This window comes from Cupressus sempervirens, chromosome 5, assembly GCF_028749045.1.
Source record: "Cupressus sempervirens isolate cs-2001-9-10 chromosome 5, ASM2874904v1, whole genome shotgun sequence".
NCBI classification, from domain to species: domain Eukaryota; kingdom Viridiplantae; phylum Streptophyta; class Pinopsida; order Cupressales; family Cupressaceae; genus Cupressus; species Cupressus sempervirens.
This window is the reverse complement of record NC_143122.1, coordinates 684,069,777-684,141,865: the sequence shown is the minus strand read 5'-3', so window position 1 is coordinate 684,141,865 and position 72,089 is coordinate 684,069,777.

The window sequence follows — 72,089 nt, the reverse complement described above, 5'->3', positions numbered from 1 at the left end:
GAAACTGGAAAGCAATAACAAACAGTAAACACAATCATGTCATAGAGCACTTCATCACATTACCATGGTCAGGCTAAGAAAGATCGAGACCAAATCATCAAGACATCACATTCACAACCCCAAGCCTCTGGTAACAACCTGAACTGGTCAACGCTAAACCAACCCCAAAACATTCAAAGTACAAAGACAACATCAAAGTCTCAGAGATTGGATCTGAAAGTATATTATTTAAGTTAAGGTAAGGTTTGTGTTTTAGTTTAATGTCGAATTCAAGTAACAAAGTTTTCACAACTACCCTTTTTCGAATAACTCATTTCTATAATAACTTTCATTAAATCAATATCCAAATTTATAATTTAGTCAAATAAAATTCATTATTAATTAACTTAATTAAACTAATTTTAATTAAATTAATCAATATTCATTAGATCTAATTACTTATTTTAATCCAACTAATAATTGTTAATTTATTAATATTTAAGCAAAATTATTAATAAATTAAAATTTACAACTATATCTATGCAATTAATATTTATTTATTAAATATTTAAAAAGTTTAATCTATTATAAAAATTGAATATATTATAATTTTATTATTTAAAATTTTTAAATAAATAAAATTTGTTTTTAATAATTTTAAAAAAAATTATAAAAATAAAATAAAAAAACGAAAAAACAAAGTTTTATATTTTTTTTCTATCTCACCACGTTTATAGCCCGTCGGCTTTGGCCGCAGGCCTGCGGTCGCAGGGCCTGCGGCGGCAGGTACTCTGTACTTGCCGTCACAGTACCTGCAACGTAGGTACTGTCGGCCTGCCGACAGTGGGGGGCGGGTACGGGGTGATTCCCTCCCCCCCCACTAAATATTATTATATTTTTTTTTTATATATATATTTTTTTTAAAATTTCAAATATAATAAAATAAATCCAATTTTATTTTTAAAAAAATTAGTTTTTATTTAATTTTCAATAAAACAAATTTTTTTTTTTAAAGGATATATATATATATAGAACTTTCAATTTCATTAAAACAAAACCCTTATTAAATTAGATCTTAATTTCTAAATCAAGAAAACAAGGGTTCTAATAATTCATCCAGTCTCCATGGATACAGAAATTATTGACGAACAATTAATAAATTCACAATATTGAAAGCTTAAAACTTTCATCGCAGAGAATTCAGATCTACAAACCCCAGACACGAAGAAGGCAGGAAGGGGTAATTGCATATTTAATGGATAATCAAAACACAAGACCCTACCTGATCCTGATGCTATTATGCAATCTCCAGGAACTGTATGCAAATTCGCTCCTCTCAATAACCTTCCCCTCCAAGACTTTCTTCGTATCAGCCTTCTGAAATTTGCTTCCAAAAATTGTCTCCCAAAAATTCCCGTCCAAATTCGTCTATATCCAAAATGAACCCCCAAAGTTGTGATAAGCAAATTCTCCTCAATTCGAGGCACTAATTGTGCGTTTACCCGAGAAGACTCTTTTCACAACTCAGTTAACTCCAAATTAACTTTTATTATCTTTTCTAATTCTTTTGCATTCAACTTTCATGCACATTAAGTTGAATGATTAAATAACTTTATTTAAAATTTCACTTGACTTCAATTCTTAATTAATTTATTACTTTAAATCTTATCTGCACTTTTAAGAAATTAAAATAACATTATTAATTTTTATAATTTAATCTTTTAATTTAATTCTTATATTTAACTCATGTTTAGATCATGCGATCTAGAATTCTTAATAAATTAATATCTTTCAACTTTTTAATTTATTTTAGAACTTAATTGATAACATATTTAATTAATTTAAATAACAATAATATTTAGCATTTATTTAAAAATGAACTCCAAATATATTATTATTAAATTAAATAAATATTATCCTGTTCTAAGTATATCTTGAACTTTAATTTCCAACTTTAATTCTTTTATTTATTTAATTAATTAATTAATTAAATATAAAGATATCATAATAATTCCTTATTAAATTAAATCATTAATTAGTCTTTTTAATTAGACTTAATTAATAGAAAAATACACCAAGGACTCATAAAGCAACATACGAAAACCCATCATAGAAAAATACATACCAAATCAAACAAAAGGGTTATAATCACAAAATTACATCATCTGATGCATTCGGAGGGTACTTAACTCAGATACTTGTCCTAATTATCAATTAGGACAATTGGCTAAAGGGTTTAGGATTTGGACTTAAGAGTTTATCTCCCCCCTCTTACCATTGAGACAGTGCGATAGGGTACGCTCATCCTAACAATTCAGGGAAGTCGATACCCGGTACCTGCAACCTGCATAAAATCCACGCATGTACAAACACAATATTCTAAGCTAAACAGGCAATGGCAGGAAGTGGTGCATCGTGTAGATCCCGACTAGCAGGTGACTACGACTCCCTTCCTTAACCATATCAGAAACACCATACATAAATGAAACAGCACGCACACCATACACATGCAGTATGGGGTAAGTATCCATAAGAGGCACATGAAATAATAAGCCATCTAACTAATCATCATCAATAACTAAAACCATTGAATAATCATCATACATGCACGAAATATAGAGTACCAAGTAATCTCATCATATAATAAACTGAGTGTAAACATCCTCTGATAATCTCTAAAATAATGATACTACTTATCAAACATAAATTGGCCTAAAAGAGTTTGGCAATCATATCATAAATGTAGCTCGAAAAATGTAAACTAGGGGCAGGCACTACAAAATGCTTTAAATCAGCATGGTGATGACCAAATAATTCATCTCCTTCCTTTAAAAATGCATGTTACAGGGTTTGTAAAATATAATACAAATTTAGTTAATTTCATTCCATGAGAACCAAGCATGCATTCATGGAATGACCATTCTTTTAAGGTTTTTGTCAAGACTACTTTAGGAAAATTTGAAAATGTTGTTGTAATCAGTACATGAATGCAAAAATTACTAAGAATCCCTTAAACCAAGTATGAAATGAATTATATAAAAATGTATCAATGCCCTTGAATCATCCAAGGTTCAATGGATTTCAAACAACACCAAAAACAGAGAGCAAATTCTTAAAAATGAAGAATTTTCTTTCAAATCTTTGAGCAGTCTGTACAAATATTGTTCCCTATCTGTACAAGTGACTTCTCCACAATATATAAAGTTCATTATAACCTTCCTAACCACCTTTCATCTGTTTAGGAATGATTAAGGGCCCAAAATATTAAAAAAACTCTTTTCCCTCCAAAATCCAACTAACCTATGTAATTCTAAAATTTAAATTAACAACATTACAAATTTTGAATTTTAAAAGCATTTAGACTAATCCAACCTTGCCAAATTACTTAGTTGGTCTTATTAAGCATTTCTAAATATTAACCTATCCTATTTTGATCCCTTTTACATTCTTATGACCATTTAGTCTCTTTTTTGAGCTTTTAAGACCTAGGATTTACATATTTTATATTTTTATGCCATGATAGGCTTTAAAACTTCCCAATTGATTCCACCATGATATAATTGGTTTTTCTTCATGCTTGGAGTCCTCTGGTTGTCCTTGTTTCTCTAAAATGCCTCAAGTGCCCCTGCACTATACTCCCCACCTTTAAAAATATTCTTGCCCCAAGAATGAGATTTGCCAAAATCGTGTTGTTTTCCATGGTACTGTTGTTTTGATGGCTACATGAAATCTCCCAATGTTATAAACCTCTTCCTCTGACCTGCATAAACCTTATGAAAAGAATTAGAATAAAAACCTGTTGGAATATTCAAATATGGAAAGATTACTTATGAGAGGGGGGGGGGGGGGGGTGAATCAAAAGTATCATACTTTAACCAATAAAACTTTTAGGTGAAAGTAAATTGCATGCATGTAAATACATCAAGTAATCATGAAACTAGACACATGCATCAACAACACCTAACACTGGAATTTGGTAACCCAGAAACCCTCCTGGAATAAGGAGGTAAAACTGGGGTGGGGATGATACCCACAAAAATTACTGTAGCAATATTGTTCAACCACTTCTGATGGTTTGCCCTGTTAAAGGCTTTACACTGTATCAATAGTGACCTAGTTAGAGGATTTACAAACACTTAACATGAAGTGTCACTGTGTTAAAGGATTTAATCACCTATTTAAAGGATCTATGAAATAGTTGTTAAGCAAACCTATCACCATAGGATTTTCATTCTAATACAATTGCTAGAGATTATTAGGTACAATGAACCTGATAGATTACAATCCTTGATTGTTGAATGCAGGCACTTGTTCTGCTTTTTCTAATTTTGATCCTTTGTGATCAGATAACCCTTGCTTCTGAAAATAGATTTTCTTACATACCCTCGTCCATCCACTCATATATTTACAATGAAATTCTGTCTTCCTTATAAAGACATTTGAGGATTTAGGGTTAGGTATGGATCTACAATCCATATTCAATCTCCATTTTCATTTATTGATTTCACTTCTTTTTATTGGTTGCATGCCTTTATCAATTTTATTATTGGCTGCATGTAGATTGCATAGGAAGGATAAACGATTTGATCTTATCATTAAATCCTTCAAGATTTACCTTATGTCGGCTATAAAAATGGTTTACATCATAATTTGTGCAAGTACAAATTCTTATGTTGATATTCTAAGTTACTCGGCTCCTGAAGCATTCTTGATGCTCAACACATGCTATTTCCTGAATAACTCGGCACCTAGATAAAATTGTATCACTCGGCACTTTATGCTACTCGGTACCTGTTAAAAATCAGCATCTTTTCTTCACTCAGCACCTGAACTTTACTCGGCACCTGATCTTCACTCAGCATCTGAAAGTTGCTCAGCATCTGAATACCTTCCTGACTCAGCTCATATTGTGGCTCGGCTTACATGGTGTACTCGGATCCAATGTGGAATGTGATTAAGTGTGTTGGCACTCAAGTGTCAAAAACCATTATGAGGTTAACAATCTCCCCCTTTGACATGAGTGACAAAAACACTTAATTGACCTTATGAGTACATTAACTAATCTGTTTGGTATATACAGAGTTTAAAGAAAACTTGATCAAAATTTGTAGCTTAAAATATATACCTCAAAAATTTTGTAACTCCCCTTGAGTTGATTGTGCCTTGTCTGTATATCTTTCTCCTCCTCTTATCTTTTCGTAACTCCCCCTGTTATATCTCTTTTCTCCCCCTTTTTGACACTTATGTCAAAGAATGTTTAAGGGTTAAGACCATATTTAGCCAAAAATGTGTTGTTTACCTCCATAATCATTCTGAGAGCTGCATCCCAATTGTTCAAAGCAATTTCCAGTGACTTATGTTGGATGGAAGTCTCAGCAACAAGATGAATAAGTCCATCTAATGTAGAAAGATTTGGGTCTTTCTTGAGAACAGTTTCAGCATATACTTGTTCTTTATGGAGTATTTCTAAATGTGGGGTAACAGAGGATTGGAGCTATATTAATTTGGTCTTGATATTAGCCTCATCTACTGTTAATACATCTATTTCTTTGTGAGTGTGAAGTGATTGGGCAAAATGCTTCTCACTTTGAGCTAGATCTTTAGGTAGTTGTATGCTTGAGATGTTTAAATTTCTTTCCAAGCTTAGTATCTTTTGGCTTGTCTCTTGTGTGAAGTATGAAAAATCACACAACTTTTTGTACAATGAGAATATATTCTCAAGTACCTTTTTCACTTTGTCAATAAGCTTTGCCAATTCAACTTGTGAAAGTGCAATTTGACCTGATATTTTCTCATTCACTTTCCCTTGAAATTTTCTTTCTGACCATTCCATAAGTTTTGAATTTGTTTCTAGGTCTTCATTTGTCACCTAGTCAACAATATCTGTTAATTGCTTCGTGATATGTTTTGACTCATCTGGTGATTGCACACTGAATGCATCTATAAAGATGTCCTTAATTTCATATAGTGTTTGCTTTTGTTTATACTCCTTCCTGAGTATCTCCTGTCTTTTCCTCCTATTCAGTGCATCTTGCACCTCATTGATTTGATCAATGGTTATTTATTTTGAGTCATAACTTGGTATGACTATCTCCTCATCTAATTCAGGGTCTCCATAGTGAAGTACCCTTGCAACTCTAGTAGTACTTGATGTTGGTAGAGATATTTGTAGTGGCTGGTGTGAAGGAGTTCCCGAGGTAGGCAAATTTATTAATGTTTGTATTGCCTCCTGCTCTTTAGGGGTTTCCACTGTTTCCTCCTCCTGTTGTCTACCATGATCAATTATTGTAATTTGTGGAGGTGCACCTTGTGTTTATGCTATAGGATCAGATGTAATAGTCTATCCTATTTGTTTTGTTCTTTTTTCTACAACTGCACTCAGCTTCTATTTTGTAGCATCAACTATGCTTGTTAGCATTTGAAATTGACTACTAGTAGTTGTAGAGATGATAGATGGTGGTTCTTGTGGACTCACCTTATCTCTAACTGTACTTTCTACTAGTTTTTGCAATTCATCCATACTAACCAATACTGGATCTGCACATAATATTGCTTGTTGTGTAGATTGGTCAAGAATTCTTTTAAGATCTTCTGCAGTTAATGGATTGATATTCTGATCAGAAGTATCAGGAACATCACTAATAGTTACAGTGTCTGCAAGTGAGATGGATGCTTGAGGAGGGCTAGAGGGTGGCAATTGTGTGTCTTGCACACTCTAATCTGGTTGCTTCTCTTGCTCAGTTGTTGCCATTATATCCTATTTTTGTGTCTCTTCCTCCTCTCCATCTTTCTTTTCTTCTTCCCTCCTCTCTTCTTCTTCCTTCTTCTCTTCTTCTTCCTTCTTTTCTTCTTCTCCCTTTTCTACTACTGTCTTCTCTTCTCTCCTTTTTCTCCTCTCTTCTGGTGGAGCAGTAGCTTCTTCCTTGTATTCTTCTTCAAGAAGATCTTAAATCTTTTTGTACAGGTTTTTCCATGATTTTGTTGTTCTTTGAACAATTTCTTCTATCCTATTTTGGAGTATGAAGAATGCCCTATATTTAGGTGTGAACCTATTATTATGCCTTTTGATTGCTTTCTTTACTTGTTCCCTAGTCAAATCTGGCAATACACTTGCTAGGGTTGATTCCCTCATCTCTTTCTCCATTTTCAAACAAAAATGCCATCTATCTTCTACAATTTTTGACAGTTCTTTTGGCAATTGTCCATCTAGTTCAAGTGGAGTATAGTTGAACTATGCCATCATTCCATAGACTATTTCTTCTATTCTATTATGTTCTTCTTTAGTAAATTTATTGAAATCAACTTTATTTAAATTACTTAAGTCACCATTTTGAATCTTTTTACATAAGATATCCACTGAAGAATGGCTTACCTTTTCAGATTGGTTTTCTTCATCAGTGTCAGATTGAGCCACATATCTTCTTCTTTTCCTCGGCTCTTCCTGTGTTTCTTTGATTTGTTCCTTCTTTATAACTTCTTCTTTGGCCTTTTGAGTGGAGGCCCTTATTGCTGCTCATGTTGTTGGCTTTTGAGGTGATGGTGTGGCAGCTTTCTTTGATTTGGGCTTACCTGGAGCCTATTCTGTTACCTTTCTCTTCTTTGGCTTAGCTTTAGTTGGTGCTTCCTTGGCTTCTTCTTCCTCGACACCTTCCTCCTTGTCTTCTCCAAGACCTTGGGTTAATTCCATTGGCCCTTGTTCTTGCTCATCCTCATCATCACTATCATCTTCTTCTTCTTCTGCTTCAGCCTCAATTTCTTTACCAAATTTCTTCTTGATCTTCTATAATAATTTGTCTTTCTTCTTCAATGTGGAAGCAGTCTTTAATTCCATGTTTATTTTTGATCTTACCACATCATAAGTGCCAAAATGTGGAGCACTTTTATCTGTTTCTTCTGCCAATAATGCAGTTATTGCTACAGATGCCTCATCAATATTAATTTCATATCCAAATGGTCTTAGCCATCACACTCTTGGTATTACTGCTTGAATGTAGGTATAATCAATGTTAACTAAGAAACATATATCATTAGTATGTTTTTCTACTAAGGAAGTTGGTATCCTTGATCTTTGCTTCATGGATTTCTTGAAATCCTCAAAGTAGCTTGTCATCAAGGTATCAAAATTTTCTCCCATTTTCTCTATATATTCATTAATTTTAGCAATGATTGTTTTTTCATTCCTCCATGCCACTTTGCCAAAGGAAGGAAACTCATTCTGAACATAAAAGAATATGCAAACTAGAATTGCTCCAAATCTGCATTGAGTGCCCTTTGTTCTTCTTATGGAAGCTAGGTTTTCATTGATCTGTTGTAGTTGCAGCTCTGTAAGATCATAAGTATGATCCTTTTTCATCAATTTGTATCCTACATCTACTGCAATACATGGTACGTTGTTGAGTCTACTGAATTGGTAAAATTTATGGGTGATGACTCTAACCGAAAATTCAACTAGAGGATCCTATATGGTGTGAATTGTCATTCCTCTTTTGTTCTACTAGGCACCAGTGTTCTTTTCAATAACCTCCTTTGATTCACTTCTTAAGGTTTTGTACCGATCTAGGGTTGGGTACCCTATTACTCTATTATGATTTCTTTGGTCAATTTGATGGGAATATCTTCTAACCACAAATTTCCACCATGAATTCTGCTCAGCACAAGTCTAATCCATTCTATTTTGAATATGGTGGGAAAGCTTAAAACTCGGGTCAAACCCTTTCTTTCAACAATTTTGAATTCATCTTTCAAGACTCCATCTACACACAGTTTCTCATAGGCTTGTCTTATTTCCATGTCTCCTAGGGCTCCTATCTTACAATTGCAACATTTTCTCATGTCTTGGACCATTACAAATTTTGGGGGAATTTGGGAGAGAGCTTCGGCTAGGTCATTTTTGTAGGCAACTTCGGGTATAGGATGAAAATTAGGTTGCTTGACCTCATTTGAAACTAACTACACTTCAAAAGACTCTTTGACCTGGGTTTTCTTCGAACTTGACACCATTTATGAAAACTAGGGTTTTCACAACAAAAAGATACGAACTACGTAGCTCGGCACAAATGAAAATACCTCAAGATCGATGAAAAACATGTTGAATGCAGTTGCAATCTACTTGATATGCTAGATTCTTGCTATGAAGTTGCTCAGCTCTCTTTCTTCTTCTTTGCTTCTTGATCACAATGAGTGAAACTGATTGAAATCTCGATAATATACCCTATTTCCATCGCATTAAATGCTCAACTGCCAACTCAAATTCTAAAAAAATTTTAACCTAACTCAGCTTGCACTACATTTTCACTTTGCTTGGCTTCCATTGGAGTTATCCAACTCGGCATCAGTTATTAGCTTGGTTGTTGTTGGGAGCTCGACATCTATTAGAGTTTAACTCGGTATCCAAAGATAGTTTGGCAACAACATTTAGTTTTTGTCTTGACATCTTGTTTCATGTAGGTTTATACTTTTCTTAGCTTCTTTGTCTTGGGACTGATGTGTGATATAGCTTTGTATATCAGTCCTGTGTACTTCTCAAGCTTAGTTTGATGAAGTGTGATCACTTGACCCATTGGGTGAAGTGATCCCTCCACTTGATGTGTTGCACTCATCTTTCTTTTTCCAAGTCTTGTTCATTTGCCCCCTTATCTTTTCGACATCAATCTTTTCTTTTCCTTTGTTTTCTTCAGTCTTGGGTGTCTTTGATCTTGTAGGACAGTTTCTACTGATATGACCAATTTTCAAACAACTGAAACATGTAGTTTGATTCAACCATCTTTTGTAGTTTCCTCTAAAATGTGTTCTTATGCAGTTCTGTGGTATATGTCCATATTCTTGACAATAATGACAGCTATATCTAGTATTGTATTCCCAATGATAATGACTTTAATTCCCTTCTATTTTTGCTGGTTGATTTGATGTCCACATAGGTTTTGATCTACATTCAAATGCCCTATGTCCATACTTTTTACAATTATAACAATGTCCATCAAATCTCTATGTTTTTGTAACAATGGATTTGCAATCTTGTGTCATATGTCCTTGCATGTTGCACTTGTGACAGAAATTCTTACTCTTGGATGTGTTTGATTGATTGAATCTTCTTCTCCTGCACACATTAGTTGTATGCCCCTTCTTATTACAGTAATGACAAGTGGGTTTTGAATCCTTACCTTTGTAACTTCTTTTTTCAGCACTCTTTGATGATTCCCCAACTTCAGTGCTATTGTATCCTAGTCTTGATGTATCATGGGCAGATTTTGGGGATTTCAGCAATTGTTCAAAATATTTGATGGCTTCACTTGACTTGTTGAGATTCTCTACCACCTCTTTTTCTCTATTTAATTCATTTTGCATTTGTTCATTCTGCATCTTCAAAGTAGAGATCTCAATGTCTTTCGCATTGAGTTCATGATGAAGGTTCATCATTTGGGCAAGTGTATCCATCTGCATGTTTGAGATCCTTGTCAATTCAGTACATTTTTCTTCAAGTCTTTTTGCAAGATTTCTTTTGTCATTTTCCATCATGACCTTATCATCAACTGCTCTTTTCTTTTGTTCAGTAATTTCACATATCATTATGGCCTGTGATTCATGTTCCATCTTGAGTGATCTTATCTCCTCTACTTGAATTTTTTTTTTCTCCATCAATTCTGCTATTGTTGCATCAAACTCTTTAGTGTCTCTGTTGGAAAATATGTTAGTGGTATCAATCTCCTTGTAGTTTATCTCATTTTTGGCTATGGCTAGATCCTTCCTCTTTTTTAATGAATTTCTCAACTTGTTTCTAAATTCCTCCAAGCTATGCAAAGCGAGTTGCACATCTATCACCTGATTTTCAATGATCTTTCCAAGTTTGAAAGCTTCCATCTTTAGATCTTTTCCTCCAAGCTGTTAGGGTTTTCCTTGTGAGAACCTAGATTGGCTCTGATACCAATTGTTGGAATATTCAAATATGGAAAGAGTACTTATGAGAGGGGGGGGGGGTGGGGTGGTGAATCAGAAGTATCATACTTTAACCAATAAAACTTTTAGGTGAAAGTAAATTGCATGCATGTAAATACATCAAGTAATCATGAAACTAGACACATGCATCAACAACACATAACACTAGAATTTGGTAACCCAGAAACCCTCTAGAAATAAGAAGTTAAAACTGCGGTGGGGATGATACCCACAAAAATTACTGCAGCAATATTGTTCAACCACTTCTGATGGTTTTCCCTATTAAAGGCCTGCCCTGTTAAAGGCTTTACACTATATCAATAGTGACCTGGTTAGAGGATTTACAAACACTTAACATGAAGTGTCACCCTGTTAAAGGATTTAATCACCTATTTAAAGGATCTATGAAATAGTTGTTAAGCTAACCTATCACCATAACATTTTCATTCTAATACAATTGCTAGAGAATATTAGGTATAATGAACTTGATAGATTACAATCCTTGATTGTTGAATGCAGGCACTTGTTCCACTTTTTTTGATTTTGATCCTTTGTGATCAGATAACCCTTGCTTCTGAAAATAGATTTTCTTACATACCCTCATCCATCCACTCATATATTTACAATGAAATTTTGTCTTCCTTATGAAGACATTTGAGGATTTAGGGTTAGGTATGGATCTACGATCCATATTCAATCTCCATTTTCATTTATTGATTTCACTTCTTTTTATTGGTTGCATGCCTTTATCAATTTTATTATTGGCTGCATGTAGATTGCATAAGAAGGATAAAAGATATGATCTTATCATTAAATCCTTCAAGATTTACCTTATGTCGGCTATAAAAATGGTTTACATCATAATTTGTGCAAGTACAAATACTTATGCTGATATTCTGAGTTACTTGGATCCTGAAGCATTCCTGATGCTCGGCACATGCTGTTTCCTGAATAACTCGGCACCTAGATAAAACTATATCACTCGGCACTTTATGCTACTCGGCACCTATTAACACTTGGCATCTATTCTTCACTCGGCACCTGAACTTTACTCGGCACCTAATATTCACTCAGCATCTGAAAGTTGCTCGGCACCTGAAGATCACTTGGCATCTGAATACCTTCCTGACTCGACTCATATTGTGGCTCGGCTTACATGGTGTACTTGGCTCCAATGTGGAATGTGATTAAGTGTGTTGGCACTCAAGTGTCAAAAACCATTATGAGGTTAACAAAACCAACATGTTTATGTTTGATTTCCTCCTTTGGACCAATGAGATGTGCCACTGCTGCAACTTCTTGATGAGTCTTTGTCTAAACTTTGTGCCACCTTTTTTGCCCTCCAAACACCTATAACTTCTTCCCTTGACTAGTATGTTACTGCCCAAGGATAGGATAGTGAATAGTGCCCACTTTTATATACTCATGACCCTTAAACCTTGATTTTAATACTCCCAAAGTATTCTAATTTTTAGGACAATCTACCCTATGATTGTGAATTGCTGTCCAACTAGTGTCCCTCTTGTCTCTATGCTAACCTTGCAATGGTATCTTATCAAAGAAACACATAGTGATGAGTTCCTGGCTTCTGTAAGTGGATGGTTGTAATGTATATTTCTCTTTTTCTTGATGCACAATGTATGTGTTAGAATATCCATCATGTAAGGTTCTTCTGGAAATTTGCCAAGGCCTTCCTAATATCATATGTCCACAATTCATTGACATGACATCACACCAAACCTGATCTTGATATGGACCAATTGAAAAATTTACAAGAGCCCTTTGATTAACCTTTACATTCAACTCTTGGTTTACCCAAGTGGCACTATATGGATTACAATGTTCTACTAATGTCAAGCCCAATTTAGAAACCATGTCAACTAAAACCAAATTTGTGATGAGCCCCTAAATCAATGATGAAAGTACAAACCTTACCTTTTACCAAGTATCTAGATCTGAAGATACCTTCTTGTGCCGATGGTAATGATGATCCTCTATTCTTCATAAGAAGACATTCTCCTTCCTTAGGTAGTATTATGTTAGATTTGTCTTCTTCTTCCTCCTTTGTTAGGTTCACTCTCATTTATTTGCCTTTATTTGGATCAATCCATTTAGGACACTTAAATGATTGATGGCCCACTTCATTACAATGGAAACATCTTCTTCTAAAGCCTCCACTTCCTCTTCCACCTCCAAATATTCCTCCTCTATAACCTCCTCTTGTCTCAAATGTAGACCCTTTGTCTTTGGCTTGATTGCTTGAATTATTAGCTTGATTTCTTCCTCCTCTTCCTCACATGGAAGATCTACCTCTTTTGTTTTGCCTCTCACTCTTTCTTTTCAACTTCTCTTCTACCTTAATGGCTAATTGGAAACATTTCCAAAGAGCCCTAGGAATGTTTAAAATAATCTCATCTTGAATGTTGAAATTTAGTCCACTCATATACCTTGCAAATTTTTCATCTTCTTCAACTCCTCCCCTTATGCTTAGGGTATGAAATTTCTCAGTGTAGGACATGGCATTCATGTCTCTCTGCTTCAAGTTATTCCTTCTCATCCTTATTTGTATAGCCAAGTATGATGGTAAAAATTGAATTCTTACCATTGTCTTCATCCTATCCCAATTTGAAATTTTATCTAGGCCTCTAGCCACTCTTTCATTCTGTAAACTTTTCCACCAAGTAAGGGTTGTTCCCCTTACCTTTTCCTTTGCCACTTTCACTCTCTTGTCCTCTCCTATGTCCTCAAGATCAAAATAGTTTTCAAGTGCCTCTATCAATCCAATCACTTCTTGGGTAAAAGCACAAACCTGTGTCACCTTTTATAAAGGAGAAGTGATATCAGAATTTAAAGTCTTCAACTTTAACGAAATAAAAGTGGCATTTGTACTTAGAATTTGAAGATGATGTAAAATAATGAAATTAGTAAAATTGGATGAATTTTATGTTTATAATTTTTCCAAAAATAATTGAGTGAAAATTTTATTTATTTTTGAATTTTTAAAGTGTATTTTTTAATTTTTTAAAAATACTAAAAATATAGAGTTTTTTTTCCCATCAAACAAATATATGCAAATGTTCATATTTTTGTTTGATTTTGGAATATGTTAGATTTAACATGTATACCTAGTGCACCAAAAAATTAAAATTAAAATTTGGCTAATATTTTTGAAGTTATAACTGGCCAAAGTCAAAGTTATCAAAAATTGACAATTTCTTTCTCCTGTCAAACATTTTCCATCAAATCTACATATTTTTTAAAACAAATTACATATTCTTGAAGAAGACTCTCTCCTCTAGTGTAGCATAAAAATTAATTAATTTTTTAACATGATTTACTATTTTTTTCTTATTTTTGAATAGATATCTTCCTGAATCTTAAGATACCTACTTGTAATATTTTCAAATTATAACATATTATTCATAATCAAAATTTTAAAAAAATTATATGATCATAATCGTGACTCTAAGAACTACAAAAGTATATTTTTAGTTTTTAAAAAAACTTCAATTTAGTAGGTAAAATTGGCCTTCAAAGTGAGATGTTTATAGAAGTTCTGATTTTTGCTTGTTTGGCTGCCACATTGGATGCCACATAGACTGTTTCGGCCAGAATTGTTTTAGCCAGAACTATTCTAGCTGAAACTATTCCAACCGAAACACCTGTGGGCAGAATAAACTGCCAGCAGTTAATGTCACTATTTGATATTAAAAAAAATGTTTTTTCTTTTTTAAAAAATTAAATATACAGGGACAGTGAAAATTGGAAGAGGGTTTTCAAAAGATAATTAATTTTGAAGCAATTTTCAACAACTGTCCTATGGATTTAATCAATATTGCAAAGGATCGAATATTTTGAAGGTGCTTTTTTTCTTGTCTAATTTTTTTTTTATGTATTATATATTGAACCATTAGTTGATATTTAGTGAAATCTAGATTTTTTTTTTTTTCTATAGATTGAAATATTCAATGGGTAGTAAAAGGAAAAGATCAAAGAAATATGATAGAAAAAGAGATGACAAAATGAAAGGCCATACAAAACATAATCAAAACCAACCTACTAAAATTCCTGAACATGATGAGATTCATGAAGAAAATGAAAATAATGAAGAGGAAAAAATTGGCAGTTCTATTGATAGAGACAAATTAGAAAGCATGAAAATTTTGATGGATTTGGATGAGGAACTACTTTTTAACCAAATTCCATCTAAAGATATGATAAATGATAACACTATCAGAAAGCATTGTCAGAACATATGGGATGAATATTTCAAAGATAAAAGTATATTTGGATAGGCACAATTATTTGTCAAGTTATTTAGGAGAAAAGATATGAGACCTATTTTAGAGTTGTTGGGTGTTGATAACAAGAAAAGCCATGCCCATAATATTAATAAAATAATAGTTGAAAACTTGCAAAATGCTTACAACAAAATTGACAACACAACTCAAGGAGGTGATTTGAGTAATGCACACAGAGCATTGATGACTACTATATCTAGTAGAAAATTGACACATAGAAAATAGGTATGTGCAATTTCTTATGTAATACATATATCTAAAAGAACTATCCAGAGATACATCAAGAGGAGAAATATGCTAGATGATAACATTGAGAATAATTGGGTGAATATTTCTAGAGTTCCTTGAAAAGATAAGATTTCTAACGAAGTAAAAAGACAAGTTATTGAAATTTGGACCACAAATTCTCATGTTTCTTCCAATAGGCATGATACTATACAAATTAAAGATCAAGAAACAGGGGCCAAAATTGAACATCCAAAACATTTCATAGATATAACTCAAAGTGAATTATTTGAAGCATTCAAACAAGAATTTTCAAATGTCAAAATATGTCAGAGAATGTTTGAGAGTTTACGTCCTTCCTTTGTATGCATAAATAAGATGCGTGAAATTTGTTGTTGTAGAAATCATGTTGAATTTGGTCTACACTTGCAATCATTTAAAAAAGTTATGGTAGTACTTGATCCTAATTTGGTCATCCCTAGCAGTACAACACAATTTGTGAGGTCCATATTATGTGATAAATTAGAAGATTCAGATGAATTCAAAGTGCAATGCATCAAAAATCAGTGTGAAGAGTTTGCAGATTTACGGGTAAAAGCACAAACCTATGTCACCTTTTATAAAGAAATGTGATATCAAAATGTGACAGTTCAACATTAGTGACAAAAAAAAATGGTATTTGTGTTTAAAATATGAAAATGATGTAAACTGATGAAATGTGTAGAATTGGATGAATTTTATGTCTATAATTTTTATAATTTTTTTGAGTAAGAATTTATTCATTTTATTTTATTTTGAAGTCCCTTTTTTAACTGTAAAAAATATAGGGTGTAGTTCCCGTTAAAAAAGTATATACAAATCATCTTTTTTTGTTCTGATTTGAAAATATCTTATAGATGACATGTATAGCTAGTGCACAAAAAAAGAAATAATTATTTTTTATGTATATTTTCTTTGTTATAAGTACTCAAGTTCAACCTTATCAGAATCCAACAGTTTTTTCCTCCTGTCAAAACTTTCCTATCAAATCTATACCTTCTTGAAAAGAAATTACATATTCGTGGAGAGGATTCTCTCCTCTAGAGATAAATATAATTTTTTAATTTTTTGATATGATTTACTATTTTTTTTCCTTTTTGAGGGAGCATCTTCTGAAATGTTGAAATATCAACTTATAATACTTTGAGATTATAACATATTATAACTAATCAAAACACTCAAAAATTTATATAATGATGATATTGAATCTAAGATCTATAAAAGAGTATTTTTAGTTTTTGAAAAAAATTGAGTTTTGATAGAGAAATGAGATTTGACCAAAACAGGTTTTGGTATCACAAATGGTGACACAGATCTATGCTTTTACCCTTACACAAATTTTTTGAAATTATGCAAATTGAGAATATTAATGAATCCACACCAGTTTCATGGATGAGATATGAATATGAGACATACCAAAATAATAGAGGAGATGAATCCAGAAAAATTTTATTGAAGGAGAGTGAATTGCATTATGATGAGTTCATGGCCAAGTTCCATCCATTGATATATCCACATATCCAACATTGTCATGGTGCACGATGGCAAGCTAAACAGTTTCATGATTCCAAAAAAAAATTTCCACCTGGTTGTATACTTTTAGTTGTAGATTTTTCTGAGAATTATACATTTGCACCTCATACAGAGCTCCAAAGCCAATATTATCATTTTGAACAAGTTACAACATTTGTGCAAGTGACCTATAGACATGCACAATTTGAGGTGTATCAGATAGAAAGATTGGATGAAAATGAGCGCATCATCATCAAAGAGGTTCATTTCTATATTAGTGATGATAGAGTTCATGATAGGAGTTATGTGGCTCATTGTTTTGCAATGTTCTCTAAAGATCTCAGAAATCATGGAATAAATGTTTCAGAGCACTGGATTTGGTCTGATGGATGTGCAGGTTAGTATACACAAAATAGTTACACATTTATTTAACTTTATTTTAACTTATATTTATTTGGACATGTCTATTTCTATTTGATATATGTACACGGATAATTGTAGATACTTATCATGTTTCATGGTCACAGGACAATTCAAATCTGCAAAAGCATTTAATTGCTTAGCAATGCAACATGCTAGAACCAATGTTAGGTTTTTATGGAATTTCTTTGAAAGTGGACATGGAAAAGAGGAGCATGATGGAGCAGGAGCATGTATAAAACATGTGCTTTGACAACATGAACTTGCACGTAAATATATGCATTTTTAAAATGTGCATGTTTAATACTCTAGTAGCATATATTTTAAATTTTATATATACATGCATATTGTATGTACATACAGGGAATAGGATAGAGAGAGAAAATCAAATTGTTGAATAGTGCAAAGTTCATTTTGCTACTTGAGATACTGAATACAATAAGTGTTACTTTTGGGAGGTGAAAGGTGAACTAAGTTATATTTATTTTTAATGTATTTTTCAAATCAAGTTGAGTTTTTAATTAAATATTTATTTTTAAATATGACAATTATTATTTTTATTTGTAACAGATATAGATCGATCTAATCCTTACAATTGTCAAACGATTCCTAGAATTAGAAGTTTACATTAAGTGATGACTATAGGAAACCATAAACCTCCAGTAATTAAAGTAAGAGAGAAAACATGTTTTTGTGATGACTATATTAAGGACAATCTAGTGAGTGCATGTGAAAATATTGTGAATGGATATGTTTCACATTGGGATTTGAAGGAGATAGTTAGAAAGCTTCCTTTTGAAGATGTTGACATTGACATTGACATTCATGATCCTGTATAGTCAGCTGATTATGAGCGCATTTCTGATTTAGTTATGGTAGGTTTGTGTGCATATACACATGTATATATAAATTAATATACATGTATATTTGTTTTAAAATTAATTTATATTTATCTATATTTTTATATACATGCAGGAGATATTTTTGCAGTTCAAGCCTTACCAGATAATGCAGAAAATGTGGATTATTTTCTTTTAAGATGCACAAAAGCAAAACACAAGTTGCTAGAAGGAACTATAGATGTTGATGAACAGTCATATCCAATTGGATCAGTTGTTATTGAAGGAACATATTATCAAAAAATAAAGGTAATTGATAGTGGTATTGAATTTATTGAATACAAGCCTGGAGAAAAGGTTTTACACTACAATAACCATGTTATAGCAACCAAATTACAATTTGAAGTAGTACAAAGAAAAGGACGTCGTGGAAATCAAAAGTGGAAATTTCCTATTGAAGAACATGAAAAACTTCTAGAGATAATAAAAAGTAGAGAGGATCCTAACAATACATTGTTTGTGGAGCTCTAGTTTACCTATGTACTTATTGTGGAGCTCTAGTTGAGTTATGCCTGTATAGCTCTTATACTTTCATATTTAATATTGACAGGATATTTGTTTTATAAATTTTTGTACATTAGATCATTTATCTTGGATATGCAAAATTAGACATGTATTGTTATTTTTATTTAAATTCAACATGGATATCTCATTTAAGACCAGGTCTCTTAGGACCTCCCCTTAAGACAACCCCTTTAGTATTTGTATGTATTTATATGTACATTGTTTATGTTTTCTTACATATGATTGTTAATGTTGTTATTTATTTATGTAAATATAATCTTTATATGTTCTTATATGATACATTCTTTATGTTTGTATATAATTGTTATGTTCTTGCATGCATTAACTTTTACTAATTAAATGTTGTAACATGCACTCTTTAGGTCATACTCTTTATATGTTCTTACATTTATATGTTATATGAACTATGTTACATATTACATACATTATATTTTATTAATTAAATGTTGTTAATTATAGTTAATTATAGTTAGATTAAATATAGTTAATTAAGACATGTCATTAAATAGAGTTAATTAAGTCATTAAATAGAGTTAATTATTAAGACATTAAATATAATTAAATTAAATATAGTTAATTATAGTTAATTAAGGCATGTCATTAAATATAGTTAATACATGATCTACATTAAATATAATAAGACTAAATATAGTTAATTATACATTTAATTAAGACATGTCATTAAATATAGTTAATTATAATTAGATTAAATATATAGAACTTAATTATACTTATATTAAGACATGTCATTAAGTATAGTTAATTAAACTTAAATTAAGGCATTAAAAACAATAACATGTATGTATAAACATGAATATTGAAAACATATACATATGTATATTAACTTTTATTAATGAAATGTTATAGTTCATGCATTCTTTCTAGGTGATCATAGTCTTTATATGTTGTTATGTACATGTATATGTTATATTCTTATGTACATCGACCATTAAAATTATATAGTTAATTACACTTAGATTAAGGCATTAAGATGAATAACTATACATATACATGTAAACTTGAATATTGAAAACATGAAAAACATATAGAAACATGTGCTTAACACATACATAAGTTACATAAAAGATGAAGACATCAAAAGATCAATAAAATAGATGTGTGCATTAAAAGATCAATAACATACATGTGCATATATCTAGAGAATATAATGTACCCATATCAAATGTATAAAAATAGATCATGTATCAAATGTTTGGAAATAACATATATAAAACATCAAAATCTCCATATAAACATGTATCTGGAAATAATATATAAAACATCATTTAGTGTCCATGATATAAACATGTATCTAGAAATAACATATAAAACATCAAAGTGTCCATATAAACCATGTATCTGAAAATAACATATAAGACATCAAAGTGTCTAGATATAAAATGTATGCATATGGAAATAACATATAAAACATCAAACTGTCCATATAAATATGTATCTAGACATAACATGTGTGTAATAAAATAAAAGGCCACATATGATCTAATCAGCTACATCCCCCCTCTTGATCCTGGGCCTTGTCCCCAAAAGGGTCTATCAACTGCATCTGAACCCTGTGTCAAATGATAACTTGAACCATTTAATTATGTGTATAGACAAATTATATCAAGATCTACATGTGTATATAAATCAAATATATATTTATTTAAATTGTAACATACCTGGGACTCATGATGTGTAGGATCGGTCGGTGTCTGCAGATCAGCAAAGCGTAACATACTATCACTCAAACCCTATAACACATACACAAACACACACATATACATTAATTTAAACATATAGACATATTATTTAATATAATAAAAATAAATCTAAACATATAAAGATATTTACCGTAGCATTATGTAATGCTTTGCCAATCTGACTGATATCTGAATCATGTAATGAAAAAATAGTATCAGCATCCAAGTCAATAGTGCAGCCCTGATCTGAAAGCATGGAAGTAAATAGACCAAGCTATCTGGCATTGAGATCCTGAGTGGGGGGGGGGTAGGGTTTTTGTAGGGTCCTGAGTAGTTGGGACTGGTGTTGTAGACTAGGCCTATGTAGCAGTAGGAGTAGTAGAAGGTGCAGGAATGTCCTCCTGCCTCTGTGAATCCTTTGGACTACTGTACGTAACAAAATATGTCTAATCTGAGAGCTCATGTCACAAAGTGGAATCCCTAAGAGTGTAGATAATGCTCAATATGCATCTAAAAGATTAGATGCTAAATATGATGCCAAATGATGCAATGCATCCACCTCTAAGACTGCAGAAATGTCTACAAGAGAAGGTATGTCTGCAACTCCATAGTCATCATCAACAGGTGTGCTAGATGATGCAACTGTGGGAGCAGTACCTCAAGACCGTAGCATGTATCTACCACATCAATCAGAAGAAATCTCATGTAACTGCGTGGTGACGGTGGCAATGCTCAAAAAAATTTGTGTCCTAATTGTGTCATCAGGAACACTCTCACCTGCAGCAGCCATCTATGGACCTCTTAGCATAACCAAAAGGTTTGGACCCACCATTTCTCATTTGTTAATGGGCACAAGATTTCCATGGGTCTAAATCTATCAGAAAATCTCCCTTGACCCTGCCCAACATGCCCTGGATAATCTGTATAGTCAACATCATAGTGTAAATGAAATTTTGCAAATAATTGTTTGCAAAAATATAGAGGGAACTCATCTTGTTGTGGCCATCTATGATGAGTAGCCAACCAACGAGGATACATCAATGGTGCGACGAGTGGATCAGTACACTTCGTCACAGAGTAGCCTCTGACTCTGCGATGATCTGTATAAGATGGAAACATGGATTTCACCATGTTGGTGGAAACCTCAGTGTCAATCTGTGTGTACTTCATAGTGCCAGTGACACTGTGAGATAAAGAAGAATAAAATGTCTCAATGCTCATATCATCAAAAGGGTTGTATGATTCAACTGTCTAAATCATATGAAATAACTCCTCTCTCATTTTTGTGACCTTCTCCCTATTAGGGAGGGTGGTAGAGGAGGAAAGTGAGGTATCCAAAACTTGCATAGCACGAGATAATCTTGCAATTGTATCTCTAAATAACTATTGTCTATCATGAGTGGAGGAGGTCAATCTACGTGTTGTACCAAACTCAGCACTCTGACCCCCACCATGAACACTGGCATCCCCTGAGGATACAAGAGCATGATCCCCAAAACTGGATGCCGTAATGTATATATGAAAATAAATATGAGGATATGAATGTGAAGCTACAAGAGTGATAAATATCTAGAGATCTGCACATGCATATATATACAAATATAAACATACAAGTGTATTTAAATTAAAATAATTAAAAGTTAAATTTAATTTGAAACACATGTACATATAAATACACAACATTAAATGTATGGTGCTAAATTAAATCATGTAACATACATATGTATTTTAAAACAAATTATCTTAGAGACCATATCTAATGTACATTGTAACATGCTCATGCAAATGTGAAAAATAAATATTCGTACATGTACGTGTATATGCAATAAAAATAAAATAAAATTTCTTGATTAAATGATAACTAAGTGTACACATGTATACATGCAATAAAAAAATATAATTCTTGACTAAATTCTAGATTTTGATGTAAATGCTTTGATGATTATGGGGAGTGTAGATGAGAGTTAGGACATAGGGATAGAAAAATTTGTTACTAGATAAGTAAATGAGTTTAGTTAGAAAATGTTAGTTTACAATTTAGAACTCATGACTCAATTTAGTATTTTGAATTAGAGTTAAGAATGTTAATAAAGTAAATGGTATATAGTTTTATTAAGGTTGATAGTAAGTTTAGTCTATTATGTGCTAGTAAACATGTGAATACCTATTACGACCTATAACAGATGTAATGACCTAGTAGGAGTCCCTAGGTCCCCTTAACATATATATATGGATAAAAATACCTAGAAATGTATCATAAGAGGTCATTATGTGTCATTTGGTAATGTAAGAATCATCATTACCTAATAAGACCTATTATATCCTAATAATACATATTAAGACTTATTAGAACCTATAAAAAATAGTATGATCTATTACGACTCCTATGTCCCCTTAAGACACACATGTATGGATAACGTACTGAAAAACACAGTTGAGATAAGTGATCTTAATGTGTTGTTTGGTAATGTAAGACTCATTATTACCTAAAAATACCTATTATGTGCTAGTAAACATATGAATACCTATTAGAACCTATAATAGATGTAATGACCTAGTAGGAGTCCCTAGGTCCCCTTAACATATATATGGATAAAAATACCTAGAAATGTATAATAAGATGTCATTATGTGTCATTTGGTAATGTAAGAATCATCATTACCTAATAAGACCAATTATATCCTAATAATACATATTAAGACTTATTAGAACCTATAAAAAATAGTATGACCTATTACGACTCCTATGTCCCCTTAAGACACACATGTATGGATAACGTACTGAAAAATGCAACATAAGTGATCTTAATGTGTTTTTTGGTAATGTAAGACTCATTATTACCTGACAATACCTATTATGTGTTAGAAAACATATGAATATCTATTAGAACCTATAACAGATGCAATGACCTAGTAGGAGTCCCTAGGTCGCCTTAACATATATATGGATACAAATACCTAGAAATGTATCATGAGGTCATTATGTGTCATTTGGTAATGTAAGAATCATCATTACTTAATAAGACCTATTATATCCTAATAATACATATTAAGACTTATTAGAACCTATAAAAAATAGTATGACCTATTACGACTCCTCTGTCCCCTTAAGACATAGATGCATGGATAACGTACCTAAAAACATATCATTTAACTAATCTTAATGTGTTTTTTGGTAATGTAAGACTCATTATTACCTAGCAATAACTAGTTGTTAAAATGAACATCATCAATATCTAACTGTGGTTCATTCGGTTAGTAGAGGGCCTATGTTATGGTTAGAATGTGGTATGGGTTATGATTGTAGTTAATATAGGGTTATGTTAGAAGGTGTATTTACTGTCAAAATTAATTTCACCATAAGATATTACTGTTTCACCTCTAGATCCATCAGGTTATGTTAGAAACTGAACAATGTCCCCTAAAGGTTTGCTACATTTTTTACTAATGTTTTTCTACATGTTTACCTCATATTTTTCTATATTTTTTAACTATTTTTTTTGACATTTTAACCTAATGTTTTTCTATATTTTAACCTAATGTTTTTCTATATTCTAACCTAATGTTTTTCCTAATATTTTTCTATATTTTAACCTAATGTTTTTCTACACTTTTAACTAATGTTTTTCTACATTTTTATCTCATGTTTAACTACATTTTTGCTAACAAATTAATTTAAATACGATTCTAAAACAATCTAAAATAATTTTAATAATTTTAATATATTAAAAAATAAACAATTTTAAGTATTTCACTCAAAAAATAGGTAAAAAACAACTACTTTAAGTACAATTAACATCTATTAATAAAAAAAATGTTAAAAAACTATTAAAAAGTGGGGAGGACAAAGCCATTAACCAGTTACGATTGAAACACTTGACCTTCTCTCCAGAAATCTAGGAACCGCAATAGTGAAAATGATAGCCGCAAGAGGTTTACGACAATTTTATTGCGGCTTGGGGTTTCGGCCGTAACCATTTTGGTCGAATGGGTTTCGGCCAGAATGGTACGAGCCACATAGGTTCGCAAAATTGCCACATATGTTTGGTCATAATCGTTCCAGCCGAAACCGTTCCGGCCGAATGCCTTTCAGCTGAAACACCAAAAGATATCACAAAGGGTGACACAGGTTTGTGCTTTTACCCTCTTCACTTTCCATCTTGCCTTGATAGATGGGTAAATCCACTCTTGTCTTCAATCCAGTACCTTATATTACCTTTATCAACTTTAAAAATATTTTTTCATCAGGATTATCTAATGCTTCATGATCCTCTCATTCTTCTTTTGCATCATGGTTCCCTTCTTCATTATTTTTCTCTCCAAGATCTTCCTCATGGATCGCTTCCCTTCTAGTTTCATGCCTCTCCTTCTCCAAGGCTTCAATCCTTGCAATCAGTTGCAATCTTTCTCTTCTTAATTGTCTCTCTTCCCTCTCTTTAGATGCTTCAAGTTCCCTCTTCTATCTTCTTTCCCTTTCCTATTCTTGTCTTGACTCTACCACCTCCCTAGCCATTTGTTGCTTAGGAGGCATGTTTGAAACTAGTTTTTCTCCCTACTCTAGGACTTACTAGCTAGTGCTCTGATACCACTTGATGCAATGGATGGTGGTGGGTTACGAGGTCTAAATAGCAAGAACAATGAATACACAAGATTCACAATGTTCCAATGCAAGGAAATGACTTACAAAGCCTCCAACACCTAAGATGGCTAACCAAGACCTATGGATTGTTCTAAGGTGATTGAATGGTCTTAAAATATCAAATATAAGGTGGACCAACTAGTTTTAGGGCTCCTAACAAAACCCAACACTCCAAACCCAAAACTAGCCTTTCTAGGCCTTAACCTTAAATCATAACAACAACAATGGTTTTTAGCCCTTAACTCAAACACTTTCCAAAGGACTTGGAAAATAAAAACTAGATTTGGATACCCTTTTTAGATACATAAAAGAGGTCACTTTACAAATGAAGTATATGATAAACTTATCCCCAAAGTATAGAACCTTCTAAAATCTCATAAAATGGACCCAATTAGAGGAATATGAAACCAATTTCAATGTATGGTATCAATAAACACAAAAGCCCCAAATTATGCCCTAAAACCCTTAAAAGCTAGGGCTTTGTTAATTTCTGCTCATCCAACACTTTCTTCAAGATATAAATGTTGGAACAGATTGTCTTTAGAATGAATAGATGATTTCCAACATAAAAATAGACCCTCTTTAAGGCCAAACTCCTACTGCTGCAGCAAATCGAGAAATTTCAATGCAAAATGCTTCAAATCAGCATGGTGATCACCAAGAAACTCATATCCTTCCTTAAAAAATGTATGTTACAAGGTTAGTATAGTATAATAAATATTTATTTAATGTCATTCTATGAGAACCAGACATGCATTCATTGAATGACCATTCTTTTAAGGTTTTTGTCAAGACTACTTTACGAAAATCTGAAAATGTTGTTGCAATCAGCACCAATGAATGCAAAAATTATTGAGAATCCTTTAAAAAAAGTATGAAATGAAAAATAAAAACATATAATAATGCCCTTGAATCATCCAACATTCAATGGATTTCAAAAAACACCAAAAACAAAGAGCAAATTCATAAAAATGAAGACTTTTCTTTCAAATTTGTGAATAGTCTGTACAAATATTGTTCCCTATCCATACAAGTGACTTCTCCACAATATATAAATTTCCTTATAACCTTCATAACCACCTTTAGTCAATTTAGGAATGATTAAGGGCCCAAAACATAAATAAAACTCCTTTCCCTCCAAAATCCAACTAACCTATGTAATTCAAAAATTTGAATTAACAACATTACAAATTTTGAATTTTAAAAGCATTTAGACTAATTCAACCTTGCCAAATTACTTAGTTGGTCTTATTAAGAATTCCTAAATATTAACCTATCCTATTTTGATCCCCTTTACATCCTTATGATGATTTAGTCTCTTTTTTGAGCCTTTAAGACCTAGGATTTACATATTTTGCATTTGTATGTCATAATAGGCTTTAAAACTTCCCAGTTGATTCCACCATGATATAATTAGTTTTTCTTCATGCTTGGAGTCCTCTAGTTGTACTTGTTTCTCTAAAGTGCCTCAAGTGGCCCTGCACCAAAATATATACCAAGGTGAACCTGGGTGGTCAGTGAACCAGGGGTAGAGAATCCATTAGACAATTATTAGAGGAAACTAGAAACATCAAGGGGCAATCCAGCCATCAATTTGGCTACGACTTGATCTCTCCTAGATAGAAACAAAGGTACTCACATGGAATGTGAGGGGCTATAATAACCTTGACAAAAGATTCCTAATCAAAAAAGGTTTTGATCAATCTAATCATGATCTCATCTTGATTCAAGAAACTAAGATAGCTTCCAAAGGAATGGTAGAATGTTTCGTTCTAGGAAAAAATGGTTAGGCTTCCTTTCTAATGCATTTGGGGCTTCTAGTAGATTGGGAAGCCTATGGAATCTTAGGTTAGTCATATTTGAGGCAACTTCATTTACACACAATTGGAAATTGGTTAAAGCTATCCATTTAGTTATTAGATTTACCAAATTTTTAGTGAATGTTGTGGTACAATAAAAATAGAAGAAAGGAAGGAAATATAAGATCACATCTCTTAGGCCTTAGTTGGGATTAATTCCTCAAAAAAATTTCATATTAGGATATTTCAATGCCACTTTGTCTCATTTAGAAAAGTAGAGTAGTTCTATGATTCCAAACAAAATACAGCTAGACTTTCAAAACTTTGTGCCCACTAATATTCTGTGGGAATTTGAAGGTACTTTTACCTAAACAAATAGGCATTTGGTATTTTCAAGTATCATAGAGAATTTGGACACGTTCTCCATAGTAGGTTACAAGAATGCTCTTCCCTTTTATATATGAGGTAGTGACACTGGGAGTATCAAGTCAAGATCATTTTCTAGTGTCCTTGGTTATTCAAAAGATGATGCCCCCCGCTACATTGTAAATTAAAAATGGAAAATATTGTATTGCAGGGACAAGGATTCATTGAAATGATGTCTCATTGGTGGAAGTCAGCACTTAAGCTACAAGGTAGTCTTTCCTTCCATTTTTTTTGGAAAATAAAATTTCATTAAGAAGAAGTTCAAATCTTGAAATAATCTTCACTATGGCAACCTTTTTGAAGAAAAAAATGTTCTAGAAAGATGATTAGAGGCCTTGAACAATAAATTATTAGAATAATGCATGGGTGTAGTTGATTACCTTATAGAGAAGGATTTATTAGTGAGATATGGTAAGATCATATAGAGGGAGAAAGTTTATTAGAAGAAGAAATCAAGGGATAACTGGTTAAGGAATTGAGAGTGAAATACAAAATATTGTCATAGTTTAGTCACTTCTAGGCTTTTCCATGTGAACTTTTGTGAGGTGATCATTGTATCTCCAACCCATTGTAATGAATATATAACTTTAATATTCTAATTAATTGAAAAGGAACTGTTCATCAAAAATAAAATTTAAGCATAATATTAATAAGATTCATTCAATTTAGATTAGGGATGGATCACTTTCAAAATATGGGAATCACATCAATCAAAAAGTAGTTAATTTCTTCTCGAACCTTTGGGCCCAAAATAATATTAGATGTTTCTTAAGATTAATTCCTAACCTAGTAAGTATAGAAGATAACTTGATTCTGATGAAAATAGTTTCTTTAAGTGAGTTAAAGTTCAATGTCTTCAGAATGGGTAGAGATAGGGTCTCTGGGCTTAATAGGTTTCAAGCCTTTTTCTACCAATATTTTTGGGAAGTTCTATAAGATAATATGTTGAGAGTGATGGAAGAGTCAATATCTAATGGTTTCATCTTAAAGTATTTCAACAATACCTTATTTTATTTTATCCCCAAATGAGAAAAAACACTACCATTTGAGGATTTTAGGCCAAATTCACTTTGTAACATAGTTTACAAGAACATCACAAAAGTGCTAGAAAATAGACTTAAGAAGTTCTTAGACAAAATTGTCTCATCAAGAAGAGTAGCTTTACCCCCAACTGCAACATAGTTGATGGGATCATTCTATCTAATGAAGTTATTTATTCAATTAGGGATGAGAAAAAGAGAAGAATTATGCTAAACTTAGATATTTATAAAGCTTATAATATGGTAGACAAGGGCATTCTACTTAAAGTCCTCAGAAAATTTTGTATTGTAGAGAAATGGATCAAGTAAATTAGTAGTATACTTTCTTCTTATAAGGCATTAATTTTAGTTATCGGTAGCCTACAGGGCTTCTTTTAAATATATAGAGGCCTTTGCCAAGGTGACCCCATCTCTCCCTTTCTCTTTATCATACTTGCTAAAGGTTTTTGTCAAATGATATCTAGAAATCAAGTGAAAATTCTTTGGAAGGGAATTGCAATATCAAGGGGAGTAGAGACAAGTTATCATTCCCATTCCATGGATGATACATGTATGTTTGGGGTAGCTTTAATGAGTGAGAAAAGAGTTATGAAGAATATTTGGGACTCCTAAAATATTGATATAGGTAAATTTATAAACTAGCAAAAGTTGGAGATTTTATTTTTTAATAAAAAAGTTAGGTCACAAAAGGGAATTTCTAGATTGTTTGGGGTTTGTATTGGCCATGTCCCTTACAATTTTCTTTGTACTCCATTGTTTATCAGTGTCAATAAGTTAGCACACTAGAAATACCTTTTTGATAGTTGTGAGGCCAAGATGAAAGGATGGAAAATAAAATAGCTCACACTAGTAGGTAGGAATCATTCTAAAAATGGTGATCTTGGTATGAAAATTGCACTCTAAGGCATGCTTTAAGAAATCTAGGAAAGAAATCAAGTGATTCAATAGAAAATGCATAAATTTATGTGGAATGGATCACAAGATCAAGACAAAACCCCTTCAATGGAATATGATAGTGTGTAAACTGAAAGATGGAGGTGGTGTTAGTCTTCATGATTCAAAATTGATTAATGAATATTGGGAGAGAGCTAGTCTAGCATATGTACCACTCACTTAAGAAGCGCTAGGTTAGAATTGTTCAATCCAAGTACTTGGGTGAGGAAGCTATAGAAAGCATCTTAACCATTGAGAAACCTCTAAGGAAGTTTGTGCTATAGAATTTTCTAATTAGTTATCACACTATGATAACAAAACACTTGACATGGAAAGTTGGGGGTGGTCAAAAGGCCAAGTTTTGGTATGACTCTTGGGATGAGATGTTAGTCCTAGCTCAAGAAGGGATTCCTTAGAATATTCTTTTGGCCATGACCAAGAAATGGGGCAAGAGGGTTGGTGATTTTATTGTCACAAACTCATTTAGAGAGTTGGGCCCTTAGATAAAAGGATCCATCTACTATGGATCTATTAGATCAAGATAGGAGAGCCCTAGAAACTATCCTAAAGAGTTGCTTAGTATTTTCATCTAAGGAGGAGGATGAGATTAAATGATGTAGGACTAAGAATGATAAGTATTCAGTCAAGATTGGTTACAAGTTACTAAAAAATGAGCTTAGATTGGTGAAGTGGGAGAGGCACATATATTGGCATAAGACTTTCTTACCAAAACCTAGAGCCTTTACTTGGTTGGCAAGGAATTAAAAAGTATTGATGGGGGGAAACATTAAGAGGATAGACTTTATGGGCCTTTTTAGGTGTATGTTGAGCCAGAAGGTCGAGGAGACATTGGATCACCTCTTTTCATCTTGTCACTTCACTTGGAAATCATGGTGGATTTTTTAGGAAATTAAACTAGAGTGGTCCTTTCAAGAAGACTTTAAAGAGCTTATTAGAATCTTGGTATATCCCAATAACAATATTATCATTCTCCTCTACCTGGCACATCCTACCATCTATGACTTTGTGGGAGATTTATTATATGATATATTATAATAAAATAAATAATATTTAAATATCATTATATATCTTAAATTTAAAACATATTTAAATATGTTTGTAAGCCTTTTGTTTTAAAATGTTCAATTGGTTCCCACTATCTTAAATTTATAATTTTGTATTTTTCACCATATTTCAGGTACCCAATTAGGCTTGGTATTTACCAAACCTCTATGGTTAACTCAAAAAATGTTTTTGAGCCATATTTTCATGACATTCAAACTTCAACTAGCCATCTGACGCTATTTTTTTCATCCAAATTCAATAAAACAAAAAGGGTTTTTTGAGAAAACTCTCAAGATTCCATCGATATAATTTATGTCAAATTATTAGTTTGATAAGTATCTATTAGATGATTTATAATGAAGAGATCTATAAACTATTGATTGACATACTAATTGAAAAATAGCTATAAATTTCAAATAGTATAATATTTTTTAAATCTAAAAGTTGCATCACATTCTATGCTTTTCCTATTATAAGAAAAAAAATTAATTTTGTAAATTTTTCAATTAGTTAAGCTAGTCAAACATGAGATTTTTTTATTCTAAAAAATTTATAGTAGAAAATTCATATTTAATTATTGATTTGGAATTAAATTATCCAAAAAATATGTCACATTTGAGCATGAGTCTACTTTTTTATATCTATAATTATATTAAAACATGTTATAATTTTATTTTTATTAAGGTGATCAAACATACACCTACTTTTTATTTTTTCCCTGAAATTTTTGTAGTATTGCATTAAAATTCAAAATTTTAACCAATCAAATAATGTTTTCTCTAGATAAGGCCTAGTAGTTTAGAACCTACATTCAATTTCCTATAGATTCTTTTGTTACAACTTAATGATATAAATTTCATAACTACTTTAAAATTATGTGTCAAGTTAATATAACCTTGATTCACTACTTTTTTACTGCCACGTAAGGCCATAGTTTGGTTGACCATGATCTTGCAGATACCCAAGAAAAAATAAAAAATAAAACACTCACTAGAAAGCATGAACCAACAAACATTATGATCTTTTATTACATGTTTTACTAAGTGTCCTTGGTATTAATAGTTGTGTTTTATTGATATTTGGCAAGGCAATTGTTGAAGTTTTTGTAATTAGAGTGGTAGTTGGTTCAAGTAGGTTTGTGTGAACTTCATCAAAGCATGATTTTGTTGAAGTGCAATGTTTATATATGAATCTTCCTGTGCAAGTGTAAAAAAATGAGTGATTATTTACAATGATTATGGACAAGGTTTACTACAAAATTTTGGTGAATTTTTAAAAATATTTTATTATTTTGTGTTGCAATTTTTTGGGACATTTTCAATTTCTAGGTTTTCTTTCAGGTTTGTATTGGACGTTTTCTTTAATTTCAAGATCATATTTAAATTTTTTGGTTTTTTAGGTGTCTTCAAGATTGTCTTTGATTATTTTTTAATATTTTTGTCAAGATCATAGGTAAAAAAATAAAATTGTATTTTTTCAGGTATTTAAAGAATTTACAAATCAATAATTGCCCCTGGTGTCTAGCAAGGCAGGGGTATGATGGGTGGATGAATAAAAATGTAGATGGATGGTAGAAAAGGGGTGGGTAGAATATATAGAAAGTTGTTTGTGTTGCCAAGGACTATCCACACAAATGGGAGGACAAATTTCATGACTCAAAGACTAGATATAAAAATGATACGTATTTGGGAATTTGGGTAATGCATGGTAAGTAGTGCATGGAGATGAACATGCCAAGAGGTTTTTTGAAAAAAATATTGTTCATTTTGTGTCCTTACTTTCATCAAGACCAAGATAGAGATTTTAATAGGAAAATGGTAGGATGTGAGAGGAAAAATTGGTAAGGCACACTAATGTGTGACTTTAACTCACAAGAGTAATCTAGGTCAGAAGGATCTGATGGCCTATTAGAGGTGATGAAAAAGGTGATCCATTTAGGAAAAAAATGCTAAGTAAGGTCTTCATAAGAAGAGGGAATCAGAGAGGAAGAAGAATTAGTTAGAATAGTGATTTGACTTAGCTAGGTCAGAATGATTAGCATGATGCTAGAAACTCATGACTACCTAGTCATGGAGAGGGTAGGAGTATACTAAATGTTGCATTCAATGGTGATGGGAGAAAGTATCAAGGAAAATCCAAAATAATTAAAATTTGAATACTTTCCAACTACAACAAGTCACCAAGAATACATGGCACCCATGACTCTTATACAAACATGTCATAACCTAAAAAGAGAAATACACTACTATAAAAGGAGGTTGAGATAGTAGTAGGGTAGAAATTTAAATCTTGAATTATTAGAACAAGACTTGAAGAAAGAGAAGAGTACAGGTATATTGTGTGCATAAGAAAAGAGAACCAAGCATAAAAATGATTAGACTTTGAAGTCATAGAGATGAGAGAAGACAAAGCTTAGTTGCTAATTGGTCAAGAGAGCAAAAGAAGGATCTATATAATGCTAATTTCACTAGGTGAAGCATTACATATTTTCTATATTGTCTACTAATATTTACAAAATCAAATCCCATTGAGGGTGGACCCTAATAGGTTATTTGTACAAATCCCCTAATTGGGTGACACTTTAACTTGTGTTCTAAAGCCCTTTTACTAGGCTACTCCTAACAAGAAAATATTTTAACATGTCTAATCAAAATCCCCTAATAGAGTGACATCTTACTTTGTCATTGTAATGTTATCACAAGGATAATTTTTTAATGAGGCACACTTATCAATAGTGCAAACTTGTAGGATCGACTCATGCACTATTTTTTTCCCTAGCTAGGTTTCCATGAGATAAATATTGTGTTATAACTTTCTATTTTCATGTTAGATGTTTTTTCTTAACCATGAATAGTTAAGTTATAGCTAGCACTAACTTGTAGATAAGTGAGAAATGTGATCTAAAGTAAATAGTTGGGATTGATGAGTATAATGATTCACCCCACCTCTCAATATATTTATTTGTGGTTGGGACCAATAATTGGTATCAAAACCTAGGTTCTCAAGAGATAGTTTAATAGCTTGAGGAAAATATCAAGATGTTTGAAAGTGATGTAGGAGCGTCTTAGGTTGACATGTTAATCTACACATTTATGTTCATTCTGTCAGTTGTTGCTGAGTTTTAGTCATTGCTGAGCTGTAGCAATTGTTGAGTAATAGTAATTTTTTAGTTTAAGCCAAGTTGAGGTTATCCTATATCAAGTTAACACTTTGGTTTTCATGTTATCCCATCTCACTCTATAGTGTGTGTTGAGTTCCATAGTGTGTGTTGAGCTATTCTTCATGTGTCAAGCTATCCTTCATGTGTCGAGTGATCCTCCATGTGCCAAGTTATCCTATTGATGCTAAGTGTTAGTATTTTGGATGTTTTTTCTGTATTTTTGGTGTGAGCCAACTTGCAGGATTTATTTTGATTGTGACAGTTATGATAAGATCTTTTCTGGGGATGTGTCTAGACCATTGTTGGGTTGGCCTTCCTATTATGTATTGATTTAGAATATTCTATAAGCCATTTTGGAAAGTATAAATAAGGTGTTTAAGCTTAGACTTAGGATAGATTAGAGACAATCTCGAGAAAAACACAAAAGTTTGGAAATTTTGTTGCATATGTGTCTGGAAGTACATATTTGAAGCTAGATCTTAGATCTTGAATGTATTTTATATGTGGCCATAACCCTAGTTGTTATTTTCCCTCCTTGCATCAAGTGGTATCAAAGTGCAATTGTTCATAAGTGTGCAATCATATCATTGAAGTGTGAGGTAGTTTGTACTAGGACCTTGGATCATGTAGAACCATGATTCAGATTTGGTTGTAGGGTTGTAGATCTATAGATTTGACCTATAACTTGTAGAGGGTTATGATCTTGTAGGAACCTAATTTATAAATATGGTTCATGGTAGAGGAAATGTTGATAATGTCATGCTAGATGCATTGAGACAAATTACAACCAGATTAGATGTTGTGGAGACTGCCTAGAAGAGAGGAGTGCATCTTGAGGATATGAGTGATGATGAAGTGGTATGGATTAAGATCAAGATGAGGAAAGATTGCTGAGAGTATTGTCTAGGGTATGTTTGAAGCCTATTAAAGATGTTGTTCCTTATGAAGGAAATTTAGACACCAATGTTGTGTTGGATTGGATCTTTGATATGGAGAAGTTTTTTGAGTATGAAAACACTCCTAATAGTAGGAAGGTGAAGATTGTAATTACTAAGTTAAAAGGTCATGCTTCACTATGGTGGGTACATTTGCAAACTAATAGACAAAGCAGAGGAAAGGAGAAGATCATAACTTGGCTAAAAATGGTAAAAAAGGTAAAGAAAAAATTCCTTCCTGTTGATTACCAAGTTAGCTTGTTGAGAAAGATGCAAAATTTGAGACAAAAAGACATGACTGTAAAAGAGTATATGGAGGAATTCTATAGATTGGACATCAGATTTGGACATGTGGATGATGATGTTGAGAAAATTGCAAGGTACATAAATGGACTAAGATCTAGAATTCAAGATGAGATAAGTTTTGTGAAATTGGAAAGTGTTGAAGAATCATATCAATATGCCTTGAAAGCTAAGGAGATCTTGACAAAGAAGCATGAACCAAGACAAAGAGGTAGAGGTGGTAGATTCTAGAGAGGCAGAGGTAGATCTTATGGTGATGGTGTCGGGTATGACATTTTTGTGTAGGATAAAGAAAAATCTAAATGGAAGAATAATGACAAAGACAAGACCAAGTGGAAAGGTGGTAGTTCTTACTGATGAGGTACTGGTTCTTATCGAGGAAGAGGTAATTCTTATTGTAGATGTGGTTTTTGTGGTAATTTTTATAGATGTGGTAAAGAAGGGAATAAATATTTTGAATGTAGATATTCTAAAAGTGGTCAAAGTAATAAAAATATTGTGATTCAAGAAGACATTGAGAGTTCACCGAGTGGATCTGAGGCTAGAGAAAATCTGATGGTGAGAAGAACCTTATGTAATAAGGGAAGTGATGAGGAACATATTCTTAGAAGAATTCCTTTCAAGACCAAATGTAAATGGCTAGAAAATGTTGCAAGGCGATCATTGATAGTGGAAGTTCTACAAATTTGGCATCAAACGAGTTTGTTACAAAGTTGTAGTTACAAAGGTTGAAGCATCCTAAAACCTATCATGTTTCATAGATCAAAGATGAGAATAAGATATTGGTAAGTGAGCAATGCATTGTGAAATTCAAGATTGGACATTACTTTGATGAAGTTTTGTATGATATTATGCCTATAGATTGTTGTCATATTTTATTGGGTAGAGCTTGGCAATATGATAGATAGGCTATACATGATGGAAGGTTGAATCAATATACTCTTTGGGTGAATAGGAAGAAGAAAATAATGTTTCCTTTGATTGAAAGTCTAATGAGATTAATTGTACTACAATAAAAGTTTGCATGGTTACTAGAAAGCAATTTGAAAGAGAAGTGATGAAGAATCAAGCCTATTTTTCCATAATTCCTAGAGGACCAAGTTTGGGTAGTAATGGTTGAGTGATAGCAAAAGCTTGTAATGACCAAATGACAGTAGATAGTGGTAGCTAAGTACTAGAAGAAATTATAGAATTGTTGAATGAGTATAAGGAGATTTTTGTAGAAGATATTCCTAATGGTTTACTGCCAATAAGAAGTATAAGTTATTGTATGGATCTTATTCCTAGAGCTAGTTTTTGGAACAAAGCACCACATAGATTGACACCTACATAGAATGAAGAACTTAACAAACAAGTGCATGAGTTGTTGCAAAAGGGATTAATTAGAGAAAGTTTGAGTCCATGTGTTGTACCTTCTATATTAGCACCTTAGAAAAATTGAGAATGGAGAATGTGTATTGATTCTAGTGCTATTAACATGATCACAATGAAATGTAGGTTTTCTATGCCAAGGATGGATGATATTATGGATTATTTGAGTGACTAAAGTATATTACCAAGATTGATTTGAAGAGTGACTATCATTAGATCAGAATTAGAGAAGGTGATGAATGGAAGACTATGATCAAGACAAAGAATGGTTTGTATGAATGGTTGGTTATGCCTTTTGGTTTGACTAATGCACCTAGTACTTTCATGAGGTTGATGAATGAAGTTTTGAAAAGATTCTTGGGTAAGTTTGTGATTGTTTGTTTGGATGATATTATGATATTTAGTAGGACTAAGGAAGAACATCTTGGGCATGTTTGACAAGTATTGTAGAGGCTGAAAGAGGAGAAGTTGATGATTAATCTAAAAAGAGTGTTCTTGTATGCAAGAGGAGATTGTGTACTTGGGATTTGTTATTTTAGCTAATGGTTTGAGAATGGATCCAGAGAAGGTTAAAGCAATTTTGGAATAGCCTACACCTAAGAATGTGGGCGAGGTAAGATCATTTCATGGTTTGGCTAGTTTTTACAAAAACTTTATAAAGAATTTTAGTATTTCTTGTAATGCTATGTTAAAGCAATTTTGGAATAGCCTACACCTAAGAATGTGGGTGAGGTAAGATCATTTCATGGTTTGGCTAGTTTTTACAGAAACTTTATAAAGAATTTTAGTATTGCTTGTAATGCTATGATTGAGACAATGAGAGGAGATAAAGTGGAATTCAAGTGGACACATGGAGCTAATAAGAGTTTTGAGACTTTGAGACAAAAGGTTTCTAAGTTACTTGTATTGGTTTTTCTTGATTTCAATAAGGTATTTCAAGTTGAATGTGATGCAAGTGGTAGTATAATAGGAGCTATATTGAATCAAGAAGGTAAATATGTTGCTTTCTTTAGTGAGAAGTTTAATGATGCTAAAAGGAAGTAGTATGTGCATGATCAAAAGTTTTATGCTATTGTTCAAGCTTTGAAGAAGTGGATACATTATTTGATTCCTAAGAATCTATGTTGTATACTAATCATAAAGCTTTACAGTACTTGGGAAGTGAATATAAATTGAATAAGAGACATATGAAGTGGGTTGAGTATTTGCAAAGTTTTACATTTGTGATTAAGAATAAGAGTAGAGTTACTAACAGAGTTGCTAATGAATTGAGTAGGAGACATTCTTTTTTGATAGAGATGAGGGTCAAAGTCTTTGGTTTTGATATAATGAAAGAGTTGTATGATATTGATCCTAATTTTCTGAGGTGTGGAGAGAGTGCAGATCACCAAATGTAATAGATCACATTAGTAAGCATGATGAATATTTCATTAAGAAAATATGTTGTTCAAAGATATTTAGTTGTGTATTCCTAGAAGTTCTATGAGGTTGAATCTAATTAAGGAAAATCATAGTGGTGGATTGGCTAGACATTTTGGAATTGATAAGACATTGAGTTTGTTGAAGGAGAAATATTATTGGCCACAAATGTTTAAGTATGTTTAGAAAATTGTGAAGGGTTGTGGAGTTTGTCAAGTTGCAAAAGGAGTAAGTTAGAATATTGGATTATATACACCTATGTTTATTCTTTTGAAACCTTGGAATGACATTTGTATGGATTTTGTTCTTGGATTGCCTTAAACAACAAAGGGGTATGATTCTATATTTTTTGTTGTGGACAAATTTTCCAAGATGGCTCATTTTATACCATGTAAGAAGAGATCAGATGCTTAGCATGTTGCTGAAATTTCCTTCAAAGAGATTGTTAGATTGCATGGATTACAAAGAAGTATTATTTCTGATAGAGATAGTAAGTTTTTTGGTTATATTTGGAGAACTTTATGGAAGAAGATTGGTACTGAGTTGAAGTTTAGTTCTACATTCCATCCACAGACTGATATAATTAGATGTTGTGAATAGAAGCTTAGGTAATTTTCTAAGATTCTTAGTTGGAGATGAAACACATAATTGGGAGATGGTATTGGCACAAGCTAAGTTTGCATATAATAATTTCATGAATAGGAGTATAGGGAAGAAACATTTTGAGATTGTTACTGGAATGAAGCTTGGAGGAGTATCATATTTAAGAGACATTTCTAGTTAAGAGAAGAGAAGTGCCACAGGAGAAGAATTTGATAATTTTATGGAGTCTTTGCATAAGGAAGTGAAGATGAAGTTGGAACAAACTAATCAAAAGTACAACGAGACTATTGATAAGTCTAGAAGAAATCATGTTTTTTAAGTTAGTGATGAGGTGATGGTTCATTTGAAGAAAGAAAGATTTCTAGTTGGAACATACAGTAAGCTAAAGATAAAGAAGTTTGGACCTTGTAAGATCTTGAAGAAGTTTGACAGTGGAAATGGTTATGAAGTTGAGTTACTTGATGACATGGATATATCTTCTATATTCAATGTTGATGATCTATATAAGTACCATGAGTTAGATGATGAAGTTGTTCTACCTAATAATTATCCTAAGAATCAAATTGAAGAGGTTGAATAGATATTAGATTAGAGAGTTGGTAAAAGGACAAGAGGAAAATACTACTAAGAATATTTGGTGAAGTGGAAAAATAGACCAGTTGAAGATGCTACATGGATTTCTCAATCTGTGTTGGATTTAGCTTTAGGTTGTGACACTTGCATATTCAAGTTAATTATTTCTTTCTACCCTAGTTTTCTAATGTAGGATCATCTTGGGTTAATGTGCTATCCTGGTCATTTTTGTTTATTCTACCCATTGTTGTTGAGTTTCAGTCATTGTCAAGCTGCAGCAATTGTCAAGTGCCACTAATTTTGTAATTTAAGCCAAGTTGAGGTTATCCCATGTTAGGTTAACACTTGGGTTCTTATGTTATCCCATCTCTCTATAGTGTGTGCAAATTTCCATAGTGTGTGTTGATCTATTCTTCTTGTGTCAAGCTATCCTTCATGTGCTGAGTGATCCTTCATGTGCCAAGTTATCATGTTGATACTGAGCATCAGTATTTTGGATGTGTTTTCTATGTTTTTAGTGTGAGCTAACTTGTGAGATTTATTTTGATCACAACATTTATGATAAGATATTTTCTTGGGATGTGTCCAAACTATTGTTCGATCAACCTTCCTATTATGTATTGATCTAGAATGTTTTGTAACTCATTTTGGCAAGTATAAATAAGGTGTTTAGGCTTAGACTTAGGGCAGATCAGAGAAAGTCTTGAGCAAAACATGAAATTTTGGAAAGTTTGTTGCATATGTGTCTGGAAGTGTAAATTTGAAGCTAGATTGCAGATCATGAATGTATTTTGTAGCTGGCCATAACCCAGAAGGCCTTACAATTGGGCATGTGTGTTGATTATTTTATGAATCAATAAAATTCTATTATTCTCTGTGTGTGGTGTTGTATCCTTTGTGATTTTTCTTCCATTGTGTTAACTCTGCAAGGTTGGTTTGGATTTTTGGGTGTGCCTTTGGCTCTTATTATTCTTTTCCCTCCTTGCATCAAAAAGAGATGCACCAAATTTCTCTAGGGAAGTTATATCTCATGGTGTAGAAAGATGTGTTTGCATCTTAAGACTCTTGGAAATGTTTAGTAAACCCATGTGAAGGTCAAATATGTTGAACTAGCTAGTCAACTTAGTGTAGAATAGTTCAACGAAAAGAAGATATACATGGCCACAACGGATTCTCTAGCAAGAAACATATCCTACTCTATTTATAAATATATCAAGGAACTAGAGACAATATATGAAATGTGGGAGAAGATGAAAGTATTCCATGGTGGAGAAAAGCATGTCTTGAGGGCTAAGGCTAAAAGCCTAGTAGGAAAGTTTGATGACATAAGAATGCAAGAAGGTGAAGAGATGGAAGTCTAAGGAAAGTGAATAAAAGACATCATGCTAGCCATTAGAGCATGTAAAAGAGTAATATAAGAAGATGAGTGTGTGAGAAAGGTGTTGAAAACCCTAGTACCCAAGTACACTGTAAGAGTGTCATCCATTCAAGAGGTGAGAAGCATAGACAAGATAGAGGTATTCGTTGATGCCTTGATAAGCAAATTCACTGCATTCAAACTTAGGAACATCAATAACATTCAACCAAATTGTCCAAGCTACAACATTGAGAGAGAGAGGAGAGCCAAGCACATCTAGATACAAGAAAGAACTAGAAAGATTATATGTTGAAGAAGCTAAACAAGAAGAGATTGAGGCTTTATTTGTAAAAACATTAATCAGAGGAAAGAGGAGTTCAAAGGTAAGCTTACTTTCAAATGTTTTAACTATAAAAATGTAGGACATTATGCTACTAGATGTCCAGGTCATGTCAAAAAAGAGACCAACAACTGGAGAGAGAATATCAACTAGAAGCATACCAACAAGAATTGGTCAAAAGAAAAGGAGAAGAATATGTTGGAACACTTAGGGTCTATTTGGTAGCATGAATATGAGTGGAATAGGTATATGTAAATTCTTAAATTTTCAAATTCTTCATTTGGGTGAACGAAATTAGAATTGTGAATAGGAATACAGGTAACATCTATACAGCCACGAAAATGAACTTTCTTGCAAAGGAGAGGACTTAGAATTTTTTTTGAAAAGTTGGAAAAAGAAATGTAAAGGAAGTGCATTTTTGTGGCTATATAGCCACAAGTAGGAATACATGTTCCAATTTAGAACAAAAAATGAGCATTTTCAATTCCACCTAAATAGGTGGAATTGGAATATGTATTCCTATTCCAATTTTATGTATCTTTAAAAAATACAATTTGGGTTTGTGAATTCCTTGTCAAATTCTAACTGAACTAAACAAGAATAAGAATATGTATTCTTATTTTATATTCTAGAATAGCAATACGTATTCCTATTCTCATATTCTTATTCCCCTAGGGACCCTTAATTTTTGTAAAATTAAGTTGTTCCTTATTTAAGCCCTGAAGCAAGTTTTCCTCATTCAGTCATAGGCAAGTAATTATTATAGACTCAACTCTTATATATATAATCAATGGATACTATTGAGTTGTCATTTTTCATGATGCTTAATGGTAGGAATCCTTTCAAATTCCTCTCTTGAAAAGCTAATCTAGGATCAACTCCAATGTTCTGGGTGATCTTTCGAGCTACTAAAATCTTCTTAGTTGAAGATAGATGTGTTTGTTCATAGGTAGGCCTTTGTTGGTTCTAACCAATTTTGGATAAGATATTCGATCTACATGCTATCTCAAAAAGTAACCACAAAAGAGATATATTTTTTGGTATTTTCTATTTTATAATGAATGCAATCTAACAATCCAACTATATAAATTCCTAATTTCACCAAGTGTGAGAAAATAAAATAAAAAAGATAAGGTAATGAGAGATTAAATAAAATAACTTGAAAGCTAAATTCCTAACAAACATAAACTATGGTAACAACACGTCTAGAACTTAAATCATTGAAAAGATTGTGTAGGAAACTAATGAAAATAGGAGAAACACTTCCTTAAATACACTTATGCAATTGTTGATAGAAACTTAGTATAAATTAAAAGATGTTTCACTTTTCATTGAATTGTAAGGCCATAGAAAGTGCATGCATGTGAGGCAAGAAGCTATGTAGGAACAATAGGGTGATCTCTTCTCCAACTTGGCATTATGGTCAATTTGTCTATTAGTGACTCACACTTAGTCAATATATAGTTGCTACCAAGTTTCTCAATTGTTGTCAAGATTCTTAACCTATGTATAGTTTATGTTGAGTGCAGCAGTGTTTACCGAGTTGTTTAGTACAAGTGATGGAAACTCTAGTGTTACCAAGTTTCATAGTGTTAACTAAGTTCCATAGTTTTAATTGAGTTCCATAGTATTAACCATGATCTCCAATGTCTAGCAAGCTAGAAGTGTTAGCAATGTGAATCTAGTATTGACCAAGCCATGGAGTGTCAACTGAGTGATTCAGTATATGCCAAGTTTCTCAGTATTCACCAAGTCACACAATATTGACCGAGTTCAAGCTACTTAGAAGTGATTAGTATGAACCAAGCCTCTTCATCTACTAAGTTCCAGATGATGTCGAGTGTTGACAATAGTTTTTGAGTATCATAACATCATCAAGTTCATCTTCAAAACCTAAGTTACAACAGTTGGGCTGACTTTGTGTATTTTGGTGAAACTTGTATTGTAGCTTACTACAAAAAGTTATAATTTGGATTGGTATATATGTAATGCAATATATCATATCCAAATATGAAGAGCTGTAAGCATGTGATGAGTAGAAGTGTGAATTAAAGAAGGCTACAAGAAGTATAAGGGACAACAAAGTATTATCTATCACAACAAGGTGATCATTACAATTCAAGGAATCTCAACCAGAAAATCAAAGTTGTATATTAGAGATCAGCCACTGGTTCATCCTAATAGGTGTATCAATCAAAATCCTTTAACTGGATAGACTTATCAATCTTTGATAAATCTCTTTAATGAGTGCATACTTCATTATATGCTTTGTAAATCATTTACAAGGTGGACCTCATAGTCCTTATTGCTCCTAATAGGGAAGATCATCAGAAGTGATCAATTGTAAGCCTTAACAAGCCAACTTTATACAACAGTACTTAAACTTATGCATATCATCCCCACCCCAGTTTTACTTTCTACTTGGAAGGTTTTTGGGTCACCATATCTTGTGTCAAATTTCTATGCATGTTTATTTTCTTTCATTCTTTCATGCATGTGATTAGATACAAATATTATATGAAGGGTTAATTGGTGAAATAAGATTAAGTTTTATTGGTTCCTGATTCACCCCACCAACACACCCCCTATCCTCTACCCCTCTCAGTAACCTTGCCTACATCATATTTCCAACAATTGGTATTAGAGAATTATGGTTATCATACATGAAGTTTAGCATCTTGAGCAAAGATCAGAGGTAATGGAGGTATACAAGCTAGATAAGGCTATTGATAATGAAAAGTTGGATCTTGAATTGGCCATTGGGAAACTAAAGAAAGAAAAAGAATAACTCTCCCAATCATTGAAAATAAGGAAAGATTTTTCATTAAAAATGAATGATAATCTCTAATCTAGGTAGATTAAAGTGTTCCAAAGTATCTCAGAAGTAGTACCAGATTAAAGAACTTGTCAACATAAACTTGATGCAACTTGAATAGGCTCGAAAAGAGTTTGTTTGTTCAAGTTATGGCTAGTCAAATTTTGGTCAAATTGGGAACAAACACCATAGAAAAGATGGAAATTTGACCAACTCAAAAGTAGTCAACAATGGATTTCAAATTGAAGATATCATCTAGAGCTTTCCAATGACATTCATTTTGTCAAAAATGGAGTCTGAATATGGAAGATATCATCCTTTGATGTTATGACTAGTCAAAGTTAGGTTAACCAAGTTGACTGGGGTTGATTGATGATGTCATCATGGTGACATGGTAGAAAATGACATGGCACATTCCACCAATCACATTTCAATATGTGGCCTGCTCATGAACATAACAAAATCAATGTGTCTTTTACATGTGGCACTTGCATAGTCAAAAGATAAGATGCCACATGTCAGCAAATTATGTCACATGGAAAATGGGTTAGAAGGTAAGTTGAGTCATTTTATGGCCACGAAAATTTAAGGGATTTGAACCTCTAACCTCCTCCTTAGAATTTTTCAAGAGCACCGCTCCACCACTCATGGTACTTGGCTAAGTTTAGACTCCATTTCATTAAGACAAGTAAGGTTGTTGATGAATGGTTGACTGGGGTGGATCTTGTGACCTCTATCCAAAAAAATGGCATGCCAACCACTACACCATGCATGATAATATCTATTTAAGTGGATGGTGTGTTATTTAAACAATGGTTGGCCTAGTTTGATTAACAACCAAGATAAAAATAGAGGAACAAGAAATTGTTCATGGATGGTTGCAAATTGACCATCAAAAAGGAAGTTATGAACAAAATTTTATATACCAAGATAGGATTATTTTATTTTTATAATTGTTAATCTATTATGAAAATTTTTTATGTATAAAATGGGCCTTATAGCTTTTGTAAAGGCATTTAGAGGGAGGATCCAAAGGTGATCCAATAGGCCCAAAATTTCTAGAAAAAAGAGAAGTATTATATTTCTTGTAAAGAATTTTTAGGAGTATAATTCTTGTAGGAGATATAAGGAGAATGTGATGGAATGATGCCTTGTCTCTATAGTAAATCCCTTTTAAGAAAAGTCTTTCTTGCTCTTTAGAAATCATTCTTGTGCATTTGAGAGCTTGTATGCAAGGTGGTTCAAGTCATGATTTGTATAATGAATTTGTTGATAGACTAGAATATGTTATAAATCACCTTTGGAAGCATCAATAAGACATCGGTCATGTAGTTGAGCTAGACCCAAAGACATAGTCCACTTCGATTCGATGAACTCCATAATCAAATTGGTTCTCTTCTCTCTCTCTCTCTCTCTTCTCTATCTCAACTGATATAATTCTCTCTTTCTATTGATCATGTTATTTTAATATTTAATTTCTTTTCAATTATACATCAGACATTAAGTATTTGCACTCCTTTATGCAATTTAACTTAGCATATAATTGTCTTGATCCTAAAATTAGATAAATCTCTACACTGAAGAAAGAATTGAAGATATCTATCCAAAAAGAAACTTAGGTGAAGTTGATTAATCAATGACCTATTAGAAAATAATTATAATGTTCAAGAAGAAGTTAGAAATCTAGAAAGAGAACAAGAAATCCAATCAGTAAGATTATGTGAAGTCATGGAAGAAAAAGACAAAGCCAAAGAAGAGATAGAAGAAATGAACAATGAAATCTAGCATCTATCCTTTTAATAAATGGACTTCATTGATTAGTTCACAAATGTAAATGAAGAACTTATGAATCCTAGGTTAGAAAATGAAAGAGTACAAAATGATCTAAACACTAAAAAGAAAACCAATGAAAGGACGTTGAAATCTCAAGAAAGCATAAATCAGTTGAATAAACTAAATCAGTATAGACACAAAGAAAAAGTTGGAATAGGATACATAGAAGAAGGTGAATCATCCAAGCAAGGAGCTCAAAAGAATGTTGGAGTAATGGTTAAGAAAAATTCAATGGAAATTGTTATAGCTACAATAAGTATGGTCATAGAGCAAGTGAATGCAAGAAGAAACCTAATTTTGAAGGTAAATGTCACAATTGTGAGAAACAAGGACACACATCTTCTGGAAAAAAAATCAAGATATTGAATCCAACAGAAAAGGTTGTAAAAGAAATATTTGGATGAGACTACGACATGTGGTGTGGATGTCACTATTGTGGTGAATTTGGGCACATTGGAGAAAACTATGGAAAACATCATATGAGGAAAAGAGACACCACTAAAAGATGTTTTATCTATATAGAACTTGGACATCTTGCCAAGAACTATATGAACATGGGAAGAATTGAAGATGAAAAGAAAGCCAAAGCATACAATATCAAAAAGTGGATGAAGTAGCAATGGATATGAAAATCTCTTGTGAATGCAAGTCTGAGTCATAAAGTAGATGTCACTCAAGAGTTGGGTGACTCAATAATTTCAACTTAAATTCTGATAGGAATAACTAGAACCAAGACTCTAAAGAAAACATCTTTCATCAGTTCCAGCCAACAAGAAGAAGAAATCCATACCAACATTTAAGATGCACAATGATCACTAAATGGTCATTGAAATCAAAGACCTTATCAAGATAGGTCAAGTTGCAACACCCTACCAAGAAAGGTTGGCATACATTGAAGTATTGTATGTGGACACTGAGTTGTCAAGGACCCTTTTGAGTGATAATGATTTTGTTGAGCTATGAATATCTACTAAGCATTAAAAGTTGAATCAAGTCAAAGAAAACCTATCACTAAGAAAATAAATGTACCAAGCATTAATGGCAATTTTAAAGAAGAAATTTTTAAAAAAATAAAAGGTGAATGCATTATTTCAGCACGAATTTTTAGAGCTAGTTCAGTTAAAAAATTTCAAAGTGATTTTAGAGTGATTTGAGTGTTTGTTCTTGAAGAGATTTTGAGTTTTTCAAAACCCTACCCAGCATGGTTTCTTCTAGCAGCAAAACCAAAAATGGGTTAGAAATGTTAGTTCAAGGATTTGATTACAAGGCACCAAACTTCAAAATTGAGTTTGACAATAACAGAAGTGCTAGACCTAGCTGGTGCATGATAGAAAATTTTACCCAAGGTATTGCTCATACATGATATTTGTTCATATTATAAATGTTCTATTCAAGAGATAGGCACACATGAGATGAATGAAACATTGAACAAGTTGTGTGTGAATGGTGTTCTAAAACTTGAGCATCAACATCTGGAAGCTAATGGCTTAATGCATATTTCACATATGCCAAGGAACATTCAGTCAAAGTGGATAAGATTTATCCTAAGCCAAGTTCATAATGGAAAGTTATGGTTAGACCAACCCATTCTAATTACAAGGAAAATGATACACAAAATTATGAGACTTCCAATATTGGACAAATAAAAAGAAACCAAAACCCTAGGTCAGGTGCAACTAGAAAAGAAAAATCTTGCTGAGTAGGATGATAGAGGAATGAATATCAACAATGTAACTGACATGGAACTAAAATTTGGCATCCATATCATTGCTCACAAAATCTATAGCTCTAGCCATCTGAACAGTGTATCTTGTGAAGCAGTTGATCTTGCTCTCAAGGTAGTGAAGTATAACATGTCATTTGACCTTATTGAGTTTTTAGTAAATCAGCTCAATAAAAAAATGGAAAGCATAAGAGGTTCCAAGAACAATCTGCTTAATTTTGGTTCACTCTTGACTTTATTTTTCTTTCTGCAAAAATTCTTCCCTTCTAAAGGATCAGTAGTATGGAGAAAGGATGTCCTTGTTTTATATCAAATAAATGAGTATATAGCAAAAATGGGTGAAAATTTTGATAGCATCATGGATAATTACTTTGAAACATTCAAAGAAAAGATGTAAAATAGGTATAGGATACCTATGAACCTTGTAGAAGACTACAAGGATGATATTAATTTTATGGTAAATTGAGATAAGGTATATATTCAGGTAGTTGGGCCTAGAATAGCATGGGTTAAACCTCTAGAGTATGAGGCTAATATAGATGAAACTAGAGATGTCATTAACACTCTTTTGATTGAGCTTTTGGTTCCTAAAGCACCATATTTTAGGACTTATGAAGAAGCTAAGGAAAGAATAAAAATTGAAATTAGCTTCCTCAACTAGTTTTCAAAGGGAAAAAGAGGATAGCAAAACTAAAACAAGAAAGTTATACTCTCCTACTGATAGAAGGAAAAGGTGACAATATGGAAGAAGATAATGCAGAGGATGAAGATGAGGAATCCAAATCTAAGGAAGAAGAGCATATAAGAAAGAAAGGTAAGGTTATCATAACCAAACCTACTAAGTCATTCACTATTGTATTCACAAGAAGGGCACCAAAATATAGGAAGAAATTGAAGTTAGGTGAGGAGGATGCTGAGCAGATTACCTTCAAAAATCCTCCACCTACACTTCCAAAAAAAATAAAGGAATTAGAAGGAGGAGTTGGAATGGAAAATTTCAAATCTCTTAGATATGAAACCAAAAATTTAGATGAGAAAAATAAGATTGAGGAAATGATGATAAAAAAATTGGGAAAATGAAAGTACTCACCTAATCAACTTGTACAACAAATTCCTAATGAGTTTATGCAAGCAATCAAGCCTAGATTGGAGCATGCAAAAGACATATTTGAATGGACTCTAAGGTAACTCATGTTGAGTCTCAGTGAAAAAGACCTAAAAGAATCTTTGAATAAAAATGAAGAAAATCTCACTCTTAAATTCAACAAATGAATGATATTTATAAAAGATATTGAAAGGCAGGCATAACTACACGAAAAATTATTTACAACCTACATCAACCTAGTAATTTTGTTATTCATGTCAATGACAAAGATGATGATCATGAGGAAGAGAACATGGAAGTAAAAGATGATGAATTAGATGATAGAAATTTGGATGATGAGGAGGAAGAAAAGGAAGCAACTAGAGGAAGTCTTCTAGAGATTTAAAGGATTGAGGAAACTGGTGTAGAAAAGATTGTAGCAGTAGTAATGGCTTTATTTTCTCATTCTTTGAGAAAATCCTAAGTGCAATCTAGCTCCTAGAAGCTTCTATTGAGTTGGTTATGTCTACCACTACAATACCATGCACCCAACCAAGCTTTGGACCTATCTAGCTAGGTATTCCATCAACAAAAGAGGCAAGCACTTCATTTACCAAGTAGCAAGTGCCTCCATCATCAAGTTTTATAATGCAGCAACAAGGTATTTCTACTATTAGTACTAATCTACATTTTTTACTAGCCCCTCTATCTCTATTATAGTTTCTATTCCACATATAGTTAGTACAATGATAGTTGAGAACAAGTCTCAACCAAGTACTAAAGTTTCAAATAAGGGTAAAGGTAAAGAAGAATATATTGATCTAGATGAGGATATAATTATTCTAAATTGCAATATATCTACTCTAAATCATGATCAAATGAACATAATGGGTGAACTATTGCAAAAGACAGCTAAGAAACAAAAGCTTAGAGAAGAAAAGAGAAAGCAAACCCCAAGTGCTAGAAGATGTAAAGGACATATTTATAAATACACTAAGTATTGAGGTTGATAGTTCATAATCTATTTTGGATTAGTTAGTAGAAATTGTCTAGAAATTCAATGAAGACTTGAATGGATAGGATAAGTTGTTTCAGAGAGTAGAAAGAAAATTTCCGAACAAGATGTTGGAACAAGTGGCATAGAAAATTGCATTGAACCAAGTAGAATTGTCTGCTATTCTTATTTTATTGGAGACATCTAAAATAATGTCACTTCATTATTTGTTAAGTTTTTTGATACATCTATCTTCACACAAGAAATTAAAACTAAACTATCAAAGATAGATGAAGTTATGAAGGCAAGTGTGCACCTTTTATTACTTAACCCAAGCTATAGCTCTGTTCATTATTCAAAGATCTAATTTCTAACAAATTTGCAAGTAGAATTGTTGGAGGAAGAAGTTAGGATTAGGGCCACACTCGTAGAAATCCAAGGCATGATTCTTCCAAACATGGGTGCATTGTAGAAACACATTGCACATGCTAAGACACTCATCCATGACACTAACTTATCCATAGCTGATCACATGATGGAGCTATCAATAGAAGTTTAGAATGCATTACATGCAAGCAAGGTGTTACAAGAAAATTTAGACAAGAAAATGGAAGTAATCCTTAAGGTACACTCTACATTCTTGTCACATTTTAGTATTGCCATGTAATATACACCTTTGGCATTTATGTCAAAAAGGGGGAGAAGTATAGCAAAGTTATGAATGCACATATGTATAAAGAGGGAGAAGTATATGTAAATATATGTAAAGGATACATGTATGGGGGAGTAGCACTCTAGGTATATGTATGGGAGAACAATATTGAATAGATAAGAAAAAACATCTTCTACATAAAGAAATTTTGAAAAATAAAAAAAATAGAGTATGTTGCTAACTTGTAGACACAAAAGGGAGATAAATAATGTTTTGACTTGTAATTTTGTATATTTAATTTTTGGATAATAAGTGTTTCTGTCATTAATGCCAAAGGGATAGATTGTTGACATTATTTTCAATTTGTCAATTAGTGACTCACAGTTAGTCAATATACAGTTGCTATCGAGTTTCTTAGTTGCTACTGAGCTTTAGAACCTATTTATAGTTTAAGATGAGTGTAGCAATGTTTACCAAGTTGTTTAGTACAAGAGATGGAAACTCTAGTGTTAACCAAGTTCCATAATGTTAACCAAATTCCATAGTGTTTCACAGTATTTAGTGAGTCACACAATGTTGACTGAGTTCAAGCTACTTCGAAGTGATCAGTATGAGCTAAGCCTCTTCATCAACTGAGTGTCAAATGATGTCGAGTGTTGATAGTGGTTTTTGAGTATTAGATCATCAATTTTGTCTTCAGAACCCAAGTTATAGTAGTTGGTCCAACTTTGTGTAAATTTGGTGAAACTTGTATTGTAGCCAACTATAGAAAGTTGTAATTTGGATTGGTGTATATGTAATGCATTATATCATATCCAAATATGAAGAAGTGTAAGCATATGACAATTAGAAGTGTGAATTAATGAAGGCTACACACAGTATAAGGGACAAAAAAGTATTATATATCACAACAAGGTGACCATACAATTGAAGGAATCTCAACCAGAAAATTAGAGTTGCAAACCAGAGATCAGCCATTGGTTCATCCTAACAAGTGTATCAGTCAAAATCCTTTAATAGGGTAGACTTATTAGTCTTTGATAAATCTCTTTACTGAGTGCATATTTCATTGTATGTCTTGTAAATCTTTTGACAAGGTGGACCTCATGGTCCTTATTGCTCCTAATAGGGAAAATCATCAAAAGTAATCAATTGTAAGCCTTAATAGGACAACTTTATACTACAGTAATAAAGCTTGTGGGTATCATCCCCACCCCAATTTTACTTTCTATTTGGAAGGTTTCTAGGTCACCATATGTTGTGTCAAATTCATATGAATGTTTATTTTCTTTTATTCTTTCATGCATGTAATTAGATTAGAATATTATATGAAGGATTAAATGGTGAAATAAGACTAAGTTTTATTAGTTCTTGATTCACCCCCCTTAGTAATCTTTCCTACCTCCTATTTCCAATACTTAGTACATTAATCAAATTCATCAGCACACAACAAACCATTGGCTCCATTATTATTCATGAACAAGAATTGATAAAAATAACACACTTTAGAAAGAATAACTACACTCAAAATGAGAGCACCAATAGCATATATTATTGCATCAAAAAATAGGCTGGAATAAATATTACATTCCTAAATTTATAAGAAATCATCTCCTCAATTTGTGCTAAGAATGAGAGATCTCTTAATGCAAAAATATGCTTAAAATTAATAAAACAATGCTAATTATATACAAACCGACTCTCCAAATGGTGTTAAGTAGGACTTCACCCTTGTTTTCATCAATTAATGGGTGCATGAGCCTTTATATGTCTTAAAACAAAGAAAGAAGAAGTAGATAAGAAGAAGGAAGTTGCAAGAGAATCTAAGAGTCACTAGAGGCTCTTAAAATAGAAGCTTGACCTTCTCTAGGCATTTCTAGAAGTTGAACTATCATCAAAACATGTTTCTATTCCATGGAAAGCTCTAAATTAGCAACTGGTAGTTGACTATCAGTGCACTATTACTTCTTCAAAAAAATTGGTGCACCTTAGTTAAAAGTGTACCTTGCACACCCTATGCACCTTCTACACCTTGGTGGTAGGTTCAAAAAACTTTAAAAATTTACTAAGTGTCAAAAATAAATGTCTAGCTTTTGTATTTTCTTCCCTTTGATACCACAATGATGTTTGGATGTTTTCTCTTGAATTTCTCTATAATATTCATCACTTGGGTAGCGCCTGGAAAGTCCAAAGTATTATACTTATCTTTTATTATTTTATAGTAATTTCTAACCTCCATATGGATATCCACAAAATCTTCAAGTCTAGTGTTTAGCTCCAATAGTTCCTCTTCAATCCCAAATGCTTATCTAATATCTTCTACTGACAAAGCATCTTTGAAGGTTTTTTTGGAGCTGTTGGACAATTGATTACACTGGAATGAGTTTAGTCTTTGACTAATCCTCAAAAATATCAAGGCAAGAATCATTGTAATACTTCTTAGCTTCCAAAATCTACTCTTATGTTTGATCTCTCAACTTTTGTATACCCTCATGTAATTTCTCCATTACTTTGTTACTAGTTGTTATCTTCTCAATCCAATCCTCTAACTAATCCAATTCCTTGGCCAAGTACACCTCCATAAGTGTATGGTACCTTTGACCCTTTATTTATTAAAGTGCTTGGAGGTCCTTTCCCTAGGTATGTACCTCATCCAATAGCCCAAGATCTTGGTTCAACATAGACACCAAATTTCTCATACTAGACTAAACATGGTGCAACTGGTTCAAATTAGCCTATATAATTTATACACATTTATCCTCAAAATTGTCATGCGATTTCTGAATTGTGCCCAAAAATGAATCTATCTATGCACTCCCCTTCTCTCTCCTCTCTAATATCACAACAAGAGTGATCTTTGGATTATCCAAGTCAATGGAGCTCACTACTCCATGTAAATAGCCTCTCATAAGCTTTTTTTGTATCCTTAGCATTATCAACTCAGACTCATCTTTTTCCATGTGTTTGAACACTTCCTTTATACCCATAGTGACTAATACCTTGGTTGTATCTACCATGGGTCTCCCTAATAGGACCTTCCTAATTTGATAGTATTTATGGGTCAAGTCCTTAGTGTCAGCATGTGGAGAAGGGATGGCAATATGTGCAAGCAAGTCCTAATCTTGGTTCTTCATTATAAAGGCTAATGTTCATGCACCACCCATATGTGGCTCTAGATTCTTGATAGCTTTCACTAGCTCATCCATTCCCTCATCTGCACTCACATTTAGTTGCCTCTTTTCTAGACCATAACCTCCCTCTATAGCCATGCTAATCTAGTACCCATGGGATACATGTATTTGGCTGAAGAGGAGGTTTGCATTGTTTGCCCTTTTCCCTTATCACTCCTTTCTAGAGTCTTCTCCTTCTAAGAAAGACTATGTTGAGAGTTCTTGTATCCGTTATAGCCAAATCCCTTACCTTTGTATCTTGAGAATTTTTATGAGGTTTTTTAGGTATCTATCCCTCCTCTGATACTTCATTAGCTAGCATGTATTCGAGCTCTTCTTCATCCACTACTTGTTCTCCTTGATCAATGATAGGAGGGAGAGGAGTGACTGAACCTTTATCCAAGAATAAGATATCCTAAGATGGTGGTGGTATGCCTAAAATCCATTGTGGTAGAGGTGGCATTTGGTTCCAATCCTCTCCCAAGGGTTTATTCATAGGTGTATCTCTTATTTTATCTCACACCATCTAAGTTCCTACTGGCGTAAATTCAAAATCAAAAATGTCAAAGACATGTTTTTCTTTCCCTTCATGTTCTTCAATCCATTATTGTTTCTCATCTTCTAAAATTGTAACCTGAGTAGGTTTCCTAGGAATGAATGGTGGTTTTATGGTTTAGCTTCTCCTCCTCTCTTCTACTATAGCTCTAGCTAAATGAGTCCTTTGACTCAAAGGGAGATTGTCCTGTTTATTTTCATCTTCTTCTACATCTACCTTAGGGATGCTCTCTAGAATTTGAGGGATGGGAATGAATTTCTTTTGTAACTTCCCTCTTCTTGTCTTTTTCACTATAGGCTCAACCCTAGCCTTCTTGGAAATTGAAGGGAGGCTTCTTCTATTAGACCAGCTAGTGGCATGTCTTGTGCTTCTTCTTCTAGCTCATGTTGTTGTTTGTGTCCAGGTGGGGGTACTTGTTTAGTATCTTGAGCTTGAGCTACCTCTTCATCTTGAGGCTCTTCAATCTTAGGCTTAGCTCACTTTGGGCACCCTCTTTTCCTCATCTTGAGTGTCTTTCTAAATAGCCTCGAGTGGGATCTTTATTTTCAAGGCCTTTTTCACTAGATATAGAGTCATCATACAATAATCCTTTATCTAGATATCATAGTCATCTATTGTGTTAATCTAATGGTCTTCTATAGTATCTTCATGCACAAACTCCTTTCTTGCCAAATGTTGAACTCTACCAATATTATCAAAATAAAGGCGAGGGGAATTGTAATATTCTAAGGGATATTGATCCCACTTTAAATCAAAGGTCATAATATCTTGTTTCTCCTTGACCTCAAATGCACATATAATAATAGGCCATACCCATGTCTTATGTTGTTTTCTCACTCTATCATATGCAAATGTGAGTTGTTTGGCAATCTCCAATAAGATGAGCCTATCTAATGGATATCTTGGAAGTTTCTTTAGATTCACCATAGTACCATCTATCCTTAGGTAAGTTATTTTTTTGAACTAGATGTACTAGGATTGATCTTTGTGATCCTTATTGTTGTCTCTACTAACATCCTTTTAGCATAATCGCCCCCTATAAATTAGATGATTGCAAATATAAAAGCATCATTCACTATTCAATACTCCTTGCTCTAATTTGAGAGCTTCTTCATTACTGACTAAGGATATACCACATAGGGCTAGGCAATGGCATCTTACATGCTTCCCTTCTTATACAGTCTTGGGTAATTAATTGTCCTTGCTACCAATAAGTACACCAAATATGATGTCATATAAAACTTGGGGTTGAATTTAACTCCTACCAATTGTTCATCTAGGTTTTCACTCAGCTTTGTGGCCCAATCAACTGGCATTTTGGCTATTCTAATGGTCTCTATAAAATGGACCATCCAGATATGAAGATGCCCAGCTGCCAGCAGACCCATAACTCTACTCAATAGTACAATGGCATATCCAATGTCATCCTTCATATATCTCCTAGTCATATCTACCTTTTTGGCTTTGCATCTTACCAGTGTTATATCGATCAAAAATAATGATTGTATGATCTATGTGGCCTTCTTGTCATTCCCCCTATACTATCTTTCTACATGATCATAAGTTAAGTAAACATATTAATTAGTTTTAGGGAGATGGAATACTTTCTTAATATTCTTGGGTCTAAGGTCTAGGACTATCTCCCTTGTGACACTTTTAAGAAATCTTTCTTCTGATACATAGTTTTGTTCCAATGCCATGATAAGTTCTAAGGATTATATTGATGTAGGATGAGATATTGCATTGACCAACCTTCAAATAAGTGCAAATACCATTGCAAACCTCTCTTTAGGCTTATTTCAAAGTATGAGGAATGATTCCAGTCTATGTGTCCCAACTTAGTATCTTTGATCTTTGAATGTCCATCCTAAAAACATGATTTCTTTGGTGCACCTTGAAACTTGAAAGCATTAGGTTTAGGAGCAATCTTCTCTACAAGCAAGGATGATGAGGATGCCATTTTATCTATACAAAATAAAAAATCATTGGTCTAGAAAACTGAAAATCAAACCCTAAACAAAACCTAACTGCCAAAAAAAAAAACCTAGATTACAAAAACCATGAAAAACCACTTAAAATCCCCCTTTCAAGCCATGGAATACAAAATAGCACACCTTGTACAATTTGATAGGTGTGCTAGATGCACAAAATAGCATTTTATAGACTATTTATGTGTAGTTGTGCACCTTGCTAGGGTGCACATGCACTATACAAGTGCATTGTGGAGGGGGAGCTTAGTGTTTGAAAATGGTGCATAGATGCACACCTTGACAAGGTGAGAATATGTGCACCATTATCCTAGGTATCTTTATCTTAGTGTAAAAGGTGTGCATGTGTGTACCTTGGGGAGGTTCTTGGTGATTTTCCTTCAGGTTCTTTTTAGTTTTATGTTACTTAGTTAGGATGTGAACAAAGGTGTGCACATGCACACGTTTAACAAGTGCACATGTGCACACATTTTAACATTTCTTTTGGTGTTGTGTAGGTTTGGAGGCACATCTTTGAAGGTGTGGATGTGCAGTCTTCTGGGGTATAAAGAAAATAATTAGGAGAATGGGAGGGGGTCCCAAGCTTTTATAGGCTTGGGGTAGTGCGCACCCTTTGGAGGTGTGCACATGAACATGTATGCAAGTGCACATCTCCAAAGGAAGATAAAAGCACACTTGCACATCTAGTGCAATTGCACACCTATGGTTGGTGCGCATGTGCACTAGTGCACACTTTATCTTAAAACTCACTCTTTTCTTCAATTTTTTGCTTTTCTAACACCTAGGTTTTCTCTGTTGGAGGACAAAGGTTGAACCTAGACTCCAGGTGAAGTTCCAAAAATGATTTGAGGCCCTAGACTATGGGTCTGGGAGAGAAAATTTTACTAGGGGGTCCCCATTTCTAGTAAAAATGAGGCATGCATTAAAACCATAGCAAATACATTTTTCATCTAGCTAATTCTCAAGTATATATATTCAAAAGTAAGAGCAACTCACATATGCACTCTTGCAACCCTAATTTATGTATGTGCAATTTTATTTTATTTTCTATAATTCTTATACATTTATATTAGTTGATTTTATTTGAAATAAATCATTACCATTATGTCTTTTCAATCTTAGGTAAAAGTTATATTAATACTAATATATTTTCCTAAGTTATCCTATAGATTTTATTTTTTTTAAAGTGCAAATCAATTGAATCTAATAAGATCTTTTTAATTTTTTATTTTCCCTAATAAAAAGGACATAAATTATGATGTTGATGCACTTACTTTAATGATGTGATGAAAATTAGAAGTAATAGAATATATCTCAAGACTTTTAAACATGTTCAAGAAGGAATAAATTTATGATGTGTAAATGCAAATATTAATAGTAGAATGCTTCAGTCTTTTATTCAAAAGTCTTAAAATGTGATTACAAAAATTTATAAGAGAGATTTTTATTCATAAATGTACTTTGATTCAAAAGTATGGCTTTCTTATATATATGACATCAAGATGATAATTCAAATGTTTAATGATGTGAATATCATTTTATTTGACATCAAATTATTATTTTTGTATTGTAGGAGGGAGAGTGAGAAATAAACCTTATAATTCAAAAAAAATCTTCTCAGCAACAGTTAATGCTAAGTGAGAATTTTGCTCCACAACAAAAGGTGTTGAGTGATAGGCAGTGGATGTTGAGTGAACATAGCACGCTAAGGAGCCAAGTGATCTTGGTAGAAAGGAGGCTAGACATAGTGGATGTCAAGTGAGCTCAACAACAAGAGGATAGATCAGTTCCTAAAGGGAACATGGAGGAGGCTAAGTGAGAACAAGATGAGCTCAATTACCACATGAACTGAGTGATTCAATAACAAAATTATTGTCTGGTTTGCTCCACCATAAAAACACAAAGGTACCATAAAAACTAAACCCAATATGAAACCAATAAAGATGAAGACAACCACAACCAAACTCAATATGCCTTCTTTCTTATTTGCATTTAATTGAGTTAAACTATTGCAAAATCTAGGAGCATTTGGATTCAACCAAAAAAAATACACAGCACTTCAACTAATAAAATTAATCTTAAACTTACAACACTAAAGGCTACATACAATAATGCCTAGAGCAATCACTACTTCATAGGACAAAACAAAAAATGAACTCACAAAGTGATAGGTTGACTCAACACATGCAACTACAAACTCTAACTAAACCTTCCTTTTATCCTCTAAATTCTACTCTTAATATTCCTTTCTCCTCTTGTTTGATCTTCTGATCTTCTTCCTTCCCTACTCTCTCCTCTGCACTTGCTCACTTCTTCTCTTCTCTTCTTTGAATTAATGGGCTTCATTCATTTTTTCTTGTTTCCAAAAAAATTTTCCCCCTCATTTTGGATTTCAAACTCACCTACCCACATTTAAGTTTATGTTTTTTGCACATACAAACCATCAAAGTGTTAGGTGGATACAAGGCTCCAAGGACAACCATTAAGGTTTCAATATTTCAAAACTCCCCTCTTTTCCTAAGCCAAACAAATAAGGATCACTCCTGATCCAAATCAAATACACCAAGACTTCTTCTTAGGTGCACATAAGTTTCTATGCCCAAAGGTTTAGTAAATATGTGTGCTAGCTACTACTCAAACTTGTAAAATTCCGTCTTCTTCACCAACTCTCTAATGAAGTTATAAATGATTTCTATGTTCTTGCTTCTACCATGGAAGACTAATTCTTAAACAATGAAATTGAGGAAATGTTGTCACAAAAGATTGTCGTTCCATCCTCTTTCCTTTCATTCAAATCTACCAAGATTCTCCTTAAAAAATAGCTTGACATGTTGTTGCATTCATTTCTATGTATTCAACATCTAGTATAGATTGAGAAATAATAGTTTTCTTCTTGGATGCCCATGAAATTGCACCTGATCTCATATGGAACACATATCTGAGAGTGTTCTTCTTATCATCTAGGCTTCTAGCCTAATCACTATCAATGTAGCCAACCAACATAAAATAATCATCTATAGTATACAAAATTCCAAATACCTTTGTACCATTCACATACCTTAGGATCATCTTTCCTGCTTTCCAATGGGAATCCTTTGGTGTTTCTATAAAATCTAGAAATCAAACTTACTACATGCATCATGTTAGGAAAAGTTGTTATCAAATACATTAAGCTTCCAACTGTACTCTTTTATAATGTTGGATTCACACTTTTTCTACAGTCTTCCTTGCTCAACTTCAAACCTACTATTGTTGGTGTTGGGGCTACCTTATATTTTGCATTTTTCAATCTCTCCAAGATCTGATTTGCATATTTTTTTTGAGAGATGAAGATGTCATCATGCATTTATTTTTACTTCTATGCCTAGAAAATACTTCAAGAGACCTAGATTTATCATTTCAAATTCATTCTTCACGGCCTCTTTGAAATCACCAATTAGGAAATTATCATTTCTAGTGAAGATTAAGTCATCTACATACAAGACAACAATCAAAACCTTAAAATTTTCTTCCTTGATGTAGAGAGTGGGCTCACCATCACTTTTGCTAAATCTATTTCACATCAAGTATGAGTCAATCCTATTGTACCATGCCCTTGGAGCTTTCTTGAGTCCATATAGAGCTCTCTTCAATCTATACACCTTGTATTTTTTACTTGGGACTTCATAACCAGGTGGCTTTTCTACATACACTTTCTCTTTCAATACACCATTTAAGAAGTTGCACTTCACATCTATTTGGTATACCTTCCATTTGTGTTGGGCTACAATTTTTATGATAGCATGCACAGTTTCCATTCTTGCAATCAGGGCATATGTCTCATCATAATCTCTTCCATACTACTTCTTGTACTTCTTTACCACTAAATGTGCCTTATGCCTATCTATTTTTCCTTCAGCATTGCACTTGGTCTTATGAACCCATTTCACTCCAATTACTTGCTTCTTAGGAGGCAAAGTAGTTAACTCCCATATCTCACTTCTTTCAATAGCTTCTATTTCTTCATCCATGGCATTACACCTAGGGTATAATTTAGTGGCTAATATTTGTAAATTGGCTAATTTTAGAATTTTTGGGCTAGTAATTTGGCTAATAATTTAAGATTTTATACAACCTAAATTGCATAGTTTTATAAAATTCGGTTATAGAATATTTAAAATCGCTCAATAATTTATTTTATTCAAAAATTTAAACTCAAATATTCACCACAATATTTGTTACATGAATAGATTTGATTTACCTAAATATAATATATTATTGGAGAAATTAAATTGAAGTGACCAATAATTATCATAGTTATTAGTTACTTTAGGGATATATCACCAATATTTATTTTTCACTATTGATTTAAAGTATATGTAATGATTCTCATAATATTCCACGAAGTAAAAAAATGTTCAATTTTGATTTGTAATATTCCATGGTGATTAATGAACTTCCTATTATTATTGAGATTCATCAATATTTTATACAAAAATAATTATGATTCAAAAATAATCGCCAATATTAATCATATTTAGAATAAAAAATTGAGAGATTCGCCAATAGAAATAATTTTGGATTTTTAAGATAATGAGAGATTCGGCAATATTTTATTTCTTTATTTGGAGGCAGCTTTCTTAAAGTTTACCCTAATTACACCATTTATCCTCCTTCATAACTTCTTCAAAGTAGATTAGATCACTATAAGAAAATAATGCAAAGTTGACACTCTCATCAAACTCTTTGTTATACCTTTCTTCTTACTATATCTTCCTTAGACTCTTAGTCTTTTTTGGCAATAGGGAGGCAAGAGTGGGATCTAAATTTTCAGTATTGTTGCTACTACTTTTTTGCATGCTACCTTGAGGATGTCTTGAACTACTAGAAGCTCAGATTCAGCATGTTTGGGGCTACTTTCCCTTTTGCCTTTGTCTACAATTATCCATGTTTGTTGCTCCATCATTTTTCTAATCACTAATGTCTTCTTCTTCAATGGTTAGCACTCTACTTGAAGTTTTTGAAGATTCATCTACCAAGCCATCCCATGACTAATTCAAAAATGATGATCTTCTTGGTGATTGGATCATAAACCTATAAGCCTTTGATTCTAAACTATAACTAATGAAGATACATATCACACCTTTTTTCATCCAACTTTCTCCTTTGTTCCTTTGGCACATGTGCATATGCTACACATCGGAACACTCTCAAGTGCTCAATTGTCCATTTATTCCTTTACCATGCCTCAAGAGGAATCTTGTCATTAACTGACTTTGTAAGTCACCTATTTATTAAATACACTACTATTTCTATAGCCTCTCCCCAATATTAAGTTGGGAGTCCTTTTTCTTTCATCATGCTTCTTGTCATTTCAACAATGGTTCTATTTTTCCTCTTAGCCACTCCATTGTGTTGTGTAGTGTAACTAGCTATAAGCCCCTTCTTGATGTCATTCTTCTTGCAGAAATTTACAAACAAATTGGAGGTATACTCCCCTCCTCTATCTAACCTAAGGACTTTTAAATAGTATCCACATTATTTTTGAGCTAGGGCTTTAAATTTATCAAATGCTTCAAATTTGTTCCTCAAGAAATACACCCATGTCCTATGACTAAAATCATTTATAAATGTCATAAAATAAGTGTTCCCCCCAATAGAAGTAGTTTGCATAGGGCCAACTAAATCATAATGCACCAATTCTAATTGTTCCCTTACCCTTCTACAATTAGCAAAATTAAAGGGAAGCCTATGTTTCTTACCCAAAATTCAAGCCTCACACTTTTCATATGAATCTATAATGCTTGGAAAACCATCTACCATTCTTTTTTTTTGACAACAAATTTAAACCAATAAAACCAAGATGTCCATACCTAAGATGCCATAGCTTGGAGGGGTCTTCAATTGCACTCCTAAGAGTTGATTGCTGATGTACTACTATACATGCATGCTTGAGAGGTGTAGCACTAACTTGGGAAGAAAAGCATGTTTCAATCCTTAAGGGGAACATCTAGTTCTTTAATATTTGGACTGCTACTAGTATTCTCTTACTCCCATACTTTTCATGAATGACACACTTGTCATTTTCCATCAGCACCTTGTAACCATTTTGAATGAGTTTTCCAACACTCATCAACTTGTGCTTCATACCCAGGGCAAAATATACATTTTGTATCTCCTTTTTCCTCGCTTGCTTAGTGCAGACAATAATAGATCCCTTGCCCACAATGGGAATGGTTCCATTATTTTTCATCTTTATTTTAGACTTGAAAATTTTATGAATGAAAGAGAATAAACTTTAATTTCTACTCATGTGGTTTCTACAACCATTTTCTAAGTACCATACCTCAGAACTACCTTCTTCACTAATGTTGCACATTATGAAGGCTATGTGATTGTTTGCATTTCCCATGTTCACATCAACCACATTTGAATTTTTTCTTGATTGATCACCCTACTTCTTTCAGCATTCACTTGCATAATTCCCAAAATTATGATATTAGTATCATTGTACATTTCTCTAATTGGATTTGTAATTCTTCTTACCTCCTCTAGAGTTGTTTTGAGAGCTACTTGTTCCCTCTTGGTTACTTGCTCATCTTGAGCTTTCTACACTAGCATTCCTTTGAAAATTCCTTCCATGACCTCTACTTCTTGAGTCTCTATCAAAGCCATGTCTTCCTCTCCCCCAACTTCTTGAATTCTCTTGAACCTTAAAAGAATGCTCTTGGGAAGTTATTGTTGATATGTTGATCTGGTGCTCATGGGTTTGAAGAGTTCCCATCAACTCATCCCTGTTCAATGTGGTGCATTCTTTCTCTTCCTCAATGGTCATTACAAGCTTTTCATATCTATGAGGTAAACTCCTCAATATCTTCTCTACAATACTTTTCTCTTCACTCTCCTCTCCATTTGATTTGAGTTGGTTTGTCAAAGTGTAGATTTGTGATGTAATAACCCCAGCTAGTTATAACTTTGTGAAACACCAAATCCTTCTTAAATTTAATTATTTGACATTTTTTCAAACATTTTGGAAGCAAGCTCTAATAAAAATATAATATCCCTTGCCCAAACTGACTGATTTTAGCTCAAGGAATATTGTCAAATACTTGTATGTTGCCTTTCAATACTAAGAAATTTAGAATTTTCATAAATGATATTATAATGCCTCTTACAATGAAATAATATGCAATTGCAGTTTTTTTGGTACTTTCAATGCTTATACATGGAAACTAGATATGGAATGCATACCTATAGCCAACTAACATTTTGACAAAAAATTGACATACAACTATTATACTTATCATATATGCTATTAGATGGACATTTCATCAAACAAATGGTATGCAACATGTATCTTTTTCATTGAATTCATTCTCATGTACAATGTTGTTATGAGTTTGCCAAGATAAATGGGCTCAATAATGACTAGATTAATGCCAAAATCTGATTTTGAATTATCACAGAAAAATCATATGCCTAAAAATTATAATGCTAACTACTAATAGTTGCAAGAGAAACCTAATAATAGTGATGCCTAAGAATGGAGATGAGTCAAGCATAAGTACTATAGTGTAGCATCATTCTTGCATACTATAGTAGCCAACAATAAATGTATTATCCAATTTAAGCACAAATAGAACTCTTGAATTAAAACTCTCTTGAATACCAAATTCATTGGATATTTCACCACCTCAAATACTTGCAACACTGAAGAGTTAATGTTCTCCAATGGTTGACTAAAATTAGAAACCTTATTTTCTTCTCTCAAGTTCTTATCAAATACAATTCACAATAATCAAATGATTAACAATGAAGCTTTCACCCCTATTTATTCTTTTCCTTCACCCTTCTAGAAGGAAATAAAATATTATTTAATTGCATTCTCTAGAAGCTTCCCCTTTTCCAATACAATAATTAGTTGCATTTCTAGAAAATGCACTATCTAGAAGCTTCTCCCTTGCAATATAATAATTAATTGTGCATCTAGAAAATTAAATTAATTAAATATAGTCACCTTTTAATTTTAATTTATTTAATGACTTTATAAGAAATTAATTTAATAAAATTCTCCTTATTTCTCCGCTTAGCATTTGGAGAATGTAAAGGCTAATAACTCCACTAAGATGCTAAAAAGATGGGGACATTACAGTCTACCCTCTATGAAATTGCTTGTCCTCAAGAAACTTCAAGTTTGGATGCTACAAAATACCCTCATTCTCCCATTTTGCATCCTCTATTGGTAGGTCCTTCCATTTCACCAAATACTCATTGTAGTACACCACCTAAAGTTCCTTTCCCTAAAATCAATGATAGCCTATGGCACTAATACCAATTTTCCCTCATCATCCAAGGGTGGAAGCACTACAGAAGGAACAATATGCTATCCTAGCTCCTTCTTGAGGTGTGACACATGAAAAACATTGTGTACCTTTCTCTCTACTAAAAAATATAACTCAAAAGTCACCTCTCCCACTTTCCTGATGATCTTGAATGGACCATAGTATTGTCGCTTAAGTTTCTCGACACCACTCTTCTTGCGAGTGGATTGATGATAAGACTGCAACATAAAATACACCATATCTCCAACCTTAAAAGTTTTCTTAGTCCTCTTCTAGTCTGCATACTACTTCTATTGATGTTGTGCCTTGGTTATATTATCCTTGAGAGTCTTAACAATGTCTTGAATCTCCTATAAAAAATCACCTACACTGGGCACTCTACTATCACTCAAAAGTAGATCCATAAAAATGGGTGTGATGGGGACACAACCCAAGAACAGAATGGAACCAATAGAAAGGGAAAATTATATTAACTAAGAAAATAAGCTAGTACAAATAGTGCAGAGAAAATAAACTTCAAAACATGCCCTAAGGCTTACAATAGCATAAATCTAGAGAATATTTCTCCTTTTAGCACCCCCTCTCAAACTCCACTCTGAACTGCCTTTTACAATGCCAGAAATCTCCTTAAATAGACCCCAGAGGGTTAAGGACTAGGAGTACATTCTAGAAAGTGATAGTAGGCATCCACTGACAAAATAGAAGGTTCTGGAAGCTGCATTAGAAGTCGGTGCAAATCTAGAAGAATCCAGAAACGGTAACTGAACTTCTGGGAGGCATAACTTTTGAACTGTAGCTCTGATTGATGAACCGTTTACATTTTCAGAAAGCTCTCAAAGCGCTCTATAGCCCTATGGACCAGCTTCACTCATCCCCCATTTTTTGACCCTTTTCAAGGTCATTTAATGCCCCAAACCTGACTTTGAAGCATTCTTAGAAGGTCTCCAAAACTCGAAAAACTGCAATAACTTTCAAACCATGGGGCCTATTGACCTGATTCTTTTTCTAGAATGCTCTAAATCATGATTACATTCATCTAGCCAATTCACACCTTATAGTTTATCGAAATGATGGCCCAAATATATGCTCCTATTTTTTTAGGATTTTCAAACACACTAATAGTTGAACTATGAGAGTTGGAACCTTTATTTGAGCCAAATGGGTATCCAAAAATGTAAAGACATGAAACAGAAACTAAGTCTAAGTACATTATTTTTGGGTGACACGGGATTGCCCTTATACCTCTGGATGCTCTTGCATCAGACACCTAGGGTAGATTGAAAAGTGACCCTATCACTTTATGGATGGTAGAGGAAATCCTAAATGGGAAACCTCAACTGCTGAAATCCAAGTTGAGTCCTCAATCGGCCGTCCTTTCCATTTGACCAAATACTCTTCATACTGCCTATTTCTGGCACTCCTACCCACACGATGATCTAGAATGTCTTCTATCTCCTCCTTCTTAGAAGCAAGAATTGGACATGGCTCTAAAACCAGCTCCTCATCTGCACCATCATCATGATACTCTATTAAATCTGCAATGTTAAAAATGGGAGAAATGTGAATACCATCTGGCAGCTCCACCTCATATGCATTTCCTGAGTTATGTTTCTTCAAAACTTTGCAGGGGCCAAATTTCTTCATTTTCAGCTTGTTGTAAGTACCAACTGGAAATCTTTCTTTTCGTAAGTGCACCATGACTAGATCCCCTACTTGGAATTCCTTATGTCTTCTCCTTTGATCAGCCCTAGCTTTATACTCTTGATTCATCTTGATAATGTGTACTTGAACCTCCTCATGTAGATGCTTGATGTGTTTAGCAAATTCCTCAGCTTCAGCACTTGTCCTCTCCCCTTGTTCTATCTTCCTCAATTTTGGTGCAGTCCTTGGGCTATTCCCATATACAATTTGAAATGGTGATTTTCCAGTACTCCTATTTACAGAGTTATTATAAGCAAACTCTGCCTGTGGTAGAATCAAATCCCATCCCTTGGGCTTATCTCCAACTAAACATCTCAGCAAATTGCCCAGACTTTTATTTACCACTTCTGTTTGGCCATCAGTCTGTGGGTGATGCGTAGAACTGAATTTCAAGTCTGTTCTCAACTTCTTCCACAATGTCCTCCAGAAATACCCCACAAATTTAGTATCTCTATCAGAAACTATACTCCTTGGAAGACCATGTAGTCTTACCACCTCTTTGAAAAACAAGTTTGCAATATGGACAACATCATGAGTTTTGTGGCATGGAATGAAATGTGCCATTTTGGAGAACCTATCAACCACCACGAATACTGAGTCATTACCCCTTTCTGTCCTTGGCAATCCAAGAACAAAATCCATACTTATGTCCTCCCATGGCCTTGATGGAATAGGCAATGGCTGATATAGGCCAGTATTTTGACTAAACCCCTTGGCAACTTGACAAACTTGGCAACTCTATACAAACTTCTTCACATCCTGTGTAATTTGAGGCCAAAAATAATGTTCTCTAAGAATGGAAATGGTCTTATCCCGACCAAAATGTCCTGTCATCCCTCCACTGTGTTTCTCCTTAATCAAATTTTCCCTCATGGAATTCCTTGGCATGCACAATTGACTACCTTTGAACAACATGCCATCCTAAATCAAATAGTCTAACCACTTGGTTCTATCTATAGCAACAGGTTCTTTACAAGCTTTCCATGCTTCAGCAAAATCAGGATCCTTGGGGTACAAATTCTTGAGTTCATCAAACCCAACTACTTCAACCTGCATTGTTGTAAGCAACAACTATCTCCTACTTAATGCATCTGCAACCCTGTTAGATTTTCCACTTCTATGCTTCAACACAAATGTATAACTCTGCAAGAATTCTACCCACTTCATATGCCTCTGATTCAATTTACCTTGGCTATTTAGGTACTGTAATGCCTGATGATCAGTATACAAAACAAATTCCTTTGGCAATAAATAATGCCTCCATTTCTTTAAGGCCTGAACTATTGCATAGAACTCTTGATCATAAATAGAATACTTCTTCTTTGCATCATTCAATTTTTCACTAAAATATGCAATAGGCTTACCTTCTTGGCTTAATACATCCCTAATAGTGCTACCACTAGCATCACAATCCACCTGGAATACTTTTCTAAAATTTGGAAGTGCCAACACAAGCTGTTCAGTCACCTTCTTCTTCAACAATTCAAAACTTCTCGCAGCTGCTGCAGTCCATTTGAACTCTTTTCTATCCCCTCTTATTGTATCAGTTAGAGGTGCACATATGCCACTGAAATTCTTAATAAACTTCTTGTAAAAAATAACCAGACCATGAAATGATCTTACCTCAGTAGCAGACCTTGGAGTAGGCCATTCCAAGATGGATTTTACCTTCTCTGGATCCATTTTGAGACCTTCAGGTGATATAACAAATCCCAAATAGACTAACTCCCTTTTTGCAAAGACACACTTCTTTAGATTAATTAACAGTTTCTCTTCCCTTAGCCTTTCAAGGACACTACAAATATGCAGTAAATGTTCTTCCAAAGTCTTGCTGAAAATTAAAATATCATCCAAATAGACAATAACAAATTTTCCCAAGAACTTCTTAAGTACCTCATTCATGAGCCGCATGAAGGTGCTTGGGGCGTTCATCAATCCAAAGGGCATGACTAACCACTCATAAAGACCCTCCTTGGTCTTGAAGGCTGTTTTCCACTCATCTCCTTCTCGAATTCATATCTGATGATAGCCACTCTTCAGATCTATCTTTGTAAAGTACTGAGCTGCACTCAAGCAGTCCATAAGATCATCCATCCTTGGCAAAGGAAACCGGTACTTGATGGTTATCCTATTTATAGCTCGAGAATCTGTACACATCCTCCACTCTCCATCTTTCTTTGGTGCAAGTACTGTAGGTACTGCACATGGACTCAGGCTCTCTCAAATCAAGCCGTTCCTCAACAGCTCCTGAACCTATCTATTTAGCTCCTCTATTTCAGTAGGAGTCATCCTGTGAGTAGCCTTGTTAGGCAAACTAGCTCCTGGAATCAGATCTATCTGATGACTGATTTGCATTACTGGTTGCAATCCATCTAGAACATTATCAGAGATAATATCTCCAAATTCCCCTAGTAAATCTGAAACTTCAAATGGTATTTCACTACTACCTTCTTTATCTTTCCTAGGAATCAAAGCATAGCACATATGTTGATGTTTCATGCCATCTAAAAACTTCCTTCCATCAACAAGACAAATCCTAGCACTGCTACATACCTTTTCACCTTCCTTTTTCATGGGCTTCAATTTGTGGCGAACTCCATCCTTTGTCAGAGAGTATGTGTTTGCATGTCCATCATGGATTGCATGTCTATCAAACTGCCATGGTCTACCCAACAATAGATGGAAAACATCCATCGAAATAACATCACAGAGAACTTCATCATGGTAACTCCCAATTTTGAATTTTACTAAACATTGTTCACTTACCAGGACCTTATGATCATCTTTTACCCAAGAAATTCGATAGGGCTGGGGATGTTTCTCCCTCTTGAGCTTCATCTTAGAGACCATCTCTTCTGATACCAAGTTATCAGTGCTACCACCATCAATGATCACATCACAACATTTATCCCCACACTTGCATCTGGTATGGAACAAACTCCTCCACTATCCTGGTTCATTTTCACCACTTAGTAGGACTCTTTCATTTACCAAGGTCTCTCCTCTTTCTGCATCCTCTGAATGTGATGATTGTGCATCCTCATCCACATGAGCAACCCTAGCTTGGCCCTCAGCTCTCCTATCTATCCTTCCTTGTCGTTGAGGGCATTCAAAGGCAAGATGACCTTCTTCATTGTAGTGGAAATAGGTATCACGAAAGCCTCCTCTTCCTTGTCCATGTCCTCTACCTCTTCCTCTTTTATTTCCAAAGTCTTGATCATGGGAGTGGTTGAAACCCTCATTCCTTTGGTTTTTGTTAGTACCCACATCTTCATTTTTCTTTTGGGTTTCATTGCGGCCTCCAGATGATCTACCGCTTCCCCTTCCTCCTTGACCGCGCCCTCTTTTTCTTCCTTCAAACCTTTTATTCAGCTTCTCTTCAACTCGTAGAGAAAATTGGTATGCCTCTTCAACACTGGTCATTCTTACCAGACTTAATTCCTCCTGGATGCTAGGTTGCAACCCACTGATATAACGAGCAACCTTCTCCTTATTTGCTTCTGCATGCCCTGCTCTAATCAAGAGTCGGTAAAACTTCTCTGTATATTCTTGGACTAATCTTCTTGCTTGCTTTAACCCATGCATCATCTTAAACAGATCAAGCTCATAGTCCACAGGAATGAACTGCTTCTTCAATTTGTCCACCATGCGATCCCATCTTGTGATCTTCTCCTTTCCTCTTCTAAGTCTTTCTAGTTGAACCTCTTGCCACCAGATTTTGGCATGGCCTTTCAGTTTGGCCTTTACAAACTTAACCCTATCTGGGTCCCTTATATCCTCATACTCAAAGTATTCTTCCAGTCATTGATCCAATCGATCAACTCATCTGGTTTCAAATTTCCTTAAAATATACCCACTTCAATTGTAGGTCTTTTACCAAACTTAGTAATGGCCCTAAAAAGCCTTTCCTCTACAGGATTCAAAACTTCCCCGTCTTCTTCCTCTTCTGGTCCCATTACTTCCTCTTCATTGTCATCCTCACTATTGTTAGCTGCGGCAACATTTGCTCCTCTATGAAGCTCCTCTTGCAATGCTTGTACCTGCCTCTGGAGAGCTCTAGCCTCCTTAGGATCAATAGCTCTGGCCCTTCCGCCACACTCTCTTCATGGAGGCATCTTCTAACTCGATCCCACAACCACACAATCCTGGTGCAAACTGCCTCATAGTCGGCGCTCTGTCTACACACTCAGGAAAACTCGCTCTGATACCACTTGATGGGGACACAACCCAAGAATAGAATGGAACCAACAGAAAGGGAAAATTATATTAACTAAGAAAATAAGCTAGTACAAATAGTGCAGAGAAAATAAACTTCAAAACATGCCCTAAGGCTTACAATAGCATAAATCTGGAGAATATTTCTCCTTTTAGCACCCCCTCTCAAACTCCACTCCGAACTGCCTTTTACAATGCTAGAAATCTCCTTAAATAGACCCTGGAGGGTTAAGGACTAGTAAATTCTAGAAAGTGCTAGTAGGCATCCACCGACAAAATAGAAGGTTCCGAAAGCTACGTTAGAAGTCGGTGCAAATCTAGAAGAATCCAAAAACGGTAACCGAACTTCCAGGAGGCATAACTTTTGAACCGTAGCTTCGATTGACGAACCATTTACATTTTTGGAAAGCTCTCAAAGCGCTCTATAGCCCTATGGACAAGATTCACTCATTCCCCATTTTTTGACCCTTTTTGAGGTCATTTAATGCCCCAAACCTGACTTTGAAGCATTCTTAGGAAGGTCTCCAAAACTTGAAAAACTGCAATAACTTTCAAACCGTGGGGCCTATTGACCTAATTTTTTTTCTGGAATGCTCTAAATCATGATTACATTCATCTGGCTAATTCACACCTTCTAGTTTACCAAAATGATGGCCCAAATATATGCTCCTATTTTTTTAGGATTTTCAAACGCACTGATAGTTGAACTATGAGAATTGGAACCTTTATTTGAGTCAAATGGGTATCCAAAAATGTAAAGACATGAAACAGAAACTAAGTCTAAGTACATTTTTTTTGGGTGACATAGGATTGCCCTTATACCTCTGGATGCTCCTGCATCAGGGTGCCTCATAGCCATATAGGGCCATAAAGGGTGACATTTGAATAAACATGTGATAAGTGGTATTGTAGCAATACTCACAGAGATAAATCCACTTTACCCATGCCTTTTGTTGCTCTGTTATATAATTTCTGAGATATCCCTCCACCCATTTATTCACTATCTCTATCTAACCATCTATCTAAGGGTGGTAGCTAGTACTCAGAGTGAGCTCTATCATACACACCCAAATAGCTCCTCACAAAAGTGACTCATAAACCTATTGTCTCTATCACTCATAATGTTTCAAGGTAAACCATGTAATCTAAATATCTCCTTAAAGAACAACTCTACCACCTATGTAGTAGTGTATGTAGTAGTGATCAAAAAGAAGTGTGCAAACTTTGTAAGGTGATCCACAACCACATATATGTAGTCCTTGCCTTGGGCTCTAGGAAATCCTATGATGAAGTCCATAGATAAACACTCACACTTCCTATTAGGAATCAGAATTGGTTGAAGTAAATTGGCTAGATAGGAGTTTTCTTGCTTATTTTACTAGCAAGTGGGACACTCGCTAAACTACTAAAGTACCTCTTCTTTAGGCCCTTTCCATGTGAATTTCTCTCTAATCTACTGATATGTCTTGTAGAAACCAAGATGTCCTGCCATAGGTGAATCATGAAAAGATTTCAAAACCATCTTCCTCACTATTGAGCTTGGAACCAAAAATATTTTCCCTTTGTGAATCTAGATGTCCATGCATTCTTTGCATACTCTACCAGGATCAAGTGTCTCCAATCCTCCAATATATCGATCAATAATCTCAAATGGGGCCTACATGATAAAGCATCAACAACTACATTTTGTGTCCCCTTAAAATATGTAATATCAAAGTCATAGGACTGTAACTTGCTCACCCACTTTTGTTTCCTATCATTGAGATCTAACTGTCCCAAAAAGTGTTTTAGGCTATTATGGTTGGTTTTCATACAAAATTTTCTACCTACCAAGTATTTCTCAAATTTAGCCAAAGAATGCATAATGGCTAACATCTCCCTATCATATATGTTGAACCTCTACTCTAGCCCTCTTAATATTTTTCTCTCATAATCAATAGGGTTCTTCTCCTACATAAGCATTGCTCCAATGCTCTCTCTAGAAGCATCACAGTGTAGCTCAAAAGGTTTGATGAAATCTGGTAATGCTAACACTAGATAGGAAGTCATCAACTCCTTAAATTTCTCAAAACACTCCTATGCCTTAGGAGTCCACAAGAAAGCTCCCTTTCTCATCAAATCTATCAAGGCTACTGCATACTTGGAATATCCATCCACAAACCTCTTGTAGAAACCACATAATCCTAGAAAGCCCCTCAACTGTGTAAAGTTCACTAGTGAAGGACACTCCACAATGGTACTAATCTTTTCAAGATCCATGCATATGCCTTCTACATTGATGATGTGACCCAAATACAACAACTCTATCATACCCAAATCACATTTTGACTCTTTTTCATACAAGGACTCTCTGCTTAATATATCCAACATTTTGTCAAGGTGAACCAAGTGCTCCTCCCAAGATCTACTATACACCAAGATATCATCAAAGAAGACAACTACAAATTTCCTCAACTGAGGATGGAAAACCATATTCATTGTTGCTTGAAAAGTAACAGGTGTGTTAGGTAGCCCAAATGGCATAACTAAAAACTCAAAATGGC